The 72,089-nt window shown below is 39.2% G+C and overlaps 1 protein-coding gene and 1 long non-coding RNA gene across 3 annotated transcripts; one reads left to right on the top strand and one right to left on the bottom strand.

The window, feature by feature from the left end:
* Positions 1 to 464: 464 nt before the first annotated feature.
* Positions 465 to 25,392, bottom strand: PCF11 (PCF11 cleavage and polyadenylation factor subunit). Of its 2 annotated transcripts, none has more exons than XM_014477891.2 (16): positions 24,916 to 25,392; positions 21,118 to 21,243; positions 19,152 to 19,340; positions 18,581 to 18,775; positions 16,383 to 17,497; positions 15,798 to 15,978; positions 15,208 to 15,691; positions 13,119 to 14,683; positions 11,166 to 11,265; positions 6,548 to 6,667; positions 5,941 to 6,046; positions 4,497 to 4,680; positions 3,849 to 4,004; positions 3,384 to 3,476; positions 2,760 to 2,795; positions 465 to 1,593 (listed from the first exon to the last, which is right to left on the bottom strand). In XM_014477891.2, the coding sequence occupies exons 1-16, from the start codon at positions 25,105 to 25,107 to the stop codon at positions 1,378 to 1,380; spliced, it is 5,058 nt and encodes a 1,685-aa protein (XP_014333377.2). In that variant the 5' UTR covers positions 25,108 to 25,392; the 3' UTR covers positions 465 to 1,377. The 2 variants fall into 2 exon arrangements, with proteins under 2 accessions (XP_014333377.2, XP_005894699.3); XM_005894637.3 differs by having other exon boundaries at positions 15,601 to 15,691; positions 24,916 to 25,391.
* Positions 25,393 to 25,549: 157 nt separating this feature from the next.
* Positions 25,550 to 31,336, top strand: LOC106700794 (uncharacterized). The gene is made up of 3 exons (XR_001351420.2): positions 25,550 to 26,104; positions 26,321 to 26,407; positions 30,961 to 31,336. It is a non-coding gene; the product is annotated as an uncharacterized lncRNA (long non-coding RNA).
* The last annotated feature ends 40,753 nt before the right edge of the window (positions 31,337 to 72,089 follow it).

The raw sequence follows: 72,089 nt of genomic DNA on the forward strand, positions 1-72,089 counted from the left end.
TTTGCCCTCAGATTCTACCACCTCAACATACAAAGTCTTCCTTAACCAACCTTCAGAGAGTTTGGTGTGCCTTGTTGTCTTAGGGGATTTTTGTAATTTGCAGAAATAGTATGAAATGAAGTGAAACAAAGCCAGGTTCACTCTACAACTTCATAAATGAAGGATTTAATTTCATCTGTAAAGTGAGAATACCATCTACCATTTAGAATTATTTGTAACCATCAGAGTATATGTAATATACCTACCATGTAAGTGCCTACCATATAATAAGTGCTAAACACAAACTTTTGTTGTTTTATAATAGCCTATCTCCTCCAGTAGATGGCAGAAAAGATTAATCTTGCATCTCAGAGTGCCCAGCTCATAGCAAGTGCCTTCTTCATGTTTTAAAGAACAGAGTGATGAAAGACAAAGGAAAAGGAAATCACTTTCTGAAGGCACTCAAGAAATAAAGAGATACAAACTGGAGTTTCTTCATCATTCTATTTATTACATGTATGAATATTAACATGTCATGGCATCCATCTAATTCAGTCAAAACCAACAAAGGAAAAAAGGTTAACCATGTTTCAAATTAACATTCTTACAGATTCCCCTGTAACTTAAAATAGAAATATGTTCATCTGCATTAAATTGACAAACCTGAAAAATGTCATTTAAAAAAAAAAAATCACCTTTAGTACTTAAATATATTTGTTAATCTTTTGAGGGCATCAGTGTCCAAGAATAAAAGTTGCTTCATTAGGTACTTTTCAAAAATGGACATCTGGATGGTTCTCTCTAGCTGGAGATACATACATAGATAGATAGATATGCAAATACGTCCTATTTCGTTTAAAAGTTTTTTTTCAAATCTGCCTTTTCATTTTGAGAAAAGTCCTGCGGTGCTCTCGTCACAACCCCCTTTTGAAGGATTAAAGTAATTCAGACTTTGCTTTAATCATGGGAAGCTGCTAGAAAAAAATCTTATGTTGAGGTTGCTGTTTAATTCCATTTTCGCCCAATAAAAAGTACAGAAACACTGTCTTTATTTGATGGTGTGCATAAATATTACACTCCATGGATAGCAAAAATATTTTTTATTTATAATTTACAGTTTCACAAGTGAAAATCGTACATTTTTACACATACAATTTCATTTTGTTAAATTTGCACACATCTACAGAACTTTCACACGACAAGCACCTGAAACTGTGCAGGCAGTAGGAAATGCAAATACTAAAATGTATTTATTAACCAAATGATAGCTGAAGGCCCTGCCCCAGCTAGACAATTTATATAGATATGTCTATATATACATAAAAATTTCTTCACCTTCTAGATTTCAACAGCAGCTTTTTTTTTTTTAAAAAGAAAAACATACCTTTCTCATTTTATTTAAACTGACTCGACTGTATCATTTTCTGTTTTAATTTCAGTGGCTGTTGCTATGCTTTCCTCTGTGCAAGCTGGTGGAGTATCAGTTCGTTCTTCCTTAACTTTGGGACTTTCACAGGGTTCCTGCAATTCGTTTTTGACAATGTTCAACATAATGTTCAAGGGATTTTCAACTGGTGTCTTGCTGGGAGATGGTGTACAATCAAATGAAGATGTCTACAAAATGAAAAACCCTTTAAGTACCGATAAATATCACATTAAATGACATTTAGTTTTATAAGACCCTTTTATGGGCAAAGAAACATATATATACCAAATGCAATTTGAAAACCCTGCTGTCCTGCAAAACATGCCATAAAGGCAGCCAATTAGAATGTATACTGAGTGTTTGATATCTACTCAAGTAATGAGATAAGGTAAGAAAAGCAGTCATGAGGCCAAAAGAAGTTGATTAAATGACTAGACATGTTTCTATATTTTAACCCCCAACGGCACCCCACTCCAGTACTTTTGCCTGGAAAATCCCATGGACAGAGGAGCCTGGTGGGCTGCAGTCCATGGGGTTGCTAAGAATCGGAGACAACTGAGCGACTTCACTTTCACTTTTCACTTCCATGCACTGGAAAAGGAAATGGCAACCCGCTCCAGTGTTCTTGCCTGGAGAATCCCAGGGACGGGGGAGCCTGGTGGGCTGCCGTCCATGGGGTCGCACAGAGTCGGACACGACTGGAAGCGACTTAGCAGCAGCAGCATAACCCCCTACATATATCCTGGGATTTGTGACTCCTAGTTTCAAATACTCTGAGGATTTTTTAAAAAATCCTCCCAAACCATCAAAACATCCTGTGAAGTCTAATCTTTTGGTGACCTAAGTATATCTTCCAAACTGCCCCTTGAACCTGTGAAACATATTCACTGAGAATTAATATGTTTCACTGTTTAGTTTTTTTAAAAAAATGGTCACTCTACAAATATGAAAATTTGAACTTCTAAAGTCAATATACTGATGTCTTTTCATAATTCATATATGATAATTTAAAAATTATTCCTATATTACGTGGCTGAGTAGGGTATATAAAAGAAGTAAATGTGACCTATAACTTGTTCAATATTATTACTATCATGAACCTTCTCATTTTCAGTCTTCCTCACATTTCTCTAGGCCTAATGCTGTAGTAAGATCAAGATTCAAATGAAAAGAATGCAAGGAAAATGACACACAATCTCAACAGACCATATCAATCTATCACCAATATTTAGTGAACAACCTAAATGCTCCATCAACTCTAACAGCTCAACATATCAAGATTAACAATGTTGAGATGCAAAAAATAAAATTTGTCAATGTAAATGAGAACAAAGAGTAACCAAAAAGAACTTACATTTTGATAATCTTCATAACATGATGGATGATAAATCTGAAGCAAAAACAAAAAGTTATTATTAACAAAAAGAATTAAGTATTCACGAATTAAGTATTCATATGCATGCATTCTCATTTCTAATGGACTATTCTGACAAAATTTTCTTTTTAAATTTAAACCAGAAGGTAAACTATCTTTGGAAAGGCAAAGAAAATCATTTGGTCAGAAAAACAGATAAAAACAAAATTTTCATTCTGATTTTTCTTAAAGCTTCCTTTGTATATTTAGTTAACATGGTATATAGTAAACTAGTTAATATATGAGTTTTGATGAAGTATAATTTCAGATCAAAATTGTGTGATTAAGCAGAAGACTAGCTAGATTCAGAAGACCTAGTGCTGGACTTATCATTAACTAGTTAGGCAACCTCTTTTATAAAATGAGTACAAGACCAGATGATTGGTAAAATGCCTTCCATCTCAAATACTGTGACTCCCTAAAGTCTAATACTTAATACTGCTTTTATTAAAAACCATAAAACAAAAACAATTTTCTTTCAAAGTAGAACTATCCCTACAAAATTAAAAATTTTTAAATCTTAACACTTCCTTATAAAGTACGTCATAAAGAGCTGAAAATTACCTTTCCATCTACTCTAATAGCATTTTTTAAATGCCATTCCTCCTCCTCTTCATCCCAGTACTGTTCAAATTGCTCTTGACAGATTTCACAACTCTAAAAATAGAATCATATAAAAATGAAGTTTATGTAACAACACATTTAATCCCATTAAGTAAAAATAAGCAAACATTTTGTTACGTGGAGAAAATGAGTTTTCTGCAAATTTAAACAACGTTCAAATATATAATACAAAATAAGACCTAAGAATTTTGCATTCTTCCATGCAAAAATAGTTAACATTTCACTGCTCTCACTTTTGTATAAAATACAAAACCAAACTCAAGAAAAACACAGAAGAGTAAAGCTCACAAGAAATCTTAAATTCATTAAAAGAGGGATGTAAATAAAGTTATATGTTTATGGTTATTTACTTAAAGGAAATGAAAGGCATGACCAGAGATAGAAAATTTAATGTTTCCCTTTTACCTCGACTGCTCCTGCTGGTCCAGCCGGTACACTTTGGAACTCCTTTTCTTTTGCAGCCTCCTGAGTTTTGAGTACAACTTCTTCGTGTACCTTTTCAAAAAACTGGCTCTTTGCACGTTCTTCGAGATCAGCTATTTCCTCAAATTCTATCCAGTCCTTAAAAAGAGTTAAAGAGTATTTTCATTTGATTCTAAATTCTTACTTATAATGCCATTTCAATATAAAAAGTTCATTCTTCTACAATATACTTTAATATTGGTTATTTAAAATTTTGTCATCTCTATGAGCCCCATAACTAATAGACAACATAAAGCAACTAATGAACAATTACGATCTTAGTATCAACATTCCACTACCTCTACAGTTACAACTACTTATGCAAGTAAAATAAATTTCATTTACAATTTACCAAAAAAAAAAAAATCAGTCATGGAACCTTGAAATTTTAGAGCTGGAACAAACCTGTGTTGTACTCTAATACAAGCAAATACATACTCTTCAAAAAAAATTTTTTTTAATTAAAAAGATTTTATATTCTAGGGGTCAAATTTTATTCAAAAAATTCACTAGTACTCATCAATTACTTAATTTACTTTTAGAATGATATAATTTAAAGGCTAGAAGTTCAGAGGCACATGAATTACTTACTGTTAAACTGTAGTACCAACGCCTGTGAGTGACTTTTCTGCTTACATCTTTTTCAGTTCTATTTTGTCGATAATGCCAGTCCAAGTGATCTGCGTATACATCTGTCTGTGATGTTGTAAACCTCATTCCACAGGAATAACACTGAATACCAGTGTACAGTCGATTTATAACACTATCATAACGTCTATTTTGAAAAATACAGAAATAATTTTTCGTTTTGATAACATGGTTTAATGGCCTTTAAAAAAAAAGGCAGTTATAAGTACTTCAATTTTCCACATTTTAATAATGGTGAAGCCATTATTATGTGACAAAATAACCGTTTCAGCCAAGAGCTGGTTGAGACTTACTGTCCAAAGATCAATAATATTCTCTAGTATTGTATCACTGACTGTCTTTACCTTACTGTTGGTTAAATTTTGGAACATGGAGTCTACCCTCTTATCAACAGACCTGGCTCAGTTACTTATTTCCCTCTAGCAAATAATGGAATGATCATTGGCCCACTAATAAGGCAATACTTGGCCTATTCTTCGATTAATGTCAGTATCAAGGTGGATATGGCAGAACAATTCAAGTTCACCTTTCTAGAACTTCACAGTTTTGAGCAACTCAACTGTCCCACCCTGGTCTAAAGAATAAGGAAAGAGAAACTGAGGTCAGCAATAATCAGTTTTTTTTTTAAATTCTGGGCTCCCTATTTGGAAAGAAATAGGAATGCAGAACAAGTAAGTGAACAAACAGGCCATTAAAAACTCCAAAAACGTTTTTAAAATAATAGAATAAAGCAAAGCATAGTACACTAGTATTCTATATAACAGAAAACAAAATATTTAGAGGCATAATATTACTACTGAATAAAAATTTAATGAGAAATGGTTTAATAACTATATAGAGGAGAGCTGGTAGGACAGCAGAAGACCCAACTAAGTCTTCACTTTCAGGAAGTCAAGAAATTGTCTAAATGGGATAAATCAAGAAATGTACTAAATCAGAAGTTCTATTTTTTTTTTAAGAAGTTGCTCTTAATCTAATAAAGCAACTGTAAATGATTTTATGTAAGTAATATAGGCAATAAAAAAATGAAAATATATGCACCAAATGTTAACACTGGTTATCAGTAAAGTGGGAATTGTAGGTAACTTTATTTTCTTGATTTTATTTCTGTAAAATGAAAAGTTTTAATTTTTTAAATATCAGCCTATAAAAATCTCATTTTCTTAACTTCAAAAGCATGAATAGCAGTAAAGAAAAAAAGTTATGATTAGGAGAAAATAAAGGTAAAGGAAGACATGAGTGACTTACTAATACCTAATACTCAATCTCCTTATACTTGCTATAAAACAGTAAGAGGGGTAAGATGAATGGCACTAATGACAATAACCACTGTTACAAAGTCACCATCCCTTTTACCTGAGAAAAATCAGAAAACTAAATTACATACTGTTTTAATTCTTCAATTGTAAAATTGGTAAGATCTGGAACATCTTGATCTTCATTTTGATCTTCCTCCTCCTCAGCAGGGGGCTGAGCAGCAACTTCATTTACTTCTTCAATTGAAAAAAAACAAATTTCTAAATACCAGTTTCCATGTATTCTTTATAGGGGAACACTAGGGTGTTAAAAGCATATGGAGAACCCCATCCTGTCTACTCAGGGCTTCTGATCTTAGGTTTACTGGCCAAGGAACCTAATACAATTATTTATTTTGATAAGTGATATTATGTTTGATCTGTTAAAAGTCAATCTTTATGAAACTCATTAATAGTCTATTTTTATAGGCTAAAATAATATAGGACAACTAGAAAAAAGTCTGCACATGGTATTTGCAGAATATTTGTTAACTGATAACAGTGTCCACTATAAAGGTAACAGTTCCATGTTAGAAAATTTTTAAGTTTCATTATAAACCAGTTATATTTAATTTTCAAAAAACAAAGTATACCTAAGAATTCAATTATTGTAAGAACTCTATCATAGAACATATCATTTTATATCATATGTCTTTATAACTTAAGCTTTGTGTAGATGAATTACAGATCCATACTTACGTGTTGTAGCTGAATCAGGCTGGGACAATTTGAGAATTCCTGTTTTTAGCAGTTTTGAAAATAATTCATTTACATCCACCTGACTGAGATGATTATCAGGATAAGCCTTAGGCAGGGCTCCTTTAAAAAAATAACACTCTTAAAAGTAGAACAGAGGCAAACGATACTAAACATTTTTAAAGTTTTTTTTAAGATATCCTGTCAATATTAACTTTGAAAAAATCTTAAGATCAGTGTAATTATCAAAACTCCTAAAAATGTACTTTGCAATTTACGTCAGCAAATCATCACCTCTTAAAAATCTATTTAGGACAAATACTGGAACCACAAATATTTAAAAGGACATTCCCTGGTGGCTCAGACAGAACCTGCCTACAGTGCAGGAGACCAGGTTCAATTCCTAAGTCAGGAAGATCCCCTGGAGGATGGCACGGCAACCCACTCCAGTATTCTTGCCTAGAGAATCCCAAGGACAGAGGAGCCTGGCAGGCTACAGTCCATGGGGCTGCAAAGAGTCAGGCACAACTGACCAACTAACACTTTCACTTTCGTGTATTAAACCAGTATTACCCACTGTTGCCCAATTAATCCATGCCAAAGAAAGACCGAGTACAGAAAGCTTAATGCTTCCTTCTATGCAATGTAGCACCACACCTCTAGATCCAACTTTTCACCCTTTCAATTCTCTGTTCTTCACCTAACTATATTGGGAAAGGTAGTCTTATACAGATGAAGTAGGCTACCATCTCTTAGTAGAGATTTCCAAGAGGAAAAAAAAATAACCAGAGCCTAAACAGAAGTACTCCTGCCCAGCTCCCCAACTCCCCTGCCTCCCCATAACTACCCAGGAGAACTAATGCAGGGAGATGAGCCATAGGGCTCAGAATATACCTACCCCTCTGACCTGTACTTAATCACTGCCCTGGGAAAGCAGCTCAAACTACTGCTGAAGAGGTAAATTACTGAAGCTCCAATAATTTGAATAAATGAAACAAGAATAATATTCTCCTTAAGCCCCCTGGCAATCAATCAATCCAATTCCATATTTGGCTAAGTTCTAATTTAAAAATTATAATTCTTTAACTCAATTATGAAAGACAGTATTTTAATATGTTTGTGTACCATTACTATCCATCTTATTTACCACACCTTTACACAACAGTTCTGAACCACTAAAAATTCCTCTTAATGGGAGAAATTCAATTTGTATCCACAACACAATAAATGTGAGCAAACTCGGGGAGACCGTGAAGGACGAACTGGCATGTTGCAGTCCACGAGTCACAGAGTTGGACACGACTTAGCAACTGAACCACCACCACCACAAAACAATACATAATCTCTGCCCCTAACCACTGCGTACTCTTTACCAGGTGGTGCTAGTGGTAAACAGCCTGACTGCCAACGCAGGAGATCTAAGAAATATGGGTTCGATCCCAGGAAGATCCCCTGGAGAAGGAAATGGCAACCTGCTCCAGTATTTTTGCCTGGGAAATCCCATGGACAGAGGAGCGTGGCAGGCTATAATCCATAGGGTCGCACAGAATTGGACACGACTGAAGCAACTTACCATGCACACACTCTTAACATGTAGCACAGTGCCGTGTGTACAGTAGGCTAATTAATGTCTGTTGAAACGTCTGACTACATGAACAAGTCAATTACATCAGCCATTTCACACACTAGTTTAACATTTACATTTCATTAGAATTAGTTATTTATATGTCTAGGAATCCTAACTAGCTGATCACATGTCTGCCAGCAGCCAAGTTTAGTGATCAAGAACATGAACTGTAGGAAAAAGAGCCAGGAATCAGACTCCTGGGACTCTAACTAGAAATTCCACTTTCTGGTTGTGTTACATGCTAAGTTGCTTATCTGTGCCTCAGTTTACTTTATTTACAAAAGGGTAATGATAACTGTTCCTACCGGAGGCTGTTATAAGGATTAAATGAATTAATATTTATAAAGGCACTGAGGTATTTGGCAGTATATATAATATTTGTTTAAAGAAAAACAGTCCAAATGAAATAAGTCAGTGAAAGACAAATACTGTATCACTTACATGTGGAATCTAAAAAATACAACTAGTGAATATAACAAAAAAAGAAGAGAACACAAGAGAACAAATTAGTGGTGACCAGTTGGGAGAGGGAAGAAGGAAAGGGCGATATAAATATAGAGAGTAAAGGGTTAGGAAGTGCAAACTATCAGGTATAAACTAAACTCAACAATATATTTGTACAATGCAGGGAATATAGTAAATATTTTACAATAACTATAAATGGAGCAAAACTTTTTAAAATTATGAATCACTCTATTGTACACCTCTAAAATATAATTTTTTAAAAAAACACAGAAAACAAAAAGAAGCTTTGACAGTCTCAGATTTACTTTTCTGTGCATTTAGAAACAGGAATAAGAGGTGATTCTCAGAACAGACCTGGAATTTCAAACTTGGGTACCCAATGATGGTGTCTAGTTTATCAACCGATAGATGTAACTGAACAACTATTTAAATAAAAAAACAATCTATAGATCCTGCTACACTATAAAGCTCTTAGAAGGATAAACCTTATTAAAGTTATCCTAGCACAACGCCCGCTGCTGCTAACTCGATTCAGTCGTGTCTGACTCTGTGTGACCCCATAGACAGCAGCCTGCCAGGCTCCCTCGTCCCTGGGATTCTCCAGGCAAGAACACTGGAGTGGGTTGCCACTGCCTTCTCCAATGCATGAAAGTGATAAGTCAAAGTGAAGTCGCTCAGTCAGGTCCAACTCTTAGCGACCCCATGGACTGCAGCCCACCAGGCTCCTCCGTCCATGGGATTTTCCAGGCAAGAGTAGAGTGGAGTGCCATTGCCTTCTCCCAGCACAATGCCTATCATACAGCAAATGATCAATATTTGTTTGAATGACTAAATGAACATGAGTATGTTTACTACAAGGAAAAAAAGGTTTTAAATCTTGAGAAAAAGACCTTGAGAGAAGCCAAACACGGAATACTTTTCATATCTCTTTAAGCAAAATGAAGAAGGCAGGCATATCTAACATATTCAATAACCTCCAACCCAGGATATAAGATGTGATTTCCTCTGTGACATTGCCATGCCCTGTATACATCAGCACCCTAAGGCTGTTAAAGCAAAAGAACACTGACAGGTTCTGTATATTATCTCCTACAAAAAAGAGCAAAATTTACAGTCGTTGCACACTATCTCATGCTACCAACTCCAATACAACAAACCCTCCACTCAACAAGAAAAACTGAGTTCTCGAGGAAAATGCACTAATATAGCACTTTACAAGTCACAAAGTACTTTTGCATATGCTATCTCATTTGATTCTCTGAAAAAAATAAGATTCCCAGGCAAATCCTGACGTTTATCATATCCTATCTACAGAGGAAAAATCTGAATGAAGCCCAGAAAGGCTATTTGCTTATATGAACTTATATGAACTACTGCCTACATACATGTATAGCAGCAGAGTAGAGAGGTTCTATCCCTGCTCTTTTGACTCTAGAATCCTAATATTTTCCTTCCCTTTTCATTATGTGAAAATAAGAAAATACTAATCCTGTCAGTCTAGCAATTAAAAGCAAAATGTTTTCAAATTAATTTAGTTTCTTGTGATGATATAGTTGAATAATTAATCCATAAACTAGAGCTTGGCTAGGACTTTACTCATTACTTCAGAACTTTTCGAAAACTCTAAATTTGTACCCCTAACACACTAGACCATGTTTCTGAAAATGGCTGTTTTAATGATTCAGAAATAAAGCAAGTACCACTACAATTTGGTTAAGTTAGCTCTCAGTACATTGACTTCACGGCAATTCTTATTTACATATTTCCATTTTCACCTATTAAAACTAAAACTTTTTCTTTTTTCTTTTTTTTTTGCCTGCATCATGTGGCTTGCAGGATCTTAGTTTCCTTACGAGGAATTGAACCCAAGGCCTTCAGCAGTGCAAGTGCACAGTCCTAACCACCGGACCACCAGGGAATTTCCTAAAACTTATTTTTAAAGCCTCAGTATCTACTATTGTTATTGTATTCATAACACTGTTATGCTTCATCCCATAGATGCTTATCAGGGACATCTAGGAAATCACAAAAGTGTTCTTCTACTTCTCTTTCAGCATGTTGTGTACAGTTATTACTTGAGCATCCATAAAGACATATAAATGAATCAACTTATAACGTGATGTCCCCAGTATTCACTTAATGTTTACTGGATCATCACATACACACAAAACAAAAATTCAAAGTATCAAATAACTAAGACTTCTGAGATTTGTCACTGATTTCATTTTATCTCAACACAACTGTCACATTCCTATCCCAACCTCTAGCTGCCACCTAACAAAACTCCTTCCCTCTTTTTTGTGGTCTATCAATCCTGGCTAACCATCTATAGTTGTAAAGGGGATTAATGTGAAAACACGTCAACAATGCAAACAAGCAAAGAAAGGAAGCGAAACATTCCAGTCAGATTAAATTTCTCTAAATTGCACATCCCTCTCAAAATTGTCATCTTCTAAAACTGACAAGGTAGCTATTCAATCAAACAATAAATATCTTTTGAGAAACACAAAGCTCAGAAAGTTAACATACCTGAAGGATTCTGAACAAATGCTCCAGGATTTTGTGGATGAACTGGCAAAAATTGCTGTCCTTGGCCAAATGCTACTGGCTGAGAAACACCAGTCAGAACCTTTAAGAAAAATCTTGGTTTTAAGAATGTTTTTTCTCTATTTTAACTAAAATCTTAACATTCAAATTACCAATACATTAAAATAGTCACAGATATCATAAGGCCAGCTTTTTATGATAATGAAGATGTGAAAGTATGACCTGACTAGTTCATTCACTTCTAAGGCCTTCTATAAAAAGCAGTAATACCTTCCCTTAGATTTTTCATAGAATAATAAGAAACTGAGAATGGATGTGAAAGTTCTTTGAAGTTTAAGATACCCTGCAAACTTAAGGTAGCCAGCAACTAGTGAACTGTGTGACCTTACACAAATCACTTTACCTTGCCAGTGCATTCTCTTATTTTACAAACAGAAAAGCTGACATGCAGATATGTGACCTATACAGAATCATAATGGCCGTAAATATCAGAGCTGAGGCCAGAACTCCTGACCTGACTTCCTTACAGATTTCAGGAGCCTGCTTTAATTAGCAATCTGAACTGCTTTATGATCACTTTGTTAGCCATCAAACTTTGAGTTACAAAGTAGTCTGTAAAAATTTTAGGGGACTGTTAAAAAATAAAACAGCCATGAAACAAGAGCTGTATATGCATACAAATATTGTATTGTACTCAAGAGTGAGGTAGGACATCTGCATACTGCTACTATATAAACAAATGTTCATTTATAAGCCTTGTTCAGGATTCCTCTGAACCTTTAGTGGTATGTATTTTTTCTTATGTATGAAACCCCCATCAATTCTGTATAATGTAGGAACAAGACTAAGTCAAGTCCCATTCTAGAGTATCTTATTGATTACAGTATCATTTAAGAACAGGTAATAGCGTAAATCTAAGGAGGCCAATTGTTTTCTCAAGCCACTGGATATGGACAGAAGGCTGCTTTCTAACAATGATGCTTATAACATGCTTTAAAAGCTTTCTTGTTTTAGACTTTCTTCCATGCGATGTTACTAGTATAAATAAATTCATCCCAGTAAGAAAGTGTCAGTACCTGCAAAACAGTAATTCTAGCCCTGGAGAACTTGAACAGGCAAACAATAATAGTCATTAACATCAACCGTATTAATCACAAATTATAAGCATATGCTTTAACATTATTTCAATGTGCATTTTAAACTATATGCAGAACAAGTTAACATCAAACAACTCTATTTGACTGGAATGACAGAAAGGTGGTGAAAAGTAAAAAGAGAGGAAGAAAAAACTACAGACCATAAAAACATGGACAATCTGATTTTCTTGTTTATTTAACTCAGGCTAAGGAAGTTCTCAAAGAACAGTCCATAAAATCAGCTTTATGGTTACTTAAAAGCTTATGAAGGCTTAACAGTTGTATAATATAGCAGAGGTCTACGAAACACACACAACTGTATCATACTTTAATCATACCTTTGAAGCCAAAAAAATAAAAATCAACCCATAAAATGAAAAGCCATAACAGGGAGGCTATGCATATGTAAGGGCAAGGGGTATACGGGAAATTCCTATACTTCATAGCTCAATTTTGCTGTAAGCCTAAAACGACTCTTAAAAAAACAAGTCTTTTTAAAAAAAAACACAAGATTTTGTGGGGTAAGGGGAGGGAGACTGGGAGGGTTCTCTAGATTCTGAAAGAACTAAGATCAATTTTGGATTTAAATCACAAATTTCAGTTCCTAAAGACTGTCATCCCATTTTCCTAGCAGTTGGGGTTTTGAAGTACACTAAAAACTTCCTCCAAAAACAAAAATTTACTAAAAAAAATTAAATCTTTAAAAGCCCTTTAACCCATAAACTATATCCTAAAAACCTTTCTCAAACACTAGACACATTAAAAATGGTTCATATTAACTTTAGAATAACAGACTTACCTGTTGAGATGCCTGAATATTTCCTACTGTTATTGGAGCAGGTAAATTGCCAAAGTTTCCAAATTGAGAACTCTGAAGATTCTTCTCATCAAAATAGTGTCCAGAAGCTCTGTTAAGGGGATTGGAAAAACTCTGGTTTCCAGGGCCATGTGGTCCATTGAAATTTGGTCCTTGAGGTGAGTCAAACATTTGTTCGTGTCTTTGGAACTGTAGTCCTTGGGATGGGGCATTAAAAGCATTGCCAGGTGGATCATTATATGGGCCAGTCTGATTGAAAGATACTGATTCAAGCCTCTGTGAAGGATGATTGTCAAATCGTGTGCCTTGAAGACCAAGAGGAATATCAAACCTTGATGCTTGCTGGTGTTGTGGTCCTTCAAATCTCTGAGGCACACCATCGAATCTTGGTTGAACCTGCTGTCCAGGAGGTCCATCAAACCTCTGTGGGCCTGGCTGACCAGTTCTTTCAAATCTAGGACCTGGCTGACCGTGTAATCCATCAAATCTTGGCAGGAGTGATGACTGACCTGGCTGCCCTTCAAACCTTAAAGGATGACAACCTTCAAACCTCGGACCGCCTTGACCCAGAGGTCCTTCGATTCTCAGGCCACCTCCTGGGACCGAAGGACCCTCAAACCTCATTCCACCTCCTTGTTGGACTAAAGGTCCTTCAAACCTGATCCCAACCCCTGGTTGACCATGTGGACCCTCAAACCTAAGGTTCCCACCAAGCTGATTATGTTGTCCTTCAAACCTCATACCAGCTACTGACTGACCATGGGGGCCCTCAAACCTCATTCCAACTCCCTGCTGTAACAATGGGCCCTCAAATCTGATCCCACCTGATGGCTGACCATGAGGTCCATCAAACCTCATTGCAGCCCCTGATGGACCATGACCTCCCTCAAATCTAAGTCCACCTACTGGCTGACCTCGAGGATTCTCAAATCGAAGTCCACCCACAGGCTGACCATGAGGTCCCTCAAACCTCAGACCACCCACAGGTTGACCCCGATGTCCTTCAAACCTGAGACCGCCCACAGGCTGGCCCCCTGGTCCTTCAAATCGCAAACCACCTGCAGATCCCTCAAACCTCAGACCAGGGGAACCTTCAAATCGGAAGCCACCTCCTCCTGCTTGACCAATCGGCCCCTCAAATCGCAGAGGTGTCCCGACTGGTCCTGGAGGACCTTCAAATCTCAAAGGACATCCACCTCCTAACTGGCCTTGTGGTCCTTCAAATCTCAAAGGGCCACCTCCCCCCATCTGTCCTGGTGACCCATCAAACCGAAGAGAACCTGGTGCAGGAGGTCCATCAATTCTAGGGCTTAATTTATTAGGTCCTTCAAAAATCATCTTGGCTGGGCCATCTCTCGCTACTGATGGCCTGCTAGGTCCATCGTATAACGGTCTATCTTCAGCTAAAGCCGTAAGTCGCTGATTTGTATCAAGGCCGGCGAATCTTGATGCAGGGCTATCTACAAATGGTTTATCTGAATCTTCATATCTAGGTCGTTTAAGTGGAAAACGATCATTGAATGGTGATCTCTGCTCTTCTCGTACACCTTTTAAAAGGAAAAAAAAATTATTTTCCTGAATCTGATAATGTATATCAAATTATCTTAAAATCTTCTTCCTATATTCTTGTAAATGTTTATTCAACAACACCCATAACTATCTCACTATCAGAGGGGAGGGAAAAGACAGCAACAAGCAGTGGGTAAGAGAATGCCCTCTAGAACTAAACACACCGGGGTAAAAAAAATCCCCACTCAGACAATTTACTAATTATTTGACTTTGAGAGCAAGTTATTTAACCTCTCTGGTCTTGTTTCCTATCTGTAAAATGGGGATAATACACACTGCATTGGGTCACCGTGAGGAATGCATCAGATTACTAGGTAAGTACCTAACACACAGTCGACCCTTTTAGTATTAGCTCCCTCCCCTTTGAGGGAAAAAACCGCAACAAAACAAACAACAAAGCAGTAGTCTGAACAGTCACAGAAATCCATCCCCACTTAGCTTGTTCATTTTCCCTTCACTGCTGTGTGATTCAATAGGTATAATCTGATTTAACTTTTTCTACCTTTAGAAGAGACTTGCTCGTCATGTCTTCTCCGGCCCTCATGGGGTGAAAGATTCTCAGCATAAGTACGACTCCCAGATATAGGAGAAAGACGTCTTGCTCTTTCACTAAATTGTTCTTTTCTGTCAAACTGTGCTCCACTATTCCTACTTGCATGTTTACTTTTGGATGGCTCACATTCTATTCCAGACAACAAGGCATCAGTCAAAGGGTAGTCAAAAATATCAGGATCTAAGAGATCAAGTCTTGGAAATGAATGCTGAACCTGTGTCCTTTTCAGTTTTGCTTTATGTTCATAGTAGGTTAATTCAGCATCAGATAAGAGAGGTTTCTTTTTTAATCCACCTTTATTTTCTTCTGTAGGACTATCCCGTACACTGCATCTATGTTTACCTTCTTGATACTGAAATAGCTGTCGTATTTGATGCACAACAACAAGGAACTCATCCTGTGTAATTTCACCAGATGCTAAACGTTCACTCGTCTGCATAGGGATGATAAGAGGAAATCAAATATTTTAAATATAAAAAGTACTTATAAAAGTTACAGACAAAAGGAGAATCATGACTACATGGGAGTGTGGTAGCTACCTTTTGAAGTAATTCTCTTTTGCTTGCAACAGTTAACTCTTTAGGAATCTGAAGATTGGCATCTACACTTAATCGATGCTGCGGCTTTGGGGCTCGAGGTGACAAGATTCCTTTAGTGCTTGACCAGCTCTCCCTATGCCTTAGATGAGGAGCTTTACTATGTTCATCACCCTGTTGTAAACTGAAACCATAAAAGGAATATGTTACTTTATAAAAAATACTTAAATACTCAGGACCATATTCAAAGATCCTTAATAGGATCTGGTTAAAATGAACACATCATAAAAGTTAATTAAATGATTAAGAACACAAGATCTGAAGTCAGGAAAATCAGATATAAATACTGATTCTTGTGTATCCTGGATGTGCCGCCTTAGGTAGATTAGTTAACCTTCCTAAACTTCAGTTTATCTGTTAAGGTAAGCAATAATAACGGTACTTAACTTGACAAGGTTTTAAGAATTAAAAGGGGGGAGGGGGGAGTACTAATTATACCACCCAGTAAACATTATCCAGTTTTTAAAGTAACACTATGTTTTTAAAGATACACATTATTCTACTTGATTAAAAATGTTAACATCCTACCTTTTATTTTCTTCCCAACCGGATTTCCATCTTTTGGTAGACTTGGAACTTGGCCAATTTTCTACATTCTCCTTTGGTTCAGTGCTTGACTTGGTAGAATGTTGACCAGCAGTCTCTTGGGGTCGTTCCTCTTCAGTCTTTTTTATCCGCCTTGGATCTCGAACATCCTGTTTAGTACTTCTCTTTGCACTTCTTTCTTCCCTGGAAGGTGTAAACTCCTCCATGTGTGACTGTTTAACTCCTGACTGGCGAATCTTCCCAGCTTTGGGGGTTGAGGTTGGAGACATACTCCTTTGCCTTCGTTTGGGTGACCGCCTGTCTCTTCTCTTGGGAGAATGTGTAATTGGTGACCGAGACTTGGGTGACCGTGATCTTGATCGCTTTCTAGTACTCGATCTCCCTGGTTTTGTCCCCGGTTTTTCCGATTCTTCCGTTAGTGTATCCTGTTTTTGTACAATGCCATTTATGATTTTATTTCTACTTCCCACCAGTCTGTGTTCAGATGATTTCATGTGCTCATCTTTATCCTTTTTTTCTGCAGTTTTTCTCTTGTCCTTTGTATCATCATCTTTGCTATCAGTCTTATCCTGAAGATGTTTTTTTAATCTTGGATCTCTCTTGCTCATATCAGACACCCTTGTACTTTCAGCTTCTTGATTTTTCAAGTCTTTTGTGTGGGATAATTTATTTTTCAAAGGTGACGGTGATTTAGATTTAGATTTGGATTTAGAATCCAATTGGTCAAGTTCTTTCTTGGTTATTTTTTCACCTGATTTACTTTTTTCTTGCTTGGATGAATTTAGTTTTTCAGAGGGTACAGTTTTACTTGTCTTAATATCAGATTGGTTCAGTGTGTTCATTAGGAATTCTTTCCTGTGACTTTGATCTTTTCCATGAGAAGAATGTTGACTCATCCTATTAAGACGGGGATCCCGGTTAGTTCCTTTCGTATCTGGAATTTGTAAGGATGGACCTGGACGACTTTTCTCAGGCTGCACAGGAACCTGATGGGGAGCTTTAACTGCCATAGGGGGAATCTGTGAAACATGTAATTTGGATGGTGCAGATCCAGGACCTAAGCTGGATGTCTCCTGCTGAACACTAAGGGAAACTGCCTGAAATACAAAATAAATGTTCATGTTAGAGCTGTGAAAACATTCCAACATAATTTTCAGTGCATCGTTTTGCTATTTTAAGTGGAAATAAAAATAAAAGGAGAAAGATTATATTTATTTATGTGGCCTGTTATTTCTTCCTGGTTCTCTACTTTGAGGTTTTATAACTTTTAGGTAGAATGGGGAAAAAAAATCTTCTAATTATTCAGAATTCTGGGCCAGACTGATATGGAGAAACTACTAAATAAATCACTACATTCTAGTTGCACAGGCATCAAAGTCATTCCAGCTAAATTTCAAGTCATAAAATTCAGTTCCTCTCACAGTGGCATTGATAATGAACTTTTAAAATTTTGCAGTGCTGTACTCCCTCACTCTCAAATAAGGCCAAGCACTAAGAAAAATAATACAAGGTTATTCATGAAGAGAAATACACAATCTTCCTGGCCTCCTTAATTTTGTGATGGCTTTTTTTTTTTTTTGGTAGCCTTCTAAGGAACTTGCTAAAGATTTCTGCTCATGAAACCTAAGTTCACAATAAAGACTAGGCAAAAACACTTGCCACAATACACCATCTGGGGAGTGATATTAAATTCACATTTTTAACAAAACTAAGATGCTATCTCATAAGACAGCAAGCTAATAAAAAAGTTTTTGAAAGAAAATAGTGCAGTGTATATTCAGGTGAGTTTTACAATAAAGTGAAAGTCGCTCAGTCGTGTCCAACTCTTTGCAGCCCCATGGACTGTAGCCTGCCAGGCTCCTCTGTTCATGGAATTCTCCAGGCCAGAATACTGGAGTGGGTTGCCATTCCCTTCTCCAGGGGATCTTCCCCACCCAGAGATGGAACCCAGGTCTCCTGCATTGCTGGCAGATTCTTTACCAGCTGAGCTAAGAGGGATTCCTGAGTTTTATAATAAGGATATAAAAATTTGGCCTAATAAATATACCTTAATTGCAAAATAAAGGCAAAACAAATACACTGTTAACAAACATAACATGTTAATACAAATACTAAATAATTCCACCTCCATCAGAAGGCAAATTTAAAAACACTCAGAATACCAAATCTCCTTTACTTACCAGTTGTGCCTTAGCTTGCTCAAGCTCAAGCTCCAGCTTTTTCTGCTGAAGTTCTAACAGCTGCTTTTGTTTTGCCAGTAATTGCTGCCTTATTAGTTGCTCTTGAGTAAGATTCTTTTGTATATCCGGGACAATAGGAGGAGTGGAGATGCTAGGGGAACTGACCACTGTGCCAGGTGTTGAAGACTCTTCAGGCTACAAGAAAAAATAGTTTGTTAACAAAAAAAAAAAAAAAATCACAGCTAAAAAGGAAGTAGCTAAGGGGGAACTAAAAGTTATCAGTTTCTCTTTTAATAAACACTATCCATAATTTTAAATGGCTAATCATGTTTAAAAGCATAGAAAATTTTCAGGAATTTAAAAACCAAAATAAATATATTATGCACTGAACAAGGACAATACTTATCTTAAAGGCACTGTGAACCTGGGGGGGGGGGCGGGGGGGGCACTTTTTAATTAAACTGATTCAGCACGGCATATTCTTGATAATTTTTTCTGGCAAGAAATTTTAGAGAAGTCAAAACTTGACAGTTGAAAATATTAGTTATGTATCATTTATGTTAAAACTTACCGATTTATTTAAAAACTTAGGATTCACATGGATGCTAGATGTATTCACATTGGGGGGCAGAGGTTTAATAGGCCAAGCAGGATCTAACGAATTGACTCTGACATCCAGGGCATAAAGTTTCTTCAAAGGAAATATTTCATCCCATGTGGAACGTAATTTAAATAAACTTTTTCTAGTATTTTCATCCACCTAGAACAACAGAACAATTCTATGGCTTGTTAAGTTACTATAGGATATTTTATATATCAAGTATAATGCTACATCAATCTCAGTTCTACTTCACATATAGCACACATACTTCTCATTCATAATTATATATAACAGTAATAATTTAATAAAGTTGTATTTGCACATACAAAGTTAATTAAAAAAACTTTTTGTCAAAAAAAAGACTTGACATAGTATTCCTAATGTAACTTTTACTCTAGACAAAAATATAAAAGTAGAAAATAGTTTATCTGATGACTTAAATTTTAAGTTATTTACATTTAGTACAAAGTAAGACAAAACTAACTGATTTCATGTAATACAATATGGTTAGTACCTATGAATAAGCTATTTGTAGTGTGGTAGACACCTGAATAATTTAAATTCACAAAATTTTACTCACTGGTAAGCTTTAGTTTTATATAACATATCTGCTCATGCTTTAGTTTTATATAACAACTGCTCATGCTTGTGACGAGCACAATAATACTTTTTAAATTACCATCAGAGAAATCTAGCACTTGGGAAAACTGAATTAATTTTTAACTATATTTGAATCTTCAGATATTTACTACAAAGTCATTTTCATCATCTTCAGTGTTAAGGCCTAGTTAAGAGTCAGTAAAAGTATTCTACCAAACACCCAAATGAATTTGAACATCCCGAAACTGAAACCAAGAAACTGATTTAGCATCCCTATTTCTACAATGCAAAGTTGGTTTCTCCTTAGACTAAAGTCCCAGGCAAGCAGTATTTAGTAAAGGTCTACAGTACTATTAACAAGTTCTATTAATACAATTTGAAATATGGCTTTCCAAATTTCTTCTGCATATACTTAAAATTTATTTTCTCTAGGAATTTAAAGGGAAAAGTTACTCAAGTAGCAACTACACATTTTCTAACAAACAAGTAAAATCTGATAACCAGTAGTTCTAAATAATCCCAATTCCCCAAACCTGACAACTATAAGATTTCTCAAGATATCTACTAAAATGTAAGAACCACCCATTTTTTGGTGAGAAACAGTATTTAAACCCAAGTATCTTATAAATGTCCTTTTGCTCAGTGTGAAAGATGAAGCCTGACAGGAAAAAGAATTACTTCAGCGAATCCTTTGTCTTCCTCAACATAATAACTAGATTAACCAAACTATCAGATACACTGTTATAGAAGGAATTTACAATTTCTAGGTAAGAGAAACTAACAATCCTTTCTTCTAAACACTAAGAAGATCCAGAATTGGTGGTGCACAGGTAGGGGGTGGGTGTGGGTGTACTTCCAAAATAACCTAAAGCATTTCACTGATCCACCATTCACGTATCTCATAAAATATACTTGAACAAAGTAACAACAGTAACAATTCCAGAAGAAAAAAAAAAATCAAGTTTCAGGAATCACAGGTTGACACACACTAGCATTATGCTTTTTAAGAAATAGTTAACATCCTAACACCGGAAACCTAAACAATGACATTTGAAGTACTCTTGACAGCTTCAGATCTTTTTGCCTACATGCTAGTAATGAAACAGATCTTCTATCTAATAAACACACACACATAAAAAAATTCTAAAAGCAAACTCATCTGTTTTTGAATGGATAATGTTAAAAAACCTAGCACCCACTTTAGGTATATAACACTAACTTTAGCCCCAAAAGAATAAACATTTAACCACCCAAGAAAACCCAACACAAAGGCAAGAATTTATTTAATCAGGAACATTTTTTTTAAAAATTCAAATGTTTCTAAATGTATATATACCTTTTCAAACACACAAATAAATGTTGCAACTAGATTTTTAGTAAAGGCAGTGAGATACTCTCTTCCAACATTTTTCACGATAGAATCCATAAGGTACATAACAGGAAGCTTCTCTGAGGAGGGAGCCTGAGTAATAAAAAGAAACTGAGAAGTTTAGTATAATGAATTGCAACCAAAGAATTACTTTTAAAAATGAGTTTTTAGGCTACAATACAGACCTCTATTTTGTTGATATTAAATACTTTTGAATCAATATTAACCTTTAGGAAATTTAAGTGTTCAAGTTCTCACCTCTTACAACGGTCTTTAGTTGAGCATACAAATTTCAGAATTAATCGGAAAGAAAAAAGTCCCTAGTACACTCATTTAACAATCAATGGAATTTCAAGTTTGTATAGTAAAAAAAAATGTGTTTAAAAGTGACCAAAAAAGGGGGTGGATATTTTCTGCAATCCAAGTGTAAGCTTTGTGACCCACATTAACTTTGATGTACCCAGACTCAATGAAACAGTTTTCAGACCTCTAGCCCTAGTCTTTTATATGTTAAAGTCTATGAACCCTTGTTACCTGTAAAATCATTAGGATTATTTCTCTATAATCCAATGAACAAAAGCAATTAAGTACACTTCACATATGAAGTTAATGACAAAAAAAAATTTTTTTTTAACTTGCACATTAACATGCATAAAAGTGCAAGTTGTTACTGATACAAGAAAAACTGGATGGAGCAGCCGCTGAGTCATGTAAGTCAGGTTGAACTTGACTCTGGAAACCAGGATTTGTCCTGAAGATTTTCTTCACCGCATGGATTCTCCGTCGAAATAGTTTTCCTCTGACCAGCACAAACCAAGGTTCTAAATTTGTGCAGGGCCTGTATGATGATGCCGATACAGGTGGCCCTTTCCAAAGCAAAGAAACGTTGCCCCCGCTCAACTGTAAAGCCTACCCATCACTGGCTTTTAGAAGGCACAGCAAGTTTCCAGAAAGCATCAGCAGGTTCACAGACTTGTTGAGGAGCATTAAAACACACCACATAAACCAAGTGTTAACTCCCACTCCACAGGAGCACCCACGATTTAAAAACAAAATTAACCCCATTTTACCCTTCCCATGTGTATAGGAATTAACCCTGAACGCTTACCCACAGCTACCTGAAGCTAGGGTAAGCTAGGGTAAGCTCACAGTTCTGCAGTACACAATGCCACCATTATTTCACAAAACCAATTGCCCATACAAGTGTGTGGAAGTGCTCCTGCTTCTGATAACAACCAAAGTTGACTAAGGAAACCTTTGAATAACTTTGTATGAAAGAAGTTTTTTACAGTACTAATACAAGGGTTTCACAAGGCCATTGCATGTGGGTAAACTATTACCAACATGTCAACTGCTTTACTGCTGTGTCTTTATCTTACCATGTCATGTTTTATACCATTTTAGTCATTGTTGTACTTATGAAGAAACAGGCTCTTTAAAACCAGAATCTGTTCAGTAGGCTAACTTTTTATTGTACAAGTAAATGAATCCTTGTATGTAATATTTTTTCGCTACTACTGCCTCATGGGAGGAGTCAAAGAAGTGTGAATCCTTAAGTTTAGTAATGCTGAGACACTAGAGGATAAGGACACAAACATTCACCTCCAGAAACACAAAACCAAGCCAGTTTGCTACCAAATGACAGAAAATCCCTCCCCTCACCCTTGCCCCCATCCCTCATTAAGATATTTCCCCAAAGTGACTGTTACATCTTTCCCTCCATCTGGCTTTACAAAAATAACCAGGAAATGTGTGCCAAAAAAATAGATTCAGCTGTCTTTCATCAGCAAATAGTCCATCTATTTTCACCACTCTGTGTAGCCATACACAAATACAAATTTTAATGTGGTCACTATATTCAGCATTTAGCTTTCATTTCTCGAAGGTCTTCTGGATCCTTTTAAAAACCAGCAAGGAAACGGTTGAGTGACAACCTAAGCTGCTAAATATTAGGCTCTGTGGAATATTAGTAACACCAAAAATACAGGTAGGATTTTAAAAACCAATGATATTTTCTTAAAAAACGCAAGTGCACTTTTGTTTTCTTAGAAAAGGCATTTAATGTTAAGCCTTCAACAAGGCAAAAAGTTAAGTTTTCATGTCCAACATGTTTGTGGTATCAATAAAAAGGATGTTGAATATGAGGAATGCTTCCTTTTAAAATCTCATACTTTCAAAAAAGAACAAAAGCTGTTTCACAGACATTCACAGGAAAAGGTGAATAAGGATTAGCTGTCAGACTGAGCATGACAAACTTGTTGGGGCTTAAAAAAAAAACACCCTTATTTTTGTCCTCTTTAAAGTATGAAAGGACCGCCTGAAACCGTGTATCTTGTGAGCACATTTACCCAAAAGAGTGGACAGAACCTATGAGAATGAACCCAAGTCACTTAAAGACTTTTGTTTAAAACACACAACCACGTAGATAAAAATAAGTCTTGGAAACAAATTCTACACCTTACAAAGGTAAATAAAAAAGACAAATACATATTTCATATGTTTTATTCACAAATTTTATAATACCAGTCACACATTTCAAAACCATTTATTAAAGTCAGACCACTCAGTTTTACACTAGACAGAAACCGCCTCTAAACAATATATTGGTGGTTGTTGTTAAAGTGGCCTTTTAAAAGGGGTTCACTCTGCTAAAAGGAGGCTGATCCTGATCATTTCAATCACTAACTAGAAAAAAAACTAAACCGTAAGTACAAGCTTCAAAAATAACTTAAAACGTATTACTGGGAAGCTTTTAAAACTCATTACGATAACTAAGTTTAACAGTAAGTTGACTTAAATGACACCTCGCTCCCACATGAATCCACAGAAGAGGAGAACTACAGGGAAATTAGGGTGGCAGAGGACCACTACTGTCAGGGGTGAAGCAAAGAACGTCTTCACTCTCAGGGAAGGCAGGGAGGGGGGAAAGCAGGAAAGGAAGAGGAGGGACTGAACTTTTCACAAAACAAGAAAGAACTACAAGTACTTGTTACCCAGTGGGCCAGTTCTCCACCTACAGGTTGGATAAGATCTCCTCCCCACCCTCTCCAACCCCACCCTCGACCCCAATTTTCCCGGATTTGGGGACAAATGAGACCTTCCGACAGGAGAATGTACACAAGTTCTATCTAGCCGCCCCCACCCCAAAATGGGGATGACGGGTGTGAGCAGCTGCCCGGCTGGCAGAGAATGGATTCTCCTCTCTTCCCTTTCGCATCATGTGCTTTCCAGGCGCCATGTTGGGCTCCTAACAGGCGGCTGCTCCACTCGGGGCCAAGGCCCTATTCCCACCCCCCAACAGCTCGCTCCCAGGTCCCCCTTCACCTCCTTCCAACCCACAGAGCACCATTACCCAAAAGGGCTCGGGGAGAGGGGGGCGGGAACGGGGAAAGAATCATTCCCCACCTTCCCAGCGCGGGGGGGACACTTCAAAGGGCTTTAACTCTTACTTCCCCACACCACGAACTGCCTTCCAGTCTCCCCCTCCCCAAAGGAGCGCGTGTGTCGGGATACACGAGGCAGTGGCCTAAATAGGGAGCTGGGGAGCGGAAGCGGGACTCCACCCTTGATCCTCCCCACTCCCTCCCCCCGAGAGAGGCCCATGCTCGAAGCCTGGGCCAAAGACCGAGAGCCTGAGTTGGAGGGGGGGGAGGGTTGGAGAGGAGGAACACCGTCCCCCTTCGGATGGAAGCGAGACCTGGGATGAGGCTGACACTAAAATCAGGGAGTATTAGAAGAATAGGAGGCTGCGGGGTGTATAAAAACCTTGGCGGTTTGGGCCTCGATGAGAGAGACGATCTCCTTGGCGAAGGGCAGGTTCTCCTCGGCTAGAATGGTCAGCATATTGATGTGCGGTTTGCTATTGAAGGTCAGGTCTTCGAGTGATGACTGATAATCCCGACAGGCGTCCTCCCGGGCCCCCGCAGTACCGGCCTCGGCCGGCGTCTGCTCTGACATTGCGCCGCGGCCCCCCTCCGAGGTCCGCCGCAGCTGAAGCTGAAGCCGCTCTGGATACCCCGCCTCCCTTCCGACTCCTCTCTTCCTCTCCCCGGGTCTCTCGCGGCTCCGGCTTCACCACATGCTGACCGCGGAGGGGGGTTGGGGGACGACACAGGGGGAACCTCGGGTATGAAACGCCGCCGTCTCACGGGTGATCTCCGTCCACTTCCAGCCGCCACAGAATCTTCTTTCTCCACAGACACAAAATGGCGGCGGCAGTGGCGGCTCCAGCTCCGAAAATGTCTGTGTTCCCAACCGCTGCGTCGTGCGAAATGAGCTAGGGGAGGGGAAATGTGCGGTAAGGGGGCGGGGCCGTTGATAACACAAGACGCGATTGGCTTGCCCTGCAACGTCATAAGCCCCGCCACCGGCCCTTCCGCTGAACGTCCTGGCACCACCTTCTTCTCGGGATCCTACCCGGGCTTTCGCAACACCTATTTCTCAGAAGTGGGGTGGAAAAGACGGCCTCTCTCATTGGCCGATTCGTAAGGGACTGTTCGGTCATTTGTTGCCATAACAACCCATTCAGGGAGGCCAGTGGGCCCGGGGGAGGCTATTCCCGAGGCCCAACCCAACCGATTTAAGGCTAGCTGTCAGCGGCCGGCTCTTCGACCCTCCCTCCGGATCGCTCCGGCCGCTGAGGCGCTCTGTCAATCACCAGCCCTTCCGGCAGCCAGGCGGCCGCAGCGGAAAGCCAGGGCTGAACCGAGAAGGGGCGCTTGGCGCGCCCCGCCTACCCCTGGCGCGTCCTGCGACTCAGGTGCTCCCGAGAGCCTGGGCGGGCCCCGCTGTCGCGGCCGACCGTCCCCTCCCAGAGCCGAGGGCCAGAGGGAAGCGCCGGCTTCACCCGGAAGCTCGGGAAGAGCTAGACTCGGCCCCGGCGCGCCGCTTTCCACTGCCACAGACAAAAAACACCTCAGCTGGCTGTCTAGAGTTGAAGCCCTTGATTTAGAAGGTGTGTGTGTGAGAGAGAGAGAGAGGAAAAGAGGAAGGCTTTTCTATGAGGCATGTGGAGGAGATATTTGGGAACCCAGTCCTGAGTTCTAGGAAAGCTTTCTCACTACAGCCTCACCCAGCCCCGAGCCGATAGCCCCTTCGAAACACCCCTAGGGTTCGCAGTTTGGGTCACCTAAGAAATACTACATAAATACTTGAAAGAATCTTTTCCCAGGTTTCTAAAGTCCTATTTGGAGGCTGGAAATGACGCAAAACACAGAGCATTCAAGTGCGGAGGAGCTGCCACAGAACACAATAAATGGTGGGTTTTGTTTTCGTTGAGTCGAGATAGTAATCTAAATGTAGGCTGGAAAAAAAAATAGGTATTAATTACATAAAATGTGCATTGCCCTCAGGCTACTAGGCTCTGCAGAGGTACTTGTTCCCCAGAAGAAACTGCTCTTAAAAATGAAGTAATTCCTTTATTTGTCCTATGTAAAGTTAACATTTTCGTTTCTTTTTGTTTCTTTTTGGGGTTTTTCAGCAGCTTGATTGAGGTTTATTGATACATAGTAGCACATATTTAAAGTGTACAAGATTGTTTTGACATGTGTTTTTCATTTCTTCCTAACGTGATACCGCAAATGAATGAAAGCCTAGGAGGAGAACTTACTTTTTGTTATTTGAAGCTACTAAATATTGTTGAATAAGTATTTATGAATCTCAATACCATTGTTAGTGATGATTCTTAGTTATAATAAAGTTGAGAAACTGTCAAAGTTCCTCTTTTCTCAAGGCACATGTCCGCAGTAAAACAGCCCTTCTAATAGTTTTCCTTGTAATTTTAAAGCTGAACTTAGTTACTAAACTTTTAGTTACAGAAAATACCTTGTCTTTCCTTATTTTTTAAATCATCTTAACAACCAAGTGAACGTTTAAAAAATAAGTTTTCATAGCTCTGATTTGGCTTCTATTGTGTCCCTCCGAAGCTACACAGAGAGTAAACAGTATATGCTTAGCATATAAATCAGCAAATCTATGTACCCACAAAAGACGGGGAAAACTCAAGAGTGTTATACAATCGTATTTAAATTGATTTAAATACGATTTATAAGAATACACTTTTACTTTATGTACTCCAAGAACGAGATCATCAGTATTTTTAAATATACAAATGAATGCATGAAACTTCTCCCGTGACAGGTTCAACGCCAGTTCTTTTAATGCGCTCTGCACCTACATTAAGCCCATCTCTATGCTAGGTTCATCGGTGACCATGATAGGCGCTGGGCCTGGCCCTTATCATACTTACAGCCCAATTATAATCTCATGGAATAAAATGGAAAAAGTACTACACCTGACCAGGAAACAGTGGGTTTCCCAGAGCTATTGTAAGAAATCAAACCAACTGGTTATTGTTTCTTTCCTTTTCTTTCTTTTTTTTTTTTTTTTGAGGAAAATAATTAAACTCCTCCCTTGGTTCACAGTATTTACAAGAGGACTTAACTCTTCCCCAAAAAAACCTCTGTCTTAGGAAATCAGGTACCTTTTTGATGTAAATGATGTCATCACACTAAAATGTATATACTAAACATAGAACGGAGAAGGCAATGGCACCCCCCTCCAGTACTCTTGCCTGGAAAATCCCATGGATGGAGGAGCCTGCTAGGCTGCAGTCCATGGGGTTGCTAAGAGTCGGACTCAACTGAGCGACTTCCCTTTCACTTTCCACTTTCAGGCATTGGAGAAGGAAATGGCAACCCACTCCAGTGTTCTTGACTGGAGAATCCCAGGGATGGAGGAGCCTGGTGGGCTGCCGTCTATGGGGTCTCACAGAGTTGGACACTACTGAAGCGACTTAGCAGTAGCAGTAAACATAAAAAGTCAAAAGGAAATACGGGAATGAGAATTAAAAAGCAACCCCTTTATAAACAGATAATTAGCACTTCCAGCAGGTGAAATATTATCTTTAACATGTGAATCCAGTTTGTATAAATAATATGCAGGGATAATATTTACAGTATATATATATATGAGTATATGTATGTGTGTGTGTGTGTGTGTGTATGTTAGTTGCTCAGTCATGTCCAACTCTTTGCAACCCCGTAGACTGTAGTCTACCAGGCTCCTCTGTCCATAGGATTCTACAGACAAGAATACTGGAGTAGGTAGCCATTCCCTTCTCTAGGGAATCTTCCCGACCCAGGGATCGAACCCAGGTCTCCTACATTGCAGGCAGATTTCTTTACTGTCTGAGCCTCCAGGGACAGCCCCGTGTGTATGTATATATGTAAAATATTTGCATATTTTAAATATATGTATGTATATGATTGCTCAAGGGCTTCCCCAGTGGCTCAGTAGTAAAGAATCCACCTGCACTGCAGGAGATACAGGAAATGCAGGTTTGATCCTTGGATCAGAAGATCCCCTGGAAAAGGGCCTGGCAACTTACTCCAGTATTCTTGCCTGGAGAATCCCATGGACAGAGGAGCCTGGGCAGGCTATAGTCCATAGGGTCGCAAAGAGTCAGAGGTGACTGAAGCAACTTATCACATGACTGCTCAAAACATGAAGAAAATTTGTATCCACTTAAAACATTCTTTGTTATTTAGACATTTTACAATCATAAAAGTAATGCATGCTTATTCTTAAGAATTCAAGTGCAAATATATAAATAAAAAATGAGGGACTTCCTTGGTAGTCTAATGGCTAAAACTCCACACTCCCAAGGCAGGAAGCTGGGGTGCGATCCCTGGTCAGAAAACTAGATTCCCACATACCACAGCTAAGACTCTGAATGCTACAACGAAAGATCTTGAATGACGCAACTAAGATGGAAGATCCTGAGTAGTGTAACTGAGACCAAGTGTGGCCAAATAATTAAATAAATATTAAAAAATGAAAGAAAGTTCCACTTTCTGCTCTTGGCCACAAGATAATTACTGTTCAGTATATAATGTATTTTCCATGCCTTTTTCAATGAACGTATAATAAATATGTACAGTATATTATATTTGATCTTGACAAAAATGGGTCCATTACTTTTCAAACTCAAAGTATAATGGACATCCTTTCAAGAGCAGACCTAAAACTATGTAACTCAAAGTATTTGTTTTTAAAGTTTATGGCTTAGAAATATAGCTCTCAAGAATAAAGCAATTCTGGTATTTCTAAACTAAGTTCTAAAACTGGCGTATAGTAAATATTCAAAGAACACTTGTTGACAAACCCAAACTTTCGATTTCAGTTTCGCCTTGTTTGTCCACTGTTGTATTCCACTAGCTGAAATAGGCAAATACAAGGTTAGCTGAGAACCTAGGCTGAGGCTGGACTTGATGATATGGAGTTGAGAGATAATCAGGGGGAAGAGGCTGACAATTCGAATGATGTGATCACCATGTTCCAAAAATCAGTTCATAGTTTGGGGCCTTAGAAATTTTGCCAACACCTCTACTTTTAGCAATCTTTTCACTTGTTTGCAGAAAAATATGATGATATAATTTCTCAATTTAAGTTTTACTCCCATATATTTATTTTTAACCATTCAGCATTTCTTTCCAATTGTGCTTGAAAAAAGCAAAAGAATATGCAGCAAATATATACTAACAGAAAACCTCCAAAATGTTATTTCATAACAGATTATAGGTAGCTAGATTTTCTTGCTAAAAAGTTGATTTTTTTCATTGGTCCACTCAACATGGCCCCTGCTTTCATGGAGATAGTTACATTGTATATGTGCTCAAATGCTCAGTTGAGCCCCACTGGTTGGGACCATATGGACTGTAGCCCACCAGGCTCCTCTGTCCATGGGATTCTCCAGGCAAGAGTACTGGAGTGGAGTGCCATTTCTCCCTCCAGAGGATCTTCCCCACCCAGGGATGGAAGCCTCATCTCTTACGTCTCCTGCATTGGCAGGCAGAGTCTTTACCACTAGTGCCACCTGGGAAGCCCCATTGTATATATGTAGTCTATATTTTATATATAGAGAGAGAGGAAACAGAGAAAGAGAGCCATAGTCTGCTGAGTGAGATAAGCAATTAAACCAGCGTGACAAGAGTCTTACCACACAGTGTGACAAGATAGCAACATAAACTGTGAGTGTGAAAGAAGCATGTAAATCAGACTGGAGTGCTCAGGTAAGCCCTCCCTGATTTGTTAACACTTGACAGTTTTCAAAGGCATGGCATTTGGAAAAAGGCATTCCTAGCAAAAAGACAGGTAGATCCAGGTTTCATGGGTCCCAAAACATACACAATTTGGAGACCTTCTCAGAGAAAAAGAGTGCAATATTACACATATAAAGTTTTATGGCCTATGTTAAGTGAGGTTTTGCTGGTTTCACTGTATGTCCAACCTATTTGAAGTAACCTGTTCAAACAAGGAAATGAATCTCTGAGATCTGCAACTATTTTAAAACAGATCAAAAATATATGTGTAGGAGAATTTATGAGGTAAGAGCAATTGCAAATGGCCTTTTATGAGCTTTGAAGTATAAGAAATAGGAGTCCACTGAAGGATTTTTATTGGGAAGTGGCCAGATTTTTTGTATCAAAAGATAATTCTGTGAGTGCCAGGTCTGGTTAAAAAAATTATTATATTTCTTTTAAATGTATTTATTTGTATTTTCAAATATATTTATAAATTATCAAAATTATTTCTTTCAAAACTCTTAGGGTTGCCTTTTTTGTGTATTTAAGAAAAAAAAGTGATGCTGCTTAAACAAAGGTAACTACAGTGTAAGTTTCATGGGGTGGAAAGTAGATATACATAATGTAATTTTGACATATAGTTTTGGTTGTAAAGTTTACTCTGAGAATTATGTGAATTAGGACTTCCTTGGTTGTCCAGTGGTTAAGAATCTGCCCGCCCATTCAGGAGACATGGATTCAGTCCTATCTCGGAAGACCCCACATGCCAAGGAGCAACTAAACCCATGGGCCACAAGTACTGAACCTGCAATTTAGAGCCCTCGAGCTGCAATTTCAGTATCCCACACACCTAGAGTCCTTGCTTCCCAGCAAGAGAAGCTACTGCAAAGAGAAGCCCGCACACCGCAACTGGAGAGTAGCCCCTGCTCTGCCCATAACTAGAGAAAGCCTTCGCACATCAATGAAGACCCAGCACAGCCAAAAATAAATAAATATAGATTTTAAAAAGGAATTATGTGCTTTAGTTTTAACTGCATCACATTCTAAAATTCATTTCCCAGATTACCTGGTGGCGGAAATTCTTGTGAGTCAAAATAAAAGCCCTGTTCTTCTTAGCACTTAAATCATTTTCTGGTGGTGATTTCTGCTCTGAGAAGCCAATTCATCTAATTTCAGTACTGTTCTGTGCCAAGAAATAACTTGGGTTAAGGCAAGAACAGAGCCTGTTATCAGGTAAGTGAATTAAACTGAAGGAGTGTGTACTGCATAGAGAAACCATAACTCAGAATAGTGGTTCAAAGCATGGAGTCTGATAAAATAGTTTTACTCCTTTCCCTGTAGCAGTTTCTTAACCCAATGACTCTAAAAAAAATTATCTAACATCTTTGAACTTCTGATTTCTCATATGTAAGAGGGAATTATTGACAAGTCTTACCTTGTAATTACAAGGATGGAATGAGATGATAGATATTATTGTGGACTTTGTCCTGGTACATTGACCTAGCAATCTCACTTCTAATTCCACACAAAACCAATTTACTCACATTTGGGAAATAAAGTGTGTAGAGCTTCCCAGGTGGTTCAGTGGGTAAAGAATCCGCTTGCAATGCAAGAGAGGCAGGAGACTCAGATTCGATACCTGTGTGGGGAAGATGCCCTGAAAGAGGGCATAGCAACCCCTTCTAGTATTCTTGCCTGGAGAATCCCGTGGACAGAAGAGCCTGGTGGCCGCAAAGAGTCGGACACGACTGAAGCAACTGAGCACACGTGCAGCAGGAGGTTATTCATTCCAGCATGGCTTGAAGTAGCAACATACTGAAAACGATTGAAATGTCCATTGTCGTGGGACAGACTAAAATATGGTGAAGTGACAGTTGCTCTGCTGCTGCTGCTGCTAAGCTGCTTCAGTCGTGTCCGACTCTGTGCGACCCCATGGAATATACAGTCCATGGAATTCTCCAGGCCAAACTACTGGTGTGGGTAGACTTTCCCTTCTTCAGGGGATCTTCTCAACCCAGGGATCAAATCCAGGTCTCCCGCATTGCAGGCAGATTCTTTACCAGCTGAGCCACAAAGAAAGCCCATACATCTGTGCAATAGAAGGGCAGTTCTCAAACTTTTTAATCTCAAGACCATATTACACTCTTGAAATTTTTTGAGGACCCCAAATATCTTTAGTTTATATGGATTACATATAGTAACATTTGTCATTTTAGAAATTAGAACTTAGACATAAAAAATATTCATTTAATATACAATAATAAACCCTTTACATATTAATCTAAAAATATATTTTTAAAAATTTAAATTCTTTTTGGCCATACTATAAGCACAGCTTGTGGGATTTCAGTTTCCCAACCAGGGACAGAACCTGGGTCCCTCTGCAGTGGAAGCATGGAGTTTCAACCTCTAGACCACCAGGAAATTCCCTAAACACATTTTTTTTTTTTCTTAAAAATTTATTATTATTGAAGCATATTTGATTTATAATGATGTGTTAGTTTCAGGTGTACAGCAAAGTGATTCAGCTATATATGTATGAATATATATTCTTTCTCAGATTATTTTCCATTATAGATTAATATAATATTTTTATTTTTATTTTATATTGGAGTATAGTTGATAAACAATGTTGTGATAGTCTCGGGTTACAACATAGTGATTCAATTATACGTATACATATATCCACTTCTTTTCAAATTCTTTTCCCATTTAGGTTGTCACATTATATTAACCAATGTTAATACTACATTGGTTTTTAAAAATCAGGGAAACACAATATACACATATAATGATGTACATGTTTATATGTGCAGATAATATCACTGGAAGAATATACCAGAGAAACGGGTGACAGTAATTGCCCTTGGACAGGGCAACATGGGAAACAGGGTAAGAAGAAATCTTTTCACTTCATTCTCTTTTTTGCCTTTGGAACTTTCCACCTTATGAAAGTATTAATGAAAAAAATTAAATTTCTTTTTAAAGAAAATGATGATATGTATACATACTTCCCACAAGTCCTGGAAGATGCTTAATGAATTACATATAGTGTCTTTTTATTCTTAGATAAAGCCATTATTCTAAAAGGTTTTTTTTCTTCTATGTTTTTTTTGATGGGAGGGCTACATCATGTGGGATATTAATTCCTCCACCAAGGACTAAACCCACACCCTCTACAGTGCAAGTATGGAGTCTTAACTGCCAGACCACCATCAGTTCAGTTCTGTCGCTCAGTCGTGTCCAACTCTTTGCGACCTGGAAGCCCCTAAAAACTCTTTGTTTTTAACAATAGGAAAAACATAAGACAATTAAAAATCTTTTATTCAAATGCACACAGTTTTATTAAGCTGCTTCAGAATTAAATACATGAAATCTAAACATCCTGATAACTGCAGTTACTTTACATCTGTTATCAGAATCAGTTACTTTGCATCTGTTATTAGAATGATCATAACAATCATGGACATAGACAAACAAAAATCTGAAAATAATGTCAATTCAATCACACAGCAAATAAATGAGCTACCTGATCACTCAAACGAAGAAACCTAAGACAAATCAGAAAATTTCACAGAGCCAAATCATCATAAACTTTAAAAAAATTGTTTAATCATTGGCTTGAAAATGTTTTTGCTGCATATCAGTCAACATTAAACTTTTAGAGGCTTTTAACTGCAAATATTTATTTCCTCTCTCACTGATCTGTAGGTTGGATGTGGCTCTGCCAGGCTTGACAGGAATCAGTTAGGCTTGATTCCAGGCTGCTGGTTGAATTCAAGCCTATGCCACATATTTCCTCATTCTCCTTGGACCAGTGGCTACCTGGGACATGTTCTTCTCATGAAGGGTCACCGGAATCCAGGAGAGTAAACTGAAACATAAGATGCCTCTTGAGATCTCAGCCTGCAACTGGCACACTTGTCATTTTGGCCCACATCTCATTGACCAAACCAAGTTACAAGGCAAATGCATCATAGGTTGGGGTGAGGCGAGATGTCCTCTGCCTCCTCTAGTAGGAGACACTGAAAAATTATATGATAAGTACGTGGATGTAGAACTGTAATACAGGAAGTTCATGAAGCATGGGGAGCAGTGATTCGATCTATCATATCATTTTCAAAGAGTTCAATGTGCTCCTTAATGGCTTAAGAATAATGACTCTGGGTAGATGCAGTCCAAGATACAACACAAAATCTCTGGTCCATAAACAATCTCATCCTGCCGAACTGGTAGCCCCAGTTTCCTTGGGTTGGTAAACATAGATACAAAGAAGTAAATTAAACCCATACTGGAATAATCTGTATACTTGTTGTTTTTCAGTTACTAAGTCATGTCCGACTCTTTGCAATTCCATGGACTGTAGCACACCAGGCTCCTCTGTTTTCCACTATCTCCCAGAGTTTGCTCAAATTAATGTCCTCTGAGTCAGTGATGCTCACTGGCAATACTATCTGTACATATCTGGTATTTATTTGAGAGAGAAGGGAGCAAGATAGTGCAGTAGTATGAGTTTGCAGCCAATACAAGCTACCACCTTCCTCTGGCCCCAGGTTGCCTTCCTCAGCTTTCACCCTTACTGGGTATAGCAGCTCAAAGGTGCCTTTGCCAACACACACTGAATCGTGAAAGACAAGAAGACCCAGCAGCAGGATTTTTGCTGAGTGTGTGGCAAGGCATGAAACCTAAGGCTGGACTAGATGTCAAAGACAAGATCTTGTGGTACATAGGTCAAAACATACTACTTGAATCTTCTAATTTGCATACAATTCATCTTTCCCTCAAGACGTTTGAAACAAGAAATGAAAAAAAAAAAAAAAAAAAACAAGAAATGAAACAAAACTAATTCAAGATGTAAACTATCCTGGACCGCCTCAACTATTGTTTGGACCAAAGTGATCAGGTCCTTGTCCTTCATGCCTAACAGAAGAAAGGGTGTGTCTTCTAGGGGAGAGGAGGTAGTATTTACTCCAGTATCTATGGTCTTTTAAAACAGTGTCTGGATAACGTCAATTAAAAGACTTGAGAAGAAACAGGGCTGCTGCTGCTGCTAAGTCGCTTCAGTCGTGTCCGACTCTGTGCGACCCCATAGACGGCAGCCCACTAAGCTCCCCTGTCCCTGGGATTCTCCAGGCAAGAACACTGGAGTGGGTTGCCATTTCTTTCTCCAATGCATGGAAGTGAAAAGTGAAAGTGAAGTTGCTCAGTCGTCTCCGACTCATAGCGACCCCATGGACTGCAGCCCACCAGGCTCCTCCGTCCATGGGATTTTCCAGGCACGAGTACTGGAGTGGGGTGCCATCGCCTTCTAAAATCAAGAGGAAAAAAATCAATAGAAAATAGAAGCAGATCTATAGACGACCCAGATGTTGAATTAAGATGGAAGAACTTTAATATAACTATTGTAAATACATTAAAATTATTTGATGAACAGAATGAATGAAAGATAAATTTTTAAACAAAGAAATGAATCTCTAAAAAGAATGAACAAAATGGAACTATAGACTTAAAAGAAAATATGAATATTTAAATATAGCTCAGTAAATTTATAGCCATTATTTCCCAATCACCTTGATTCAATATGTGAAACATTTTGGTATAGTTGATAGAGACTTGAGAAACACCTTGATCTGGTTAGCAACATAACACTGTAGCTCTAAAGTGTATCATTTTCTCAGCAGATTTGTTTCATTATCTTTCTGTTGAAAAATGTTTAACCTTTTGCAAAAATTCTGTGAATGCACTCTATTTTGGACTCCTGATCTCCTATATACTGTCACCATGTAGAAAATTTCAGAGAAAGTTCTATTACAAACACAAGTAACTGTTCATTTTTAAAATTGTTTTGACATTTACAGATTAATACAGAAAAAATCAACTGCCCTATGATCTTGGAGGAGCCAGGGTTTTCATATGCTCCTGTTTACTCCTTTCCTTTTAAATCAAAGAAAAATTCTGATTGTAAAACATTTTACATGGTCTTACTTTCACCATCCTTGATATATCTTTACTCTCCCTGCTACAATTCCAAGGCCTTAACAATTTCAACCTTCTCTAAGAATATCTGCCTCTGAACCAGAATTGTAACACAATGCCTCAGATAATTCATTCTATACCTTTTATGATATGCTTAAATAATTCTCATTGTTTTAAAATGAGTGGTTTTATTTAAATAAATTGAATATTATATCAATTTAAGTAATTCATTTTTAAAAACTACTGTTTGCAATTTTAGAAAATTTAGCATTTTACAGAATCTGAGACATAACCGTACGGTTTTCAAACAAAAATTTGTGGTTGATTTTTAACTTGTAAAATAATCTTACTATTCATAAATGCTATGCTAAGTCACTTCAGTCGTGTCCGACTCTGTGCAACCCCATAGACGGCAGCCCACCAGGCTCCCCTGTCCCTGGGATTCTCCAGGCAAGAACACTGGAGTGGGTTGCCATTTCCTTCTCCAGTGCATGAAAGTGAAAAGTGAAAGTGAAGGTACTCAGTCGTGTCCGACTCTTAGCGACCCCGTGGACTGCAGCCTAGCAGGCTCCTCCGTCCATGGGATTTTCCAGGCAAGAGTACTGGAGTGGGGTGCCATTGCCTTCTCCGACTATTCATAAATATTGTTGCAATATTTAAGAGAACTGAGAGCTTGGCAGAGTTTTGCTTATAAGGTCAAGCATTTAAAGTGTTTAAAATGGAATGTATTAAATTTACAAATGCAGTTTAAAGGTTTAAAGAAATGCAATTAAGTAATTGTTTGATGAAGATTTGTTTACTCAAGTGAAGTTGATTGCATATTCATTAGGCAATTTTTGACATTTTCTTGATATATAAATAAAATAATTGAAATTATTATGAGTTCAAAGACAATTTTTGAAAATGAAGTTTTTTCAGTTGTCATCTTAATATATTGAATATTAGTTTTTAAAAACTCCCATACTGATGAAGTCTTTTCTGTGTGCAAAGCTCTTGGTTAAAAATTTACATTAACAAAGTCCTTTTTAGGTAATAAAAATGGAAAGTATCTCTGATAATCTGAAATGAATTATCATTTTCTTGTTTAAATACAATAATCAGCCTGTCAGAGACCTTGGAATATACCCTTGACAGCCTCACATTCTTCATTTAGCAAAGAACTCAGAAGCTGAGCAGCATAGTGTGGGTTCCCGCTCTCTGTTCTTGCAGGTGGAGCCATCTTGCCAAACATCTACTGCAGAAACTTAAACACTTCCCTGGCTGCCCATTGACCCAGCATCAAGTCCCTGATCCTGAGGTCCCACCGCCTCTGGCCTTTGCCTCCCACTGAGCTTCAGGAAGCCAGTTGACCCTGGCTCTCTAATCCGCTCCCATGTAAATACAGCTCCAAGCATTTTCTTTCCTCAGGGCTTTGGCAATGCCATTTCCTCAGCTTGAATTGCTTCCCAGAGCATTTCCTCCCTACAACACACAAGTAGCTACTGTCACTTAACTAAGGAGGCCTTCTATGACCCTCCAGACCAGGTTATGGACTCCTGGTTTTATATCTCAGAAAAAGCATGACAGAAATTATATAAGGTTATTCAGAAAATATCCTTAGCCAATCCCCTCTAAAGTATATTTAGGTTGTTTATAGTGTTTGTGGCTTCTCAGGGGACACTAGTGGTAAAGAATCCACCTGATAATGTGGGAGATGTAGGTTTGAGTCCTGGGTCAGAAAGATTCCCTGGAGGAGGAAATGGCACCCTACCAAAAAAAAAAAAATGGTCTTTTTGCCTGGAGAATCTGACTGATAGAGGAGCCTGGCAGGCTACAATCCGTAGGAGCCCACACAAGTTTAGCCATTATGCACAATGACCTGAATAAAACTCTGTAGACTATTAATATACTGCAACAGAGCTGTTGGTGCCCCACAGATATTCCCTTGGCCTTCAATGTTTTTTACACTAAAGGATCTCTTTCTACTTCAGGCACCTGTGACTTGGCCTTAGACTTCCTAGAGGGAGGAGAGAGTTTGGATCATGCCTGGGTGGGGCATCAACACCCAGTGCTCACCATCTAATGACGGATGGGGATTTGTGGATCAGTTCAGTTCAGTTGCTTAGGTTTGTCCAACTCTTTGCGACCCCATGGACTGCAGCACGCCAGGCTTCCCTGTCCATCACCAGCTTCCAGAGTTTGCTCAAACTCATGTCCGTTGAGTCGGTGATGCCATCCCACCATCTCATCCTCTGTCGTTCCCTTCTCCTCCCGCCTTCGATCTTTCCCGGCATCAGGGTCTTTTCCAATGTGAAGAGTCAGCTCTTCACATTGGGTGGCCAAATATTGGAGTTTCAGTTTCAGCGTCGGTCTTTCCAATCAACACTAAGGACTGATTTCCTTGAGGATGGACAGGTTGGATCTCCTTGCAGTCCAAGGGACTCTCAAGAGTCTTTTCCAACACCACAGTTCAAAAACATCAGTTCTTTGGTATTCAGCTTGCTTTATGGATCAACTCTCATATCCATACATGACTACTGGAAAAACCATAGCTATGACTAGACAGACCTTTGTTGGCAAAGTACTGTCTCTGCTTTTTAACATGCTGTCTAGGTTGGTTATAGCTTTTCTTCCAAGGAGCAGGAGTCTTTTAATTTCATGGCTGCAGTCACCATCTGCAGTGATTTTTGAGCCCAAGAAAATACAGTCTCTCACTGTTTCCATTGTTTTCCCATCTATTTGCCATGAAGTGGCACTGGATGCCATGATCTTAGTTTTTTGAATGTTGAGTTTTAAGCCAGCTTTTTCACTCTCCTCTTTCACTTTCATCAAGAGGCTCTTTAGTTCCTCTTCACTTTCTTCCATAAGGATGGTGTCATCTGCATATCTGAGAATATTGATATTTCTCCCGGCACTCTTGATTCCAGCTTGTGCTTCATCCAGACTGGCATTTCACATGATGTATTCTGCATAGAAGTTAAATAAACAGGGTGACAATATACAGCCTTGACATCCTCCTTTCCCAATTTGGAACCAGTCCATTGTTCCATGTCCAGTTCTAACTGTTGCTTCTTGACCTGCATACAGATTTCCCAGGAGGCAGGTAAGGTGGTGTGGTATTCCCATCTCTTTCAGAATTTTCCACAGTTTATTGTGATCCACACAGTCAAAAGCTTTGGCGTAGTCAATAAAGCAGAAATAGATGTTTTTCTGGAACTCTCTTGCTTTTTCTATGATCCAATGGATGTTGGCAATTTGATCTCTGGTTCCTCTGCCTTTTCTAAATCCAGCTTGAACATCTGGAAGTTCATGGTTCATGTACTGTTGAAGCCTGGCTTGGAGAATTTTGAGCATTACTTTGCTAGTGTGTGAGATGAGTGCAAATGTGTAGTAGTTTGAACATTCTTTGGCATTGACTTTCTTTGGGATTGGAATGAAAACTGACCTTTTCCAGTCCTGGGGCCACTGCTGAGTTTTCCAAATTTGCTGGCATATTGAGTGCAGCACTTTCACAGCATCATCTTTTGGGATTTGAAATAGCTCAACTGGAATTCCATCACCTCCACTAGCTTTGTTCGTAGCGATGCTTCCTAAGGCCCACTTGACTTTGCATTCCAGGAAGTCTGGCTCTAGGTGAGTGATCACACCATCATGGTTATCTGGATCATGAAGATTTTTTTTTGTACAGTTCTGTGTATTCTTACCACCTCTTCTTAATATTGTCTGCTTCTGTTAGGTCCACACCATTTCTGCCTTTTTTTGTGCCCATTTTGCATGAAATGTTCCCTTGGAATCTCTAATTTTTTTGAAGAGATCTCTAGTCTTTGCCATTCTATTGTTTTCCTCTATTTCTTTGCATTGATCACTGAGGAAGGCTTTCTTATCTCTCCATGCTATTCTTTGGAACTCTGCATTCAAATGGGTATATCTTTCCTTTTCTCTTGCCTTTAGCTTCTCTTCTTTTCTCAGCTATTTGTAAGACCTCCTCAGACAACCATTTTGCCTTTTTGCATTTCTTTTTCTTGGGGATGATCTTGATCCCTGCATCCTGTACAATGTCATGAACCCCCGTCTGTAGTTCTTCAGGCACTCTGTCTATCAGATCTAATCCGTTTAATCTATTTGCCACTTTCACTGTATAATTGTAAGGGATTTGATTTAGGTCATACCTGAATGGTCTAGTGGTTTTCTCTACTTTCTTCAATTTAAGTCTGAATTTTGCAGTAAGGAGTTCATGATCTGAGCCACAGTCAGCTCCTGGTCTTGTTTTTGCTGACTGTATAGAGCTTCTCCATCTTTGGCAGCAAAGAATTTGTGGATAACTACCTCAACTTTCTTGGGTGAGACACCTCTGAGGCAAATTCTGTATAGTTCCCCTGAGCAGGACTGAGCCCCAGTTACCCACAGTAGTGATCTGTTAATTAATTTGCACCTATCCTTCCCTCTGGTCCCTTACAAGTGATTCTGGGTTCACTATCCAAATAAACTGCTTACACTCAAATCCTTGTCCCACAAACTGTTTCAGGAGGAACTTAGCCTAAAATGTTATTATATATTTGCTTACTTGGATTCAGTCAATAATTATTAAAGTAGAATTATTCCTGGTGCAAGGATTAAGCATTTCAAGCTTTGATCAATAGTCTCCAAAAAAGTTGGTGTAAGGAATGCCTATTTAACTAGGACCATTTATTATAACATTTAGCAATTTTAAATTAATATATCCTGGGACTTCCCTGGTGATCCAGTGATTAAGAATCCACTTTCCAATGCAGGGGATGAGAGTTGGATCACTGGCCAGGGAACTAAGATCTCACATGCTGCAGAGCAACTAAGCCTGCCTGCCCAACTAGAGAAGCCTGCTACTGCAACAAAGAACCAGTGCAGCCAAAATAAAATATGTAAGTAAAATAATTAATGTAGCCTATATTATTTCACATTGGAATTGAGACACTTTCAGGAGTGAGGAACTATCAGCCAAATTATTTACTAGGAATTGTTTGTACCGTGTTAAGAGAACAGAGCCTTTGGAATCAAGTAAACCCAGGTTAGAATCCCATATCTACTTATTAATTTACTTGTTAATCTTACTTGTTAATTATGTGAACTTGACAAGTTATTAATATCTCTCAGCATCGTTTTCTTTATGTCTAAAATAAGCAAATAATAATGCCAATTTCATAGGTTATTTAAGGATTAAAATGATGATATATTTCAAAAAAGTAACTTAAGATAGTGCCTGACAAGTAGAAAAAGCCCAATAAATGGTAATTATTATTATTACTGGAAAGAAAAGACAGTAACTTAGCCAAATGTAATGCCCTATGGTACTAAGCATAGTACTTGAAACCTAGAAAACACTCAAATATTTACTGAACTACTTAATTCACAAAGTTGTTATAGAGATCAAATGACAAGATGTGTATAAAACTGTTTTGAAAACTAGAACATATCATAGACACATGGTACTGTCCCCCTTAACCGGTCAAAAGCTTTACCTTTTCTCAGACAAAAGTTGGCTAGATAGTGTCATTCTTCCTATTCTCAAAATTGATATTTTGGGGCATGTTTTAGATCTCACTGTGTAGTAAACGGCCCTTTCTGGGCTTATTCTGCCTTCAGCTATAGAGCTGTCAGGAACAACTTTTTCACTCTGGAATCCTACTGCCAACTGTCCTGAATCAAACTCCATTAGACCCATGGGTTTGTGCCACAGGCAGTCCTATTGAGGTCAGAAGTATAAAGATTGGTTCTAGGTTTTTGAGACAATCCAAATTTAAAATATCCAAATATTGTAAACTGATTTTTTGGGAAACTTCCCTGGTGGTCTAGTGGGTAAGACTCCACCTTTCTACTGCAAGGGGAATGTGTTTGACCCCTGATAGGGAAACTAAAATCCCACATGCCACATGGCACAGTCAATAAGCAAATAAATTCAAACTGATTCTTGTGAACTGTTTTATTTTTATATAAATGTGTTATTATCAATTTATTCATTCCTTCCTTTTATTTTTATTGAACACCTAGTGTGAGAAGGCGGAGAAGGCCATGGCACCCCACTCCAGTACTCTTGCCTGGAAAATCCCATGGATGGAGGAGCCTGGTAGGCTGCCGTCTATCGGATCGCTAAGAATCGGACACAACTGAGTGACTTCACTTTCACTTTGCACTTTCATGCATTGGAGAAGGAAATGGCAACCCACTCCAGTGTTCTTGCCTGGAGAATCCCAGGGATGGGGGGGCCTGGTGGGCTGCCGTCTATGGGGTCGCACAGAGTCAGACATGACTGAAGCGACTTAGCAGCAGCAGCAGCAGTGTGAGAAGGACTTTCCAGATGGCGCTAGTGGTAAAGAACCAGCCTGCCAGTGCAGGAGCTGCAGGAGACCTGGGTTTGATCCTTGGGTAAGGAACATCCCCTGGAGGAGGGCATGACAATCCACTCCAGTATTCTTGCCTGGAGAATCCCATGGGCAGTGGAGGCTGGTGGGTTAAAGTCCATGGGGTCGCAAAGACCTGGACACGACTGCACCTACTTAGCATGCACGCACACAGTGTGAGATAAAGAAGTGACAGTATTGAACAAAATAAACATGATCCTTGCCCTTGTGAAGCTTACGATCTTATATGAGTCGCTAGATGTGGTTTAATTTCTATGCTTTGCAAGATTTAAAGCCTGTGTCCGTATTTTTTCATTTTAAAAACTACTGTCACATTGTGAAAAGGTGCAAAGGATTATCCCCTTTCCAATAGTCCTACCAGAAAAAAGAGGAAGAATAAAGAGAATTCTACTTTAAAACCAAACACTTCACTTATCAAATAAAATCATAACAACTTGAGAGGAAGATGTTCTTGTCTCCATTTTAAGAAGAAGAAGTGAGACTCAGAGAGGCTAAATGTCTTGCCAAAGTCTACCACTAACAAATGCCGCTGCTAAAATTAGAACCTAGCACTGCCGGATTCCCCAGTCCAAGCTCTCTCTTCAACTCCATTCTTCTGCACATCAAGCAACCAGCTATTAAGGCAAATGAGTATCGTTGAGTGTTATGTGCCACGTTGTTTGTTGTTTAGTCACTAAGTCATGTCCAACTGTTTTGCGGCTCCATGGACTATAGCCCAAAGGTATCCTTCCTCTGTCTGTGGGATTTCTCAGGCAAGAACACTGGAGTAGGTTGCCATTTTCTTTTCCATATGTGCCATGGGTGGGATACAAAAAAATATATATGGTTCTTAAACTCAAGGGCCTTAAATCCGATTGTGACATACCAAAAAAAAAAAAAATCAACTAAACTGACGCTTACTATAACGAGTTTCCAGAAAATATACATAAATGTGCATTTGAATACTTCAAAATAGTTTCATAGATGATATATGAGTTGCCCTAAACCCTTTCAGGCATACGTGTTTCCTATGGGGCTAAAAGTAATGTCTCTGATCACATTGTATTCAAGGAGTTTTCCTGCCTTCCTTCCCTCCAAGAACGTGAGCTCCCTGAGGTCAGAAACCACCATAACCTTTGTGTTCCCATAGTCTAACACAGCACTTACTACCCAATAGATAGTAGTTTGAATAAGGTTGAATTGAATTGAGATGGCTGTTGAGAACTGGGTATCATTGGTTAATGTTTTTTTTTTCTTTTGGACAGGAGGCAAGCAGGGATCTTAATTCCCCCTTCCAGGGATCAAACTCAGGCCCAAACTAAATGAGAGTGCAAAGTTTTAACCACTGGACTGCCAAGTCCCTAGAATGATTTAAGATTAACAAGCGATTAACCCCCACAAGCATTCTGGGTGGGGGGTGATAGTGAGGGCGAAGGTGAGGAAGTATATGGGAGACTGAGTATGGCAGATGTGGTAGAAATCCTCTGAATGGAGCAGGTTTGAAAACCTGAACCTCACAGCTGTTCCTGTGTTTGTTCAGGCACATATGGCCTGGGAAGGAAATCTTTAAAGTCCAAAAAACTAATCTGAGATTAGAGGCACCATAAAAGAAAAAGGTCCGTTTTTGTTTGTTTGTTTTGTTTCCCCCATAAAGAGGGAAAGGTAGTTAAAACTATCACGAAAACAGAAGTGGTAGGAACACTGGAGAAATTCACAAAATGCTCACCACTTCTAACAACACAAACCCTCTGTGAGCAGCCAGCCCAGAGGAATGGAGAGGGTAGCAATCATCTCATCAGTGCTGCTAGACTGCATTCCAGGGCTGAGTTAATGATCCCATCTTTCCATTTGATCCTAACTATAGCCCTAGGTGAGGCCCATGGAAACACCTCTAAAGGTAACCAATTAGAAGGCACTTCTTTCATCTGTCATCTCCTCATGCCCCCCTCTTCCTTTCCCAAAAGTCTTTAAATCATAACAATTCCCTCTCATTAACTGAGTGGCTGGATTCTGTAGCCTGCTAAAGCAAATCAAGGTGAGACCAAAAGAACCGGAGAAACACAAAAATGAGTGTTACACTGTTTCTCAGGATACTCAGAGGCCCAGTTTTCAGAGGCTGAGGGGAAGGGTCTTCTAGGTGCTGGAACTCCTGTTTGGCCCAGGTTTCAAGCACACAAGACCTCAGCTTTTGGCTACTTCTTAGTGTTGAATCTGCAGGGAGCAAGGAAAGGCTTTCTTATAAATGTTCATTCTAGATGAAATTTAAGTATCCCTATGCTATGCTATGCTATGCTAAGTCGCTTCAGTTGTGTCTGACTCTGTGCGACCCCATAGACGGCAGCCCACCAGGCCCCCCCATCCCTGGGATTCTCCAGGCAAGAACACTGGAGTGGGTTGCCATTTCCTTCTCCAATGCATGAAAGTGAAAAGTGAAAGTGAAGTCGCTCAGTCGTGTCCGACTCTTAGCGACCCCATGGATTGCAGCCTAACAGGCTCCTCCATCCATGGGATTTTCCAAGCAAGAGTACTGGAGTGGGGTGCCATTGCCTTCTCCGTAAGTATCCCTAATACTAGCTATATCTGAGGGAGAAGACTGATTCAAGATGAGGGGCCTCAAAATTTGAAAGCTGCTTCAGCTTGTGGAGGCTCTAGAAATACGGAGAAGAGACCTAAGATCTATCTATCATAGCATAGTATAGTATAGTTATCTTTGTACCCAGAGGACAGGGAGGAGAGTTTTCTGGGGATTATTGTTACTTTAAAAAGGCCAAACTCTGAACTTGAGCACTTTAAAAAAAAAAATTTTTTTTTTTTTTTTTTTGGCCAAGCTGAACAGCATGTGGGATTTTAGTTCCCCAGCAGAACAGACCCTGCACCCACTGCATTGGAAGGATGGAGTCTTAATCACTGGACCTCCAAGGAAGTCCCATGAACTTGAGCAGTTTTAAATTTGTTCTTGCATGAAGCTTACTAGTTCATTTACAAAAAGCTTTTACCCACAGTTGCTGGCTTGATCCTCATTACAGCCCTGTGAGATCATCACATCCCAATTTATCAACGAAGGTGTAGATGTTCAAAGAGGTGAAACACACTCAAAGAGGTCATTGGGTAGGAAGTTCTGGGGTTGGGACTAGAATTCAGACTGTCCTTCAGCTGATCCAATACAGTTAATTTTTCCCCCATAAATCAAGTAATACAAAAGTATTTTTAAGGTTTTATTGCAATTAGCAGAAGCAAATCACAGCCTCAGACCTGTCATCTTGCTAACAACTCAGCAAACATGTACTGCACCCAAGCATGAACCAGGAATTAGACTAAGCACTGGGAAAAACAGACATAAATAAGTCATAGACTTGACTTTACCCTCAAGGTCCAGAGTCTAGTTGGGGAGGCAGAGATGTAAAAAATTAATTGTATTGTGGGGTGATAAGTGCTATAATTCAATTGAGAATTGGAAATACAGTTGAATAAAGGAAGATCAACTCTTCTTGTGGTTGAAGGATAGTGTCCCAGAAGCAGTGGTGATTAAGTTAAAACTTGAGATATAAGTAGGAGCATGACTGGTGGACAAGGGAAAAGACATTCTTGTCAGAACTAGCAGCTGGAGCAAAGGCAAGGAAGTGTGAAACAGTATGACTAAATTGTTATCATTCAATGGTGGCTCAGACAGTAAAGAATCTGCCTGCAATGTGGGAGACTTGGGTTTGATCCCTGGGTTGGGAAGATCCCCTGGAGAAGGGAATGGCAATCTACTCCAGTATTCTTGTCTGGAGAATTCCATGGACAGAGGAACCTGGTGAGCTACGGTCCATGAAGTCGAAAAGAGTCCGACAGGACTGAACGATTAACACTTTCACTTTCTTTCACATAAGTTAATGAATACAAGCATTATACTTCCTGCTGTCACTCCTTCAACCAGCAGTTCCCACATCTGCAGTTTGCACCAGACACCATTTAACAAATATTTATTGAGCCCCTATATGGTGAACGCTGCTTTAGGGGCTGGGATACAACAAAACAAGCCGAGTCCCCGCCTTTAAAGGCTTTCCTAATGGTTCAAGTGGCAAACAATCTGCCTGCCAATACAGGAGATGCAGGTTCCATCCCTGGGTCAGGAAGATACCCCAGAGGATGAAATGGCAACCTATTCTTTTAGTTTTGCTTGGAGAATCCCATGGACAGAGGAGCCTGGCAGGCTATAGTCCACAGGAACGCAAACAGTTGGACACAACTGAGCACACACACACACACACACACGCCCTGCCCTTAAGAAGCCTACGTTGTTGTGGAAGGAAGCAGGGGATAAAAAAAAAATACATTAGTGAGTGATAAGGGTTATGTAAACAGGTAGCTGCTGCTCCCGCTGCTAAGTCACTTCAGTTGTGTCCAACTCTGTCCAACCCCATAGAGGCAGCCCACCAGGCTCCCCAGTCCCTGGGATTCTCCAGGCAAGAACACTGGAGTGGGTTGCCATTTCCTTCTCCAATGCATGAAAGTGCAAAGTGAAAGCGAAGTCACTCAGTCATGTCCGACTCTTCGAGACCCCATGGACTGCAGCCTAGCAGGCTCCTCCGTCCATGGGATTTTCCAGGCAAGAGGACTGAAGTGGGTTGCCATTGCCTTCTCTGAAACAGGTAGCTACCACAATATAAAATTTTAGTTCCAGAAATACATTATTTAGAATTTGTTTGGCTGTACATAACAGAAAAACTTAATACAACAGGGACTTAGACAATAGAGTTTATTTCTCATGTGAAAGAGGCAGTCCAAGGCTGTTATGACCAGTTATCAACTTATCAGAGACCCTGATCGGTTCTAACATTCTATTCCTCCAGGTCTAGGGTGTGACTCTAACCCTCATGTTCCAAAATAGATGCTAGAGCTCCAGGAATCATATCATCATTTAGAGAGACGGGTGGAAGACTAGAGAAGGATGAGCCTTTTAGAAAGATAATAAGAATAATTTATAGCTTTTTATGTGCTATTTAATAGTAGTTCTTTTGCACATTTAGTTTTTTAGCATTGGAAGGTCAAGAAGTTTGGTTTTTGAATCTGTTATAAACTAAATTCTGTAAATGGAGATCTCAAACCTCAAAAATAATATACATACCAGGAAAAAAAAATGTAAGAAGAATCTATACCATTTCTACTTGTTGTGACTCTGCCTAGCCACAAGGGAAACTTGAAATATAGTTTTTCAGCTGTGTAACAATAAAAATGAAGTCGCTCAGTCATGTCCGACTCTTTGCGACCCCGTGGACTGTAGCCTGCCAGGCTTCTCTGTGTAACAATGAACTCAGGTAAAAATGAGGATTCTGCTTCCAAAGAAGGGGAAAACGAACATTAAGAAGCATAATAGTGAAGATCCCAACAGGAAACAGTTGGTGCTTTCAAAATTAGAGAAGGTGTATTTACAAACAGATTGTGTGTATGTGCCTGCTAAGTCGCTTCAGTCGTGAACAACTCTGTGACCCTATGGACCCTGCCAGGCTCTTTGTCCATGGGATTCTCCAGACAAGAATATTGGAGTGGATTACCATTCCCTTCTCCAGGGGATCTTCCTGACCTAGGGATCAAACCTGTGTCTCCTGCAGCTACCTGTACTGCAAGCAGATTCTTTGCCACTGGAGAAGCCACTCGCTTTTAGATTACTCCCAGTGAATTCATAGGTTTGACGTTATTTTCTGGGCGTTGCAAGCTGGTATCAAGACTCAGACCCCAAGGGGTCATTCACCATTAACTGAAAAGCATTAAATGAGGAAGGCAGCTCTGAACTGGAAGAAATAGAGGGAAAGTTAGTGGTGGTAAGGACCTGATTAAATTAAACATATAAGAATAATACAGAGAGACAAATATCATATGATATCACTTATATGTGGAATCTAAAAAATGATACAAATGAAATTATTTACAAAACAGAAATGGCAAACTTATGGTTACCAAAGGGGAAAAGGAATAAATTAGGGGTTTGGGACTAACAGATACATACTACTATATATAAAATAAATAACCAACAAGGACCTACCATACAACACAGGGAACTTTACTCAATATCCTGTAAAAACCTTTATGGGAACAGAATCTGAAATGGAACATATATATGTATGTGTAATTGAATCATTTTGCTATACACCTGAAACTAATACAGCACTGTAAATTAACTACATTCCAATATAAAATAAAAAAAATTTTAAAGAACAATGAATAAATGTGTATAGTGTTCTTTAAAATACTTGCTTAGAAATCATGATCTAATTTTTAAACTACAAAACCTGTATGTAGTTACAATTAAAAGTTAATGCATTCTCATTAAATACATTAATGAGTATTTACATTAAATCCGAAAAATACAGAAAAGAAGAAAATGATTAATTGCCTACAGACTATAAACCCAAAAGAAACAGTTATATTTCAGTTATTCCCATTCAGTTTTTTGAGTTGGATTTCCCTGGCGGGCCACTGGCTAAGACTTCAAGTTTCCAATGCAGGGGGCTGGAGTTCAATCCCTGGTCAGGAAACTGGATCCCACCTTGCAACTAAGAGTTCGAATATGGCAGCTAAAGCTCCCTCATGCAACAACTAAGACTTGGTGCAGCCAGATAAATTAATAATAAATTAAAAGATAAATATTTTAAAAAATAATTATAAAACCCAAACCCATCGCTTAGAAAATTGGGGGGTAGACAGCATCTTAACTGAACATCAAGAGACTTTGCCGTTATTATTTAGTAGCTAAGTTGTGTTGGACTCTTTTGTGATTCCATGGACTGCAGCCTGCCAGGCTCCTCCATCCATGGAATTTTCCAGGCAAGAATACTGGAGTGGGTTGCCATGATCTCCTCCAGGAGATCTTCCCGACCGAGGGATCAAACGATCAAACCCGCATCACTTTACGTCTCCAGCATTGGCAGGTGAGTTCTTTGCCACGAGAGCCACCTTGGAATCCCCTACTGTATAGTACAGTATATTCAATATCCTATGATAAACTATAATGGAAAAGAACATGCAAAAACAATGTGCGTGTGTGTAATGGCATCAGTTTGTTGTACAGTAGAATTTAACACAACACTGTAAATCAACTAGACTTCAACACAGTAAATGACATTGTTTTGGAATTTCTTTTTGAACAGACTTGAGGTTCTGTTTAAAAACATAAATTTGTGGGGACTTTCCTGGTAGTCAGGGGTTAAGAATCAGCCTTCCAATGCAGGGTATATGAGTTTGATCCCTGGCTGGGGAACTAAGATCCCACATGCCAAGGGGCAACGAAGCCCGCCCCACGTGCCACAACCAGAGAAGCCTGTGTACCAGAATGAAGAGACTGTGCACCAAAGAAAGAACCAGCACAGCCAAAGACAAAACGTAGATATGTGGAACTTCTAATGGTTACATTGTTTACTTCAAGGAAAGGCAGTGTCAACAGATGAATGGATTACAAAAATATGGTAGATACATACATGGACATGAACTGGGGCAAACTCCAGGAGGTAGTGAGGAACAGGGAGGCCTGGTGTGCTGCAATCCATGGGGTTGCAAAGAGTCAGACATAACTTGGCAACCGAACAACAACAACAACAGATATATACAATGAAATACTACTCAGTCATGAAAAAAAGATGGCAACCCACTCCAGTACTCTTGCTTGGAAAATCCCATGGACGGATGAGCCTGGAAGGCTGCAGTCCATGGGGTCACTGAGGGTCGGACATGACTGAGCGACTTCACTCTCACTTTTCCCGTTTATGCACTGGAGAAGGAAATGGCAACCCACTCCAGTGTTCTTGCCTGGAGAATCCCAGGGATGGGGGGGCCTGGTGGGCTGCCGTCTATGGGGTCGCACAGAGTCGGACATGACTGAAGTGACTTAGCATAGCATAGCATAGCATAAAAAAAAATGAAATAATGCCATTTGCAGCAGCATGGATGGACTTGGAGGTAATTACACTAAGTGAAATAAGGCAGACCGAGGAAGGCAAATACTGTATGATAGCACTTATATGTGAAATCTAAAAAATAAAGCTAGTGAATATAACAAAAAAGAAACACACTCACAGATATAAAGAACAGACTAGTGTTTGCCAGCAGGGAGAGGAAAGCAGGGAGGGGCAAGTTAAGGGTAGGGTTTTAGGAGGTACAAACTACTATGCAGAAAATAAATAAGCCATGAGGACATACTGTAAAACACAGGCAATATAGCCAATATTTTATAATAACCATAGATGGAGCATGCCTTAAAAATTGTGAATCACTAGGTTGTACACCTGAAACATATAATATTGTACATCAACCATACCTCAATAAAAAATTTTTAAGTCACTGTAATGATTTCAATAAGAAATATCAACACTGTAATGATTTCCATAAGAAATATCAACACTAGGGGTATAAAGTATATCCTAGCCACATCCTCAAATGTCTAAAAGAGGCACTCACAACAAAAGTTTCCCCAGCAAGATGAGCTGTTAATATTATTGAATCAGGGTTAAATACAATTGAAGCCCAGGGCTTCTACAGTTAGTCTTTCTATAGCTGTCTGAACCTTTGAAGTATTTTGGTATTGTTAATTTGATGGATAGAGTCACAGACTGGGTAGAACAAAATATTTTCTGTCCCTTATCATGACTAAACCAGAGCTGCTACCTTGGTGTCCTGGAGATTTAAAATGCTCTGAATTAAGAGGAAATGTTATTGCCAGAGTTACTCCTTCATTGATTGAGAACAGAGAGTGCTTCTAAATGAGCACACCTGTATTCACACAAGTACTCAGAACTCTTGAATCCACAGGTGCTAAGGGCTGCTGCTGCTAAGTTGCTTCAGTCGTGTCCGACTCTGTGCGACCCCGTAGACAGAAGCCCACCAGGCTCCCCCACCCCTGGGATTCTCCAGGCAAGAACACTGGAGTGGGTTGCCATTTCCTTCTCCAATGCATGAAAGTGAAAAGTGAAAAGGAAGTCGTTCAGTCGTGTCCGACTCTTAGCGACCCCATGGACTACAGCCCACCAGGCTCCTCCATCCATGGGATTCTCCAGGCAAGAGTACTGGAGTGGGGTGCCATTACCTTCTCCGGGTGCTAAGGGCAGTCGTATAGATATTTCCAAGAGGAGGACAATGGAAGCATCAGTGGCTTCAGACAATTCAAAGTTCAAATCCTAAATACTTCCTGGCTAGGGTGACCTTGGGAATTGAACATTTATGAGCTCCAATTTCTCAGTCAGTATAAATTAGGTCTATAAAAGATACTTTATAAGGTAATTGTGAGAATTAAATGAGAAAGCAAATATAAAAGGGGCTTACCAAATGATACCTCTCTGAGAGAATCTGTGGAGTCTACAGGGACCTTTAAAGTGTTTAGTATGTTTCTGAAATAATACAAGGATGTATTGTCAATATTGGGCTTCCTTGGTGGCTCAGCAGTAAAGAATCCACCTACAATGCAGGAGATGTGGGTTCAATCCCTGGGTCCGGAAGATCCCCTGGAGGAGGGCATGGCAACCCACTCCAGTATTCTTGCCTGGAGAATCCCATGGACAGAGGAGCCTGGCGGGCTACAGTTCAGGGGCCACAAAGAGTTGGACACTACTCGAAGCTACTGAACACGCAGGTACACGCACTGTCAATATTATGCCTATGGGTCATAGGCACAAACACATTCATCCTACTCTCCCAAAGCAAACACAAATTTCTGTCAGAGCAAAGCAAACAATAATTAATGGTTATATTTTCAGAAGGGGAGGGTGAAGGAGTGGAAGGGATGAAAAGGGAAAGACAGGCAAGGGGGATATTTTGCTAACAAATGCTGTAAACAATTTTACGAGACTGATGAACACGAACATTCAGGAAGCATCATAAGAAATAGAATTAGCTTCAGCCTTGAGGAAAGAAAAGGCTAGCAGACAAACTTGTCACAAGCCACCAGGAAGCACCATGTGAACAGACCGGCACAGTCAAGCACAGGAGGCATCCCGAGTCCAGGTGTTTCAGGCCAGGCATTTACCAAACAAGGAGCAACAGTGAAGAGAAGACTGGGAACCCCTGTCATCGCTGCTGCCCTTCAGGTAAGGCTGACAAGGCAGTGGCTTTTGGAGCTGGATTTTGAAAAAGGTTGTTCAGAGCACTTGAGAAAGATTGTTGCATAAGACGTGGAGTGTAATGAGAAGGAGAAAGGGGATGGAAAGACAGATGTGAAAGAGGCAGGAGGAAAGGAAAAGAGGAAAGAGTCCAGGGTCAGTAGAAAAAAATATTAAAAGTCCAGATAAAATCACACAATCAGTCAGATATTTTAACTTAGCACCTACTATGTGCAGAACACTGAAACTCTATGCTGAGGATACAACAGAATAACAACAGGTGCTACCATTCTTTGAATATTTTTAGAATATGAGGTACTGTGGCAACAGGTAACATACTATTTTTTGTTTCCATCTCAACAACAGCTCTCTGAGGCAAGGATTCTAGACTTGAGTGGTTAATCACAGCTGGTTAGTGACCACCAGGGATTCCCAAACCAGGTCTAGCAGAGTTATGCCAGTGTACTTTCCTTTTTCTCTCTCCTCACCTTCCCTTTAATTTTCATAGGATTTTAAGAAATGCATTAACTATAAAAGATACATATTTATTGTAGGAAAACTGGAAAACACTCTTAATAAGACAAAAAAGAAATTTTTTTTTAAATCTATGCAATTTTAAAGTAGTACAAGAAAGAACATCCTGAAATTGATTGCTAAAGTGTGTATGGAAGTTTCTGTTCTTGCAATCATATCAATGCTGAGTGGCATTCTTTTAAAAGATGCCCATTCGATAAAGGGAAAGAGAAGCTCATTGTTATTTTAATCTACATTTCTCCATTACTACTGAAGCTTTATTGTTTTTCATGTTTTTGGCCTTGGCCTCTTTTTACTTTGAGTGTCATACACTAGTCTTTTTTCTTCATTTTCTTTGGGAAAGTCTGCTCTAATTGATTTGTAAAATTATATCAAGAATATTAACTTTGTTGTACTTGGCAAACATTTTCCCTAGTTTCTCTTGTTTTGATTATGTTTCGACATAAAGATTTTTTCATTCTTGTGTAATCAAACATTGCACAATTCTTTTATTTATTTTTTATGTTCTTTTGCTTTCTTTCCTTTTAAGCTCTTTATATGTTTCCTTTTATGTTGTTTTGCTTTCTTTTGTTTGGAAAGACCTTCCTTATCTTAAGATTGGCTTCTCTTATCTTCTAGTGGGCTGGGTTTTGAAGGAGGCAAGGGATGTGGATTGACCCAGAGGAAGACAAGGAAGGGATTTAGGGACTCAAAGCAAATGCAGTGATGGAGTTGGTGCTGCCAGAAGCAGGCACTGGCAAATAGAAATTGAATTGCATCAGTCTAAAGACAGCAGACATGGAGGAAAAAACTATAAGTTTGGGGACCTTGAAGCCTGGGCTATGAAGCTTGATATTGATTTGTTAAACAGGAAAGAGACTCACACCAACTTGTCTCAAAAGGGAATCCCACATGGGAAAAGGGCACTATATAATGTAAATTTACTAGAAGTTGCACAGATGCAGGGACCCAGAAGAGCTAGGATGCTGTTGCTGAAATCCAGGCCCTAGGTGATGGCACACTAAATGGGCATGACTGGCTGAACAGGTGGAATAGAAGAGGCAGGTCCAGGAAATGTTTCCACAGGGAAAATAAAACAAAACAAAAAACAGCAACAAGAAGAAACCCAGGAGCTTGCAACTTAATAAGTACAAGAGGAGGAGACATACAAAAGACAGAGGTTAAACCGTCTCCTGTGTCTGGAGAAAGAGGTAAAGTTTCTGTTTCAATAACCATAGCAGGGAGATTTGGAAGGATAAACTGATTTTGGGAGCAGCACAAAAGGAAAAACCTAAGCTTAGTGTTGGCATGCTCTAATTTTTGGGTGCTGATGGAATATTTCTACAATCCCATGAATCAGAAGAGAGAGCGAGAGCAGTTCACTGGCCAAAGGAAGGAAGTTTGAGATTAGCAAGAAAACTGAAAGACTTGATTCTGTCTTCCCCAACGTACGACTCGGAGCCGGGCTTGGGCTCGAAGGAAAATAAACCAGCTTGCTCTCTCCTTAGGCAAATTTGGGGACTGACTAATTAATGATCAGCCTAAATGGTGTAATTTTAAGAAATGACAGCTTTTATGTTGGTGTCGATGGTTGGGGTGAGACCCTCTAAGTAGGGTTGCCAGATGAAATAATAGATCCCAGCTACATTTGAATTTAAGATGAACAGTAAAAAAAAAAAAAGGGTAAATATGACTCAAATGTTGTATGGGATCCCTTGACACTAAAAAATTATTCACTGTTTATCTGAAATTCTTTTAACTTAGTGTCATGTATTTTTTTTTTTTTGCTGGTGGCTCAGTCAGTAAAGAATCTGCCTGCAATGCAGGAGACCGCCTGCATATACACACTACTTTATATAAAATATATAAACAATAAGGACCTATTTATAGCACAGGGAACTACTGATTAGTTATTCAATATCTTATAATAACCTATAAAGGAAAAGAATCTGAAAAAGTATATATATATTCCTTTTCAGGTGTATTTAGGCTTCCCAGATGGCTCAGTGGTAAAGAATCCTCCTGCCAAGTGGGAGACTTGAGTTGAAATGCAGGTTCAATTCCTGGGTTGGGAAGATCCCCTGAAGGAAATGGCAACCCACTCCAGTGTTCTTGCCTGGAAAATCCTATGGACAGAGTAGCCTGGCAGGCTACAGTTCATGAGGTCAATAAAGAGTCGGACATGACTTAGCAACTAAACAACAGCTACATGTATTTTTCTTTGCTTAACCTGGAAACCCTACCTATAGTGGGAGATTTTCCAAGAAGATGGCAGTTCGTACTAACAGTTGGTGACAGTTGAGAAACAGTAAATATAGCAGGAAATTTCATCTTCCTAAAGATGAAAAGATGCAAATGAAGCAGGAGGAAGAGATAATAAATGCAGAGTGAATGAATTAATCAATTTGTGTTTCCTGAGCAACTACTCTGCACCGTGCTGGGTACTTTCGGGGCTTCACTCAAGGAGATTATAATGAGTGTTAAGTTCAGTTCAGTTCAGTCATTCAGTCATGTCCGACTCTTTGTGAACCTGTGAACTGCAGCACGCCAGGCCTCCCTGTCCATCACTATCTCCCTGAGTTCACCCAAACTCTTGTCCATCAAGTCGGTGATGCCATCCAGCCATCTCATCCTCTGTCGTCCCCTTCTCCTCCTGCCCACAATCCCTCTCAGCATCAGAGTCTTTTCCAATGAGTCAGCTCTTCACATGAGGTGGCCAAAGTACTGGAGTTTCAGCTTTAGCATCAGTCCTTCCAAAGAATACCCAGGACTGCTCTCCTTTAGGATGGACTGGTTGGATCTCCTTGCAGTCCAAGGGACTCTCAAGAGTCTTCTCCAACACCACAGTTCAAAAGCATCAATTCTTCGGCGCTCAGCCTTCTTCACAGTCCAACTTTCACATCCATATGTGACCACTGGAAAAACCATAGTGTTGACTAGATGGACCTTTGTTGGCAAAGTAATGTCTCTGCTTTTGAATATGCTATCTAGGTTGGTCATAACTTTCCTTCCAAGGAGTAAGCGTCTTTTAATTTCATGGCTGCAATCACCATCTGCAGTGATTTTGGAGCCCAAAAAATAAAGTCTGACACTGTTTCCACTGTTTCCCCATCTATTTCCCATGAAATGATAGGACCAGATGCCATGATCTTCGTTTTCTGAATGTTGAGCTTTAATCCAACTTTTTCACTCTCCACTTTCACTTTCATCAAGAGGCTTTTTAGTTCCTCTTCACTTTCTGCCATAAGGGTGGTGTCATCTGCATATCTGAGGTTCTTGATATTTCTCCTGAAAATCTTGATTCCAGCTTGTGCTTCTTCCAGACCAGCGGTTCTCATGATGTACTCTGCATATAAGTTAAATAAGCAGGGTGACAATATACAGCCTTGATGTACTCCTTTTCCTATTTGGAACCAGTCTGTTGTTCCATGTCCAGTTCTAACTGTTGCTTCCTGACCTGCATATAGGTTTCTCAAGAGGCAGGTCAAGTGGTCTGGTATTCCCATCTCTTTTAGAATTTTCCACAGTTTATTGTGATCCACACAGTCAAAGGCTTTGGCATAGTCAATAAAGCAGAAATAGATGTTTTTCTGGAACTCTCTTGCTTTTTCCATGATCCAGCAGATGATGGCAATTTGATCTCTGGTTCCTCTGCCTTTTCTAAAACCAGCTTGAACATCAGGAAGTTCACAGTTCACGTATTGCTGAAGCCTGGCTTGGAGAATTTTGAGCATTACTTTACTAGCATGTGAGATGAGTGCAATTGTGCAGTAGTTTGAGCATTCTTTGGCATTGCCTTTCTTTGGGATTGGAATGAAAACCTACCTTTTCCAGTCCTGTGGCCACTGCTGAGTTTTCCAAATTTGCTGGCATATTGAGTACAGCACTTTCATATAGTCGGTCATTTAAGAAGCATGTACTGAGAACCTATTGTGTGCTGGGTTCAGGCCTTGGCACTAAGCTCTCAGATGAAGATCTTGTTGGAGGTCACAACCGTAGGGGAGACTAGAATAACTCAAGAAATATCCTTTGGAGACCGATTCAAGAGGAAATCTAATTGGGAACTAAAACTGTGTGTGGCTCATGAGAGCAAAAATGTGAGCTAAGAAGTGATATTTCTTCTATCTTCATAGCTTTGCTTAGTTTCGAGAAGCAGCCATAGTTTAAAGGAATCAGTGACCTGCTGAAGCTGGTATTAATGAAAGGATAGGGCCCTGAAGCCAAGCCTTGAGTCACTCTACAGCTCTGTATGTGACACCTCACCATAAGAAAGAGCTCATGAAACATGCTAACTGTTTCTAACATTCTAACATGAAGATGAAAAAAGTCTGAAGGTGAAAAGTCACCATAGGAATATTCTGAAGACAAAGTGCTGAGCAATGATATTCTTCCTCCAAGTTTCTGGATCCTTTGTAAGAGGTATTTCTTCTGTGACAAAGTTGAGAGTGCAGATGAGTTTTTCTGATGCGGGTGAACTATGGTGAAGAGTTCCTTGCTAAACAGATCTGGGGAGGCTGACCTGGAACCTCCTATGTCCCGGCTCCTCTTCATGTCCCCTTTTACCCTGTCCATGGCTCAGCATCCGATACAGGAGTGGCTGTGAAGTCATGAGACCTCTGCAGCCTTTGTGATGGGCACCTTACACACAGTGCCATGTTCCCCTTTTTAGGGCACCTCTGTTACAGGGCCACAGACAAAAACACTTGTTAGTGTTTTTAAGAGTACTTCACAGTTTATAAAGGGCTATAATCCACATATTTCTCTCATTACTCAGAAATATCCTGGGAATTACTTTCAGATGGGGAACCTAAATCTCAGAGATGACAGGTTATTAGTCCAAGTTCACCCTGCCTAAAAAGGTTGGTGTTGGGATTTGGGACCTAAATTCTTCTAACCCTAAATCTCACAATTAATCACATTGCGGTTGCCTGTCTTCTAGGCAATTCTTTATAAACGTAATGAGTAAAATCCTGTTTCTGAGGACCATCTTCTGAGTACTTGAGCTTTTGGATATAAAAACTTATTATTAAGGGATTTGGCCTCAACTCTTGCCCTTCTTTCTCTGGTAACAGAAACTACCATTTACTGAGCACATTCTGTGATCTATGCATCAGTGAAGCAAGTAAGTTCTTTAAAATTTAACAATTGATTACTCAGGCTTTAACCATGCTCCTTTCCAAAACATCATGAGTCCTGTTCATCCCCCAAAATGTTACAATCTTTCAAGTACCTACTTCTAAAAAATATTTATTTATTTGGCTGAGCCAGCTCTTAGTTGCAACACATGGGATCTTTGTTTGTGGCATGTGAACTCTTAGTTGCAGCAGGCTAATGTAGGATCAAATTCTCTGACCAGGGATCAAACCCAGGCTCCCTGCATTGGGAGTGGTCCCATCAAGTGAAGTGAAAGTCGCTCAGTTGTGTCCGACTCTTTGAGACCCCCATGGACTATACAGTCCCTGGAATTCTCCAGGCCAGAATACTGGAGTGGGTAGCCTTTCCCTTCTCCAAGGGATCTTCCCAACCCAGGGATCGAACCCAGGTCTCCCACATTGCAGGCAGATTCTTTATCAGCTGAGCCACAAGGGAAGCCCAAGAATACTGGAGTGGGTAGCCTATCCCTTCTCCAGAATATCTTTCTGACCCAGGAATCGAACCAGGGTCTCCTGCATTGCAGGCAGATTCTTTACCAACTGAGCTATGAGGGAAGCCCAGTCCCATCAGGAGTCTACTTTTAATAAAGACTCTCCTGTTTCCATATGTTCAGTCACACAGTCCTGTCTAATTCTTTGTGACCCCATGGACTGTAGCCCCCCTGGCTCCTCTGTCCATGGACTCGTCCAGGCAAGAGTACTGGAGTGGGCTGCCCTTTCCTACTCCAGGGGGTTTTCCCGAGCCAGGGATCGAACCCACATCTCTTGCGTCTTTTGCATTTGAAGGTGGATTCTTTACCATCATACCACTTGAGAAGCCCTTAAAGGCTCTACTACAGTTTCTCAATTAGATGTAGTTGGCCCAGTTCTTGGACTTCGTGTGACATTTGGAGGATTGACATCTCCAGGAATGCTCAAGTGTTTTATTGAAGGCATGCATCCCCTTATCTTTCAGTGAGGAGGGTCCTGTGTTGATTTTCCTGAAGCTTTAATATAAGGAAGTCACAATGAAGAGAGGGGGTGGGTGGATCAGGAATGGGAGCTGCATGCCAGCCCCTGATGGGAAAAATTCAGAACAGGGCCTCTGTGTGCTCACTGCTTCACTTAGTTGATTCGCAAATATTTGCTAAGCACAGACAACACCCACATGCTAGCTGTTTGGGGATCTGGCCATATCCTCCTAGCACATGAGTAGATAGACAAATTAATAGGTCATTTTGGTTTCCACACAAAATGCCTGCAGAGTATAAAAGATCAGTGCTTGACTTTAAGTTCTAATCACAGATCTTGATCTACAGGTTGGGGTACATGGCTTTTATTTATTTATTTTTTTAAGCTTTTATTATTTGCCTGGTGATATGCTATATATTTTGATATTTACCATCCAAGATTCTGTTTCCTTGACTGTAAAATAGATAGAGTAATGGTCAAGCTGACTTGCAGGGCTATATTAAGTGAGATGATGAAAATAATAGCTACAATGTGTTGAGACTGAGCCTTATGCCAGGCACCACTGTAAGCAGAGTGGTGCTTACAGAGGAGCCAGGGCGGCTACAGTCCATGGGGTCACGAAGAGTCAGACAGGACTGTGTGACTGAGGACAGGAAACAGGAGAGTCTGTATTAAAAGTGGACTCTTGATGAGACTGGGCTTCTCTCATAGCTCAGTTGGTAAAGAATCCTCCTGCAATGCAGGAGACTCTGTTTTGATTCCTGGGTCGGGAAGATCCACTGGAAAAGGGATAGGCTACCCACTATTATAAATAATTACAATAATTATTTAACTCGATCCTTACAAACCTCAAGAGGTGGATACCTTTTTGAAAAACTGAAGTATAGTTGATTTATGTTGTTAGTTTCAGGTGTACAACAAAATGATTCAGATATATACACAAATATATATATTGCTAAGTTCACTAGCAACTTCAGTTTAGTCGCTAAGTCATGTCCGACTCTCTGTGACACCATAAATTATAGCCTGCCAAGCTCCTCTGTCCATGGAATTCTCCAGGCAAGAATATTGGAGTGGATTGCCATTTCCTTCTTCAGGGAATCTTTCTGTCCCAGGCATCGAACCTGCATCCCCTGTACTGACAGGCAAATTCCTTACCACTGAGCCACCAGGGAAGCCCATATATATATATATATATATATATGAGAACTATAGGTTATGATAAGATATTGAATACCTTAGATCCCTATGCTATAAATAGGTCCTTGTTGTTTATATATATTTATATAAAGTAGTATGTATATGTTAATCACAAACTCCTAATATATTCTTATTCCCTCCCACCTCCAACCCATCTATCCCGTTTGATTACCATAAGTTTGTTTTCTATGTTTGTGAGTCTATTTGTTTTGTAAATAAGTTCATTTTTTTTAGATTGCATATATAAGTGATATCATACAATATCTGTCTTTGTCTGACTTACTTGACTTAGTATGACAATCTCTAGGTCCATTCATGTTGCTGCAAATGGCATTATTTCATTCTTTTTTGGGGCTGAGTGATATTCCATTGTACGTGTATACCATATCTTCTTTACCCACTCATCTGTCAATGGACGTTTAGGTTGCTTCTATGTCTTGGGAATTGAAAATAGTGTTGCTATGAGGTGGATGCTCTTATTAACCACATTTCACAGATAAGCACATTAAGGCTCAGACTGATGAAACAAGTTGCCCAAGCTCACAAGGAAAATAAATGACAGTGTTTGGACTCTAACCTATGTTGGTCAGAGATTAAATATATGTGCTCAGCTAGTGATCCACGGTGCCTTCATAATAAAAGTGTAAGAAGATTCTAATTCATGGTTTGGCAATGGCTGTTCTCTGTTGATTGTTTCTAATCCATTTTGCAACACTAGAAACAGTTTTAAAACCAAAATTAAAAATTTCCTCTGCTCAACAGCATTGGGCCAGTTTAGTCTTGATCAAACAAACAGAAAACAAGACCATATCTTTGGAGCTTGGAAGATAAAGTGAATACATTTCCTTTTTGCCTTAATTAATTCTTTTATCTTGTTAAAAATAGTCTTTGGTGACCTTTGGGAGCAACCTTGAAGGAGAAAAATTCACCAAAGGGCAACATACAGCCTGAACTGAAAGTGAGAAAGGTGGAGAGTAGGGAGGGAATTGTTTTTTATTAAACTCCTCCATATGCCAGTCATCTTAAGTATGTTATTCAACTCATTTTGCTCTATAAGCCTGGAAAGTGTCGAAGTGTTAGTCTCTCAGTCATGTCTGTCTCTTTGTGACCCCATGGACAGTAGCCCACTAGGCTCCTGTGTCCGTGGAATTTTCCAGGAAATGCTGGAGTGGGCTGCTATTCCCTTCTCCAGAGTATCTTCCTGACCCAAGGATCAAACCCATGTCTCTTGCTCCTCCTGCATTGCAAGAGGATTCTTTGCCATCTGAGACACCAGGGAAACCCAATAAGACTCACTGAGCATTTAAAGTACACCTGGAAGTGTGCTGATGATGATCAAATTCTTGCCACAACATTGCAAAATGAGGACACAGAACCTCAAAGAACTTAAGCAATTTGCCCAAGGTCACATGTCTGGTTGTTGACAGAAACTAGTTTCAAACTCTGGTTTGCCTGCTTTCAGTCTGCTTTTTTAATACATTTCTGCTTGGCCCAGATGATGCTGGAAAAGGAATTCTCTGAGATTCTAAGCTGATAAGCCTAAGTTTTAAGTTCTAATTGATAAACCCAAACCACATCCCACCCTCTGACTCTTGTTCGCCACTGGTTGACTCACACTTTCAGACAAGATGGGAAATGAGGAGAGACCAATAAAAAATTTCTATAAAATTTTTTTATAGATTCAATAAACTAAGCATTGCTTTAAGCACTATTTTGGAAAATGTCTAGTAACTTTCAGTTTGGCTTTAAACAAATGCCTTTTAGGAGTTGCTGATTGCTCTGGAAAGACTAAATATCAGTTTTCCAGAGTCTGGGAGCTTTGCAGTGAGTGTAGTGCTTGTACATCTGAGAGGCAGGTCACTTGAGCTGTAGGGTCAGAAATCCTCTGACATGGGACAACTCTTTAGGCACAAACAGGCTTGGGGCCAACTACTTCTGCTCTGAGCAGTCCAAATGGAGCTAGGAACGAGAGGCATCCAGTGAAATGTTTCACAGGATAATCCAACAGGCTGGTCTCACACTGCCCTCGGTCAGCCATGTGGAGAGGCACGTGTTTTTAGAATGTTTTGAACTATTCTCTTATGCATTAGAAAACCAAACAGCAAAGAAAACAGCTTGCTGCTGAGTTATGTGGCTACAGTGTTTACCATCACAATTCCATTTTTTTTCCTTTTTAAATTGCTTTGTACAATGAAGACAGAAATTAAAATAGACTACCTTGGGAGTTTTCTGGTGGTTCAGTGGTAGGACTTGGTATTTCCATTGCTGTGGCCCAGCTTCAATCCCTGGTCAGGAAGCAAGATCCTGCAGACTACGTGGTGATCACGTAAGCTGTGCGGTGCAGCCCCAGTAAATTAAAAATAAAACAGTCTACTTTTTAGAAAAGACAGCAGTTTCTAGCATTTACATCTCATAAACATCCAGTTGCCAAAAGAAAATCATCTAACTATTGATGTCACCAAATTTTATTGAGCACTCACCACATATCAGCCATTGTGACAGAAGCTGATGATAAACTGATGAACGGCTCCTGCCTTTCAGGAAGCTTTCTATCCAGTGGAAAAACAGCACAGGCATGTGGAGTCACACTCAGAATAAAATGAGGTATTTTTCACAATTGAGTTACTTCCAAGGCAGGCTGCAGTGACCGTGCCAGGGAGGGCCTGGTTCATATCCCTTCTGCTTCTTAGTGACACAGACACCTTGTCCAGACATTCCATCTCATCCATCACTAGTTTAACCCTCTGTTAGAGATCAAGAGTGCCATCTCATAGGACTGTTTTGAAATGCAGCACAGTACTAGATTCGCATATCATCAAGGAGATCTGCCAGATCTGCTCTGTTTTGTTTTTTCTTTAAAGATTTATTTATTTAGTGTTTTGACTGTGGTGGGTCTTTGTTGCTACATATGGGCTTTCTCTAGTTGCAGTGAGCCGGGGTTACTTTTCATTGTGGTGCGTGGACTTTTCATGGTGGTGGCTTCTCTTGTTGCAAAGCACAGGCCCTAGGAGCAGGGGCTTCAGTTGTTGAAGCACTTAGGCTCAGTAGTTGTGGCTCCTGGGTCTCGAGCCCGGGCTCAGTAGTTGTGGTGCTCTGGCTCAGTTGCTCCGCAGCATATGGGATCCTCCTGAACCAGGGATCAGACTGTTGGCCCTTGCATTGCAAGGCGAATTCTTGACTACTGGACCACTAGAGAAGACCTGTGTGTGTGTTGTTTTTGAAAGATAATATATGCGCCTGGTGAAAAAAAAAAATCAAACAGTACTGAGGAGTATAAAGTGTAACTCTCTCCTAGTTCATTTCCTTGGAGGCTACTACTCTTTTCAATCCTTTGTAATGTTACTCCAGAGATGTTTTAATACTTAATATACATGTATATATATACCTTTAAATTTTTATACAAATGATAGCATCCTATGTATACTCTCTGAATTTTGTGTTTTTTTAACGTATTTTAGGGATTTAAAAATATTGCACAGAGATTGCATCTTTTTGGCTCTAAAGAATTACATTTTGTGGATATGCTGCAATTTACATAATCATCACCCTGTTGATAGACATTTTGGTTATTCTCCATCTTTTGCTGTTCCAATGCTGCAATGAATATTCTTTATATATATCCTTGTATGTACATTTCTGTAGGGTAAATGGGATGCTAGGTCAGAGTTATGGTCATTTTTGACAGACATTGTCAAATTATTCTCCAAAAAAATTGCACCAACTTACACACTCATCAACAATGTATGAAAGGGACCTCCCTGGTCCAAGACTCTGTGCCCCAGTGCAGGGGGCCAAGGTTCCATCCCTGTTCGGAGAACTAGATCCCACATGCTGCATCAAAGATGAAAAGGTCTCACGTGCCACAACGAAGACCGGGTGCAGCCAAATAAATAAATAAGCATTAAACAAAAAAAGTTAAAAGGAGATGCCAGGTGGCATTAAAAAAAATGTATGAGGACTTCCCTGGCGGTCCAGTGGTGAAGAACCCACCTGCCAACGCAGGGGACATGAGTTCAGTCCTTGGTCTGAGAAGATCCCACATGTTGCAGGGCAACTAAGCCTGTGCGCCACAACTATTGAGCCCGCACGCTCTAGAGCCCACACTCTGCAACAAGAGAAGTCATCACAGTGAAAAGCCCTCGCCCTGCAACTAGAGAGCAGCCCCAGCCTCCACAACTAGAGACAGCCCGTGCTCGACTACGAAGAACCGGCTCAGTCAAAAATGTGGTGAGAAAGATTTTAAACATATGAGAATAGCTCTCCATACCCTAGCCAAAATCATGTACTATCAAGCTTTTAAATGTTTGCCAAGCTGATGAAAAAATCTTACTTTGTTTTTTCAGTCTCTCGTTTTAAGTGAAACTGAACATCTATATATATGTGCAAAAGCGACTTTTTGTTCAGAAAGTTTGCCATAACCTAATGCAAAAACAGGAAGTTGAAGAAGCTAATGGAAGAGAGTAGATAACAGAGAACACCCTGTTTGATTATCGAAGATGAAAGATCTTGCACAGACAAGATCTGTGCAAGAAGCAAAAGCAGAATAAAAAAAAAAACCTAGGTGACCCAGTACGTGTCAGATATGAAAGAAGAGAGAAGTAATTTAGGCAAATGAATGGATTGCAGAGAAAGGGAACACATGGTGGGAAATTTGGCCTCTAACATTACTAAATTGCTACCAAATTAGGGTTTTTGTTAGTTGGTTATATATATATACACACACACACATATATATATATATATGAACATCGAACAATGACAGTAATACACACACTGACAGTAATACACACATTGCATTGATTTAATTTTATAGTAATCTTATTAGGGAAATACTATAATCCATCTAAATATTTAAAAAGCAAATTAGAAAAGTAACATGTGCAAAATAAAAAATTATTGAATTGTCCTGATTCATATTGGAATTCAAAGTCTGACATATCTGACTGCAAAACTGATGCTCTTTACACCATTCCAAGTTACATGGGCTTAAAGAAAAGATTTATGAAGAAAAAAATTATCTTACATCATTCAGGGAAGCAAACTGCCTACAATATTTGCAAAGCAAGAGGAATTATTCCCCGAGCTGCCATATCATCAGTTTAGTTTAAACATGACAATTCTCTGAGGAACCCATTATAATTCACAGCTGTCTCCATTCTGAACTGAGCAAGGTCATCCTCTTTACAGAAAAACACCCTCTTCCCTTCCCTCTTGTCACTTCTCTGCAACTCATTTGGGAAAACATGTTGAATTGCATTAAGACTTTAGATACTATATGCTGCTGCTGTTACTGCTGCTGCTAAGTCGCTTCAGTCGTGTCTGACTCTGTGCGACCCATGGACAGCAGCCCACCAGGCTCCTCTGTCCAGGGGGTTCTCCAGACAAGAACACTGGAGTGGGTTGCCATTTCCTTCTCCAAAGATACTGTATAAAATTGAAAGTGAAGTCGCTCAGTTGTGTCCAACTCTTTGTGGCCCCATGGACTGTAGCCTACCAGGCTCCTCTGTCCATAGGATTTTCCAGGCAATAGTACTGGAGTGGATTGCCATTTCCTTCTCCAGGGGATCTTCCCGACCCAGGGATCGAACCCAGGTCTCCCGCATTGTAGACAGACGCTTTACCGCCTGAGCCACGAGGGAAGCACTGTATCAGCAGTACTTGCATTTAAATCTTTGATACATATTTGTAAAAATTTGCACTCTCTCTAGCATTTATCAGAGACCCCCAATTTCCTGGTACCCTTGCCAGCCAGTGTCCTTTCCAAACTCTTCTTTCTGGCCCATTTGGGAGGTGACACATGTCCCTCCTAATTTTACCTTGTACATTATTTATAATCAATAAAGTTAAACATATTTATTCTCTTGGTATATTTTTGCCCATTTAAAAATGTGTTGGTTGTTCTTTCTTCATTGATTTATAAGAGCTCATTATAACTTAAAGAATTAATCTCCAAGACTTTATTATAGACTGCGAATATTCTTCCTCTTTACTGTATAGTCATATTCAAATGTTACACGAAAATGCCTGGCCAAGAAAATAACATCTTCATTAAATATATTGACTGTTAAATTGGATGGGGATTGTGAACACATAATTAACATAACTACTTTGGAACAGTAATGGGCTATTGGAGAAGGAAATTCTTATTATTTTGGACTGGATGGTATATATAGTATCCATAAAAGTAGATTCTATATCATTGCTTATCTTGGAGAAATCATATATTTATATTTCACTTAACACTAATCAACTTGCTAGCTTCCTTACATATGCATTATTATTTTATTTTGTCTTTTCATTGGGTAAATGCTTTCATCACTCAGTGTTTGCTGAGCCTGGCAAGGTAATTGACCACATGGCTCTTCAGTCTGTTGTTCCCAAAGCTAACTGTACACTTCATATACTAAGTCCTTAATAAAGACAGTTAAAACAAAAGCAAACATTAAGTCAAAACAAAAGTAAACATTAAGTCAAAACAAAAAATATATAAATACATAAATAGTGAACATTAATTCCCCAGCTATTGAATTATGGAGTAAAGGTAAAGCAATGACATAATAACTTCAGAAAAATAACACAAAAGTACAAGTCCCAAGTTTCTCAAATTTGGACCAGGATAAAGAGAGAACTTGGAGTCAGATTAGGTTGAAAAAAAAAAAGAAAAAGAAACAAAGAAAGAGGGGATAAGAAACCCCAAGAGGTTATAATTAGCTTACAAACATCTGAGGAGTGAGCAGCATAGGAAAAGAGATCAGCCTTGTTCTAGAAAAGAATTTAGACAGAAAGTGAAAGTGAAAGTGAAGTAGCTCAGTCGTGTCCGACTCTTTGTGACTGCCATGGACTGTAGCCTACCAGGCTCATCTGTCCATGGAATTTTCCAGGCAAGAGTACTGGAGTGGGTTGCCATTTCCTTCTCCAGGGATCTTCCCGACAGGAAACCAGATGGCAAAGTTTGCCGGGAAAGAGACTGTCTAAAAAGAGCGTTGTTCCTTTCTCTGAGAGACAGCTCTCCAGAGAGGAGATGAATTTTGATTATTCAGGTTTCTAAGGACCCTACCCAGTACCTGACAAAGAGGAGGGTTGTTGAGTAAATTGACTAAATGGAATGGGCTCCATGGGAGGCAGTGAGTTCTCTATCTCTGGAAGTGGCTAGGAAGTTGGAGTGAATCCAAGAAAAGACAGGATTAGAGTACACTCTTGATTATATTTGTGGTCCTTTCTACCCAACTATGATTCTTATATTCTAAGATTTCCAAGATGTTTGCAAATCTTTAACATAATACAGTCAGCTTGTTCTCTGTCACATACTTGCCGCATAGCTCCAAAATATATTTCCAGTCTATTGACTTCCATCCATCTCTGCTGCCTCTCTCTTAGCCAAACCACAATCTTTTCGTATCTGAACTTCTGTATTGGACTCTGAAAAGGTTTCCTTGGTTCTAAATTTGCAGACAATGTACTCTTTAATACTATAATCAGAGGGACTTCCCTGGTGGTCCAGTGGTTAAGAATCCACCTTCTAAGGCTGAGGACTTAGGCTCAATCCCTGGTCAGGGAACTAAGATCCCACATGCCTCAGGGCAACTAAGCCCTTGAGCTCTAGAGCCTGTGCTCCACAACTAGAGAAGCCCCTGCATGCTGCAACTAGGGGAAGCCTGTGTTCCACAACGAAGACCCAGTGCAGCCAATAAATAAATAAGTAAAATATATCATTAAAAATTGTAATTATATAAGATAGCCCTGCTGCTTGTAATCCCTTAGTGGAAAAATATAAGAAACAGTAGAAAGAAAAAAATAAATTGTATGTTGTTTAGAGGTGATATAATTGCTTCAGATCAGTTCGGTTAAGTCCCTCAGTCCTGTCCGACTCTTTGCAACCCCATGAATCGCAGTACGCCAGGCCTCCCTGTCCATCACCAACTCCCAGAGTTCACTCAAACCCTTGTCCATCAAGTCGGTGATGCCATCCAGCCATCTCATCCTGTGACGTCCCCTTATCCTTCTGCCCCCAATCCCTCCCAGCATCAGAGTCTTTTCCAATGAGTCAACTCTAAGCATGAGGTGGCCAAAGTATTGGAGTTTCAGCTTTAGCATCAGTCCTTCCAAAGAACACCCACGGCTGATCTCCTTTAGAATGGACTGGATGGATCTCCTTGCAGTCCAAGGGACTCTCAAGAGTCTTCTCCAACACCACAGTTCAAAAGCATCAATTCTTTGGCACTCAGCCTTCTTCACAGTCCAACTCTCACATCCATACATGACCACTGGAAAAACCATAGCCTTAACTAGACAGACCTTTGTTGGCAAAGTAATGTCTCTGCTTTTGAATATGCTATCTAGGTTGGTCATAACTTTCCTTCCAAGGAGTAAGCGTCTTTTAATTTCATGGCTGCAATCACCATCTGCAGTCATTTTGGAGCCCCCAAAAATAAAGTCTGACACTGTTTCCACTGTTTTCCCATCTAATTCCCATGAAGTGATAGGACCAGATGCCATGATCTTTGTTTTCTGAATATTGAGCTTTAAGCCAACTTTTATACTCTCCTCTTTCACTTTCATCAAGAGGCTTTTTAGTTCCTCTTCACTTTCTGCCATAAGGGTGGTGTCATCTGCATATCTGAGGTTATTGATATTTCTCCCGGCAATCTTGATTCCAGCTTGTGCTTCTTCCAGCTCAGCGTTTCTCATGATGTACTCTGCATATAAGTTACATAAGCAGGGTGACAATATACAGCCTTGATGTACTCCTTTTCTTATTTGGAACCAGTCTGTTGTTCCATGTCCAGTTCTAACTGTTGCTCCCTGACCTGCATACAGATTTCTCAAGAGGTAGGTCAGGTGGTTTGGTATTCCCATCTCTTTCAGAATTTTCCACAGTTTATTGTGGTCCACACAGTCAAAGGCTTTGGCATAGTCAATAAAGCAGAAACAGATGTTTTTATGGAACTCTTGCTTTTTCCATGATCCAGTTGATGTTGGCAATTTGATCTCTGGTTCCTTTGCCTTTTCTAAAACCAGCTTGAACATCTGGAAGTTCATGGTTTACGTATTGCTGAAGCCCAGATTGGAGAATTTTGAGCATTACTTTACTAGCGTGTGAGATGAGTGCAATTGTGCGGTAGTTTGAGCATTCTTTGGCATTGCCTTTCTTTGGGATTGGAATGAAAACCTACCTTTTCCAGTCCTATGGCCACTGCTGAGTTTTCCAGATTTGCTGGCCTGGGGAGAAACAAGAGCATCTTGGAGATATATAAAATATAATGAAAATCTCTTCCTTATAGACAGGAAGAGAATTTAGTTCAGAGAAAAACCAATATGCAAACTTCAAGCAAACAATGACCAGTTGAAAATATAATGTAGTAATATCTTCATTAGTAATATAAAAAAAGACAAATGTCTAGGAATAAATTATGAGAAATGCACAAGCTCTGTATTATAATACTAAGGAACACAAAAGATTTGAACAATTAGAAAGGCAGGTCCTATCTGTAGCCTGCCAGACTCCTTCTGTCCATGGTATTTCCCAGACAAGAATACTGGAGTGGGTTGCCATTTCCTTCTCCAGGGGATCTTCCTGACCCAGGAACTGAAATTTTTGTCTCATGCATTGACAGGCGGACTCTACTACTGAGCCACCAGGGAAGCCCATTCATGAGCATGAAGATTCAATAATAGGAAGAGAATCTATCATTAAAACTCTCCTAATAAAAATCCCAATGGATTCTTTTTTTTTTGGAAATAGATAAGCTGATTCTCAAATTCATATAATTAAAAAGAATAGTAATAAATTAAAAATAAAAGTCCCACCAGATATTAAAGCATTTTAAAGTCACAATAACTAAGACAGAAAGAGATCAGTGAACAGAGAAAAAAACATTAAAAAATACAATCAAGTACACATAGAAATTTAATATATCTATCATACAAGTCTCATTTCAAATTATTAGGGAAAAATTGTTTACTCAATAACTGCTAAATAAAAATCAGGATATCCATTTGGGGAAAAAATTAGCTTGGCACCATATCTCTTACCATATACCAAAAATAAATTCCAGATAAGTCAAAGATTTAATTATTATTTTAAAATTACAAATAGAAGTATGGAGGTATTTTGTAAGTTTCAGAGTAAATTTCAGAGTAAAGAAAAGGACTAAACAAACTGTCATTATTCACACACCATATGGTTATATACATAGAAAATTCAAAAGAACTCACAGATAAATTACTAGAATTAAAAAGCAACTTTAAGAAGGTTGCTGGGAAAAAAAAAGAAGGTTGCTGAATATACAAATCAGTTGTACTTTTCTGTATTGGCAACGAACAGGAATTAAAATTTCTAAAGTTTCAAGTACTTAGAAATAAATTCATACCAAAAAATGAGCAAGATCTTTATGTAGAAAAATGTAAACTTTACTGAGAAAAATTAAAGGAGAACTAAAAAAAAATAAAAAGGAAGGATGTACTATATTCATTGGTTGGAAGATTCAGTTATATAGATGTGAATTCTGTTATCTATAGATGCAATGCAATTCCAACCCAGGTCCCAAGATGACTTTTATTTTGTTTTGTTTATGAAACTCCATAAGCTAATCTAAAATTTATAGGGACATGGAACATCCAATCATAGCCAAGACACTTTCAAAAAGAACAACGTAGGAGTAATTGCTTCATAAGATATCAAGATTTATTACAAAGCTATAGTAATTAAGTCAGTGTGGTAATGGTGCAAGAAAAGAACATGGACGAATGGAATGGAACGTGAAGCACAGGAATGATGAACTAGCTCACTAACACCTGATTGATTGTAGAGGTGGAACTTCAAAACACTGAGGAAAGCGTGCATGCATGCTAAGTTGCTTCAGTTGTGTCTGACTCTGCAACCCCATAGACTGCGGCCCCGCCAGGCTCCTCTGTCCATGAAATTATTTAGGCAAGAATACTGGAGTGGGTTGACATTTTCTCCTCCAGGGGATCTTCCCAACAGTTAGGAAAGGATGGTCTTTTAATAAATAGTACTGGGTCATTAGATATCCATATACTAAAAAAAGGAAAGACAATACACAAAACTCAACACCAGGTAAAGCATCACCCTAAATGTGGAAAGTGGAACAGTACAACTTCTAGGATATTTCTCTGGGGCATATCTACCTTAAGATAGCTAAAAAGTACCTAAACAGAATCTTAAAAAGTATAATAACAGAAAGACCAGTTTACTACATTAAATGAAGAACTTCTCTTCATCTAGAGACAGCATTAAGAAAATGAAAAGGCAAAGCACAGACTGAGAGAAGATGTATAAAACATATAATCTACAAGGACTTACATCTAGCATATAGGAAAAACACCTACAAATCTATAGAAGTCAAACAATTCAAATGTATAGATGGGCAAAAGTCTTCAAAGACTTGTCACAAAAGACAATATCCAAATGGCCAAAGAACATCAGTACTCAGGGAAATGTTAATTACACAACGATATACCACAACATACCCACTAAGATGGCAAGCATTGAAAAAGAAGGAAAAGGATGTGGAGCAACACCTTTTCATGCATTGCAGATGAGAATGTAAATTGGTTCAACCAACGGGGAAACTCTTTGGTATTAGCTATGGAAGTTGTATATATATATAGATATGACCCCAC

Source organism: Bos mutus, chromosome 29 (assembly GCF_027580195.1).
Source record: "Bos mutus isolate GX-2022 chromosome 29, NWIPB_WYAK_1.1, whole genome shotgun sequence".
Lineage (NCBI taxonomy): Eukaryota > Metazoa > Chordata > Mammalia > Artiodactyla > Bovidae > Bos > Bos mutus.

Coding starts and splice junctions, on each gene's coding strand:
- PCF11 (XM_014477891.2), bottom strand. CDS start 25,107: ATGTCAGAGCAGACGCCGGCCGAGGCCGGTACTGCGGGGGCCCGGGAG. Junction 15,692..15,797: donor AAAGAGAATTACTTCAAAAG/GTAGCTACCACA, acceptor ATCCCTATGCAG/ACGAGTGAACGTTTAGCATC. Junction 4,005..4,496: donor GTTGGTACTACAGTTTAACA/GTAAGTAATTCA, acceptor ACTCTTTTTAAG/GACTGGATAGAATTTGAGGA.